Source organism: Lactuca virosa, chromosome 5 (genome assembly GCF_052849685.1).
Source record: "Lactuca virosa cultivar CGN04683 chromosome 5, Lactuca_virosa_CGN04683_v6, whole genome shotgun sequence".
Taxonomy (NCBI): domain Eukaryota; kingdom Viridiplantae; phylum Streptophyta; class Magnoliopsida; order Asterales; family Asteraceae; genus Lactuca; species Lactuca virosa.
This window is the reverse complement of record NC_136430.1, coordinates 344,943,584-345,015,672: the sequence shown is the minus strand read 5'-3', so window position 1 is coordinate 345,015,672 and position 72,089 is coordinate 344,943,584. Positions and strand designations below refer to the sequence as shown.

The following is a 72,089-nucleotide window of genomic DNA, read 5'->3' as shown; positions in this document are numbered from 1 at the left end:
AGTCTCTGGCAAAGAGTTTCGAATGATGTCTGCTGCTCAGTGTAACACTCGATTCAGGTATCCTTTATTTCTCAACATTTTAGGGTTTTGGACTAGAACTCGGTGAGTTGGGGAGCTCCAAATCGTCGTGTAGGGATCATTTTGGGACGCGGGTTTAAGAGCCTACTCGACGAGTTGGAAAGCCCCAACTCGACGAGTAGACGCTGGAAAGGAAAACCCTAATTTTCAGGGTTTGCAACCTATTTAAAGGCCTTAAGCTGCATCGTTAGCCTCTCTCATCGTCCTTTCAGTCAATAGAAACCCTAATCATGTCTCATCTCCCATTTTTTTTATTGTGTGTGAGTTAAAAGAGTGTGTTTCCTTGGTGCTTCTTGAAGGAGTTGAAGTTGGTGGTGCATAGCTGAAGAGATGAGCTTTAGATCCGGAGATTTCTCTGTTATGGCAACTATATTAAGGTATAAAGTCGATACCTTGGCTATTCTTTTGCTAGATCTCATCCCTTGAAAGTTTATGGCCATTATTAGCCTATTTTGGAACCATTCTTGGACTTGGGCATGTTATGGAGTTATGGCTTCAGATCTGGACATCGCATGGCCTTTGTGGACTTAAAGTTGCCAACTTTATCAAGTCTTGGACCTCCTTAATACTCTAAGTACCTTGATAAGCTTTGTTTGAGTGTTTTAGCCCTTTTATGCCTTGCATGGACATAAAGGTAGCAATTTTACGTGGTATCTTAACCCTAGGGGACCAGATCTGTAGTTTGTGGCTTTACATTCGACTGGAAGGGCTGAATATGTTAAGACTGGGAAAACTCTACGAGTTGCCCTGGCAACTCGATGAGTTGGATCGGGTTTCCCCGCCTTCCGGATATTGAGTGAACTCGGCGAGTTTATGAGATAACTCGGCGGGTTAGCTATGGTTTTTCCCGGTTTTCTAAACACTAGAGGAACTCGACGAGTTGCTAGATGCACTCGACGAGTTGGGTCAACACGGACTGTTGACCTAGACAGTTGACTTTGACTTAGACCAGGGTTGACCAAGTTTGACTTCAAGGGTATCATTGTTAATTCGGGGTTTTGTTGAAGTTCGTTGCAGGGTGGTTGTAGGTGGTTGAGCTCGAAGTCATGAGTTGGGATTTGATATTACCGGTTCAACAATTCTTGGGAGGTGAGTCTCCTCACCATGCCAATGGGTCGAAGGCACCACGGCCGGCCCATTATGTGATATATATGGATTGTTAGTTGGTTATGTGTTATGTTGGTATGACTTTTGCATGGAAGACCTCGGGGGGTTCCCGCGGCAGTAGATTAAGACCATATGGGGGTTCCCATGGCATTTGGTGTAAGACCTTGGAGGGTTTTCATGGCATCCTAGTAGGATTGTATGTTTAACTTACATGATATTTCCTTGGTTAGTGAAGACCATGTGGGGGTTCCCATGGCAGTTAGTAAAGACCATGTGGGGGTTTCCATGGCAGATAGTCAAGACCATGTGGGGGTTCCCATGGCAGTGGCTTAAGACCACGTGAGGGTTCCAGTGGCACCCGGTGTAAGACCGTGGAGGGTTTCCATGGCATCCTTATATGTTTATATGCATGGCTTATGTGGTATATGTAGCTGATATAGCTAATATGGTTTATGTGATTATGTGGATTGTGTAGGGTATGATATGGGGAACTCACTAAGCATTAGATTACAGTTTGTTGGTTGTTTCAGGTACTTCAGGATCTAAAGGCAAGGGCCCGACGTGATGGCGCGACATGCACTCGCTGACAGTTTGTTTAGGGACACTCTGATTTTATGAATAATTTATCTAATGGTATGGATTTCGAAAACAATTGTGGTTGGAATTTTATAACTTATGGAAATGATTTCGTTATTTTAAAATGAAAAATTTTATTGGAAATTTGGGTTGTTACACTCAGGCCCCCAGCTGAACATAACATCCTTCATCGTCAACTTAGTGAGAGGAACTGCAATCTTGGAGAAATATCGAATGAATCTCCGATAATATCCCATAAAACTGAGGAAGCTTCGAATCTTAGATGGAGAGTTCGGCACTTCCCACCACATCACCGCCTCTATCTTGGTCGGGTCAACTAAGATACCATTCTGATTGACGAGGTGTCCCAGAAACTGAACCTCGCGCAACCAGAACTTACACTTATAGAACTTGGTGTATAGCCTCTCCATCCTCAAAACCCTAAGAATCTCGTACACATGCTCCTCATGCTGCTCCTTGGTCTTCGAATAGACCAAGATATCATCAATGAAGATAATCACTGATCGGTCCAACATGGGCCTACACACCCGGTTCATGAGATCCATGAACGTCACCGGTGCATTGGTAAGTCCAAGAGGCATCATCACGAACTCGTAATCCCCATAAAGAGTTTGGAAGGTCGTCTTCAAAATATCCTCCTCTCGTACCCTCATCTGATGGTAGCCAGACCTCAGATCATTCTTGGAAAACCAAGATGCCCCCATACAACTGATCGAAGAGGTCATTAATCCTTGGGAACGGATAATAGTTCTTCACCTTCAGCTTGTTCAACTCCCAGTAATCAATGCACATCCAGTGTGAACCATCCTTCTTATTGACAAAAAGGATCGGTGCTCCCTACGGTAAACTACTCGGCCGAATAAATTCCTTCCTTAAGAGCTCTTGAAGCTGAGAGGATAATTCCTTCATCTCGGAGGTGCTGGACGATACGATGCCTTGGCAATCAGCGCCGCACCAGGGATCAGATCGATCCGGAACTCCACTTTCCTTTTTAGAGGTACAACCGGTAACTCCTCTTGAGAAACATCAGGAAAATCATGCACAACAGGAACATCAAAAATGGAAACCGATCTCTTCTCTTCAACCCGAGTATCCACCACATATGCCAGATATCCCATGCACCCATGCTGTAAACACCGCCTCACCCTGGCGGCATAACAGAAAGTTGATCCTGACCTAGTACCCTCACCGTAAATGGTCAGCACTCCCCCACTAGGATCTTGAACCATCACCAACTACCACTCACAGTCAACCAGAGCCCCAAATCGGCTCAACCAAGCCATACCCACGATAACACATACATCTCCCATCGCAATAGGGATAGGATCTATCGGATACCCAACACCAACGATCTCCAGTACACAATGTTGATAGATATCTATAGCTGAGACCGCATGCTCGTCAGCTATAGAAATCCTCAATTGTCTACTCAAGGCCTCCTGTGCGATACTAAAACCACCATAAAAGGATGATGACACAAAATACCGACTCACACCAGAGTCAAACAGCACCAGGGCAGGTACAGAGTTCACAAGAAAAGTACCTAAAATGAGAAATATCATAAGAAAACATAAAATAAATCAACAAAATAAATAAAAAACACATACCCGCCACGACGTCCAGTGTTGCTTTGGCCTCCTTTGTTGTCAAATGAAATGCTCTCCCTCGAGCTCTCGGAGCCTCGACCTTCCCCTGTCGGCCATTAGTAATACTCAACGTCGCGGGGGCCGGAGTCTGAACCGTCATGGATGCAAGTTGAGGACACTTGGCCCTCAGGTGACTCGTCTGGTCTCAATTGAAGCAAACCTGAAATCCCATGGGTCAATCCTTCACTATATGCCCCTCCTTACCACACATGTAGCAAATAATCCTCAACTGACAGGATCCCTCGTGACCCTTGCCGCACTTTCTGCAAGTGCGGCCCTTTTGGCCTCCAGCTCTTGAGTCAGCGGGCTTGGGATACTTAGTCACCGGATGCGACTGCACTCGTCTCCTATCTCTCGCTTGAATCTCCCTCGCCTCTCTCACATGGGTCTTCGGCTCGATCTCTCTCCTCCTGGCATTGGTCTGCAGCTCAGCCAATTTCTGATACGAAGTGTTCGCCACAATATCGTGGATATCCCTCCTTAGAATACTCAGATACCGACTCACACGTGCCTTCTCTGTCGACACGTGCTTAGGGAAAAATAAGGCCCTCTCATGGAACATCCTGGTGATCTCAGTCATCGTTTGTGTCTTCTGCTTGAGAGACAGGAACTCCTAGGCTAACATATCTCTCTCAACCACTAGTACGAACTCATCTCTGAACATCTCAGTAAACCTCTCCCATGCCACTGCAGTACGCTTTCCAAGAGAATTGACAGTCGTCACAAATTTCCACCAATCCTTCACTTCCAAGCGAATCAGGTTCAACGCGAAACGAACCCTCAAATTCTCCAGACAGGAGCAAGTGTAACAACAACCCTCAACATTGGAAATACATCTCATCGCGAAAATCTGGTCTTGGGTCCCATCAAACTTTGGTGGCTTCGTGTTGTTGAATTCCTGGTACCACAAACGAATCACCCCCTGCAGTCTCACAATAACAACGGTTGCGGTGGTTGCGGAAGCTGCAGAGTGACGGCGACATAGCACTCGTCGAAAGTCTCAATCAGTGTGGTCTTAATAGACCCAAACATCTCGGTATATCCCCTCTGATTTCCGCGCCCACCTTAGGGACAACGATCCTACAAATCTCATCATCACTGGCACTCGACCTCTCGGGGTTACTGGAGCATGAACCTTGGGTAACCACCATGCTGAAACACACAAGAAAACAATCAAAAACAGATAAAAGCGCATACACAAAGACTTACACACTCCTAAAAGTTCCTTACTTTCCTAAGACTTCTCTTTGATCCGTGTACGGATCTGGTGCTTTCAATAGTACGGTCCCAATACTACATTCCACACCAACCCGTATTTGTCTCAAGTCGTCCTCTCAAGACCCTAAGTCACACGAACTCTATTTCTCAAGAACATTTATACACCTTCCCTTCTGGTTCCTCAAAACCACTACTAAACATCTAGGTACTCATTCTATACTGCTCCCCAGCACCGTTCCACCTCAAGTCCACAACCAAACAAGGAACATGAAGAAAGGATAAATCAGACATTCTAAGGTTATAAACCCTAACTATGTACAATTATGCGGCATACACTAATAAATTAGCAATGATAGATTCAATCTTATAAAAGCAACCTCCTAGGCTAAAGGCATCACAATTAAATCAACCCTATCACATTTTCCATGTAGGATCCTTAGCCTATCACTAGCATGCAATTCTATCAGTTTATAAGACATCAGCTCTACACTACTCATAGTATAATAGAGACATTTTGGGAAACTACCATTCGAGCTTTGGTTGATTGTACACACTGCTTCACCGGTTTTTCTCCTTTGGAATTCTTCATTTCTTTTCGAAAAGTTTTTATAAAAATCCTAATATCCTTAGTTTGAGTTTGGAATTCCCTTAGAATTCATCCAAATCCCTCAAACCAGGGCTCTGATACCAAATTGTAACATCCAAATTTTCAAACCAAATTTTGCATTTTTAATTCCATATAAACAAAGATTTCATAAAAAACATCTCTAGAAAAGTCATATTGTTAGATACAATTCCACATCAAAATATCAGAGTGTCCCAAAATTATAAAGTAACATGATCTCCCGAAGAATGTGTACAATCAAGTCTTAGCTTTTCTGCGATCCTCAGAAGTACCTAAAATACATATAATCAACAACTGTAAGCACAAAGCTTAATGAGTTCCCCAAAATACCACATACAACACAACACTAAATAATCAGATATGGGTTATCAACAACCCTGGAGACAACTCGAAGTCTCAGTGGGCAACCAGCAGATCCTGTGGGTTATCTGCAACCCGGGAGACTACCCAAAGTCTCAGAACATATGAAGCAAACACAAACACAATAATAACACTCAGACCTAGTTGTTCATCACACACACACACACACACATATATATATATATATACAATTATTCTACCACACAGCTAAGAATAAGTGAGGAGACTCACTTGGTACTAATGACTGATAGAACTCACACCTGAACTGTCGGAACTAAATGTTACCTAATTAAATACACCAATTAACCTTAATTAATAATTAAGTTATTTCCCACACACACAACTAGACCCAAGACAAGTTTAGTCCATACTTAGAATAAAAGATTGTTTTGCCCCTACAAAACCCCTCCAAATACATCTAAGATACAAGTGGTCAAAGCCAACGAAAGTCAATGGAAGTCAACGTTCACCCATGACCAATACGCTCGGTGCACTCACTCTACACGGGGCGTAGAACGTAAGGTAGGCGGGACAGGCTCAAACCTGGCTATGTTGGGCGTAGCTAGGCGTACGCTCGGCGTACGTAAGCAGATCTCAACAACCTCCTAAAACGTCTTAATCATTAAGGCATCCATTACAAACTCATATTTTTCCCCTAAAGAACGTCTTAATCCATAAAGTCTCTAACTTTAAGCCTTTACATGGCTACAAGGAGTTAAAACCCAAAACCCTAACTATATACTTCATTAAAACCCCATATCTCTTGCATGGAAGAAAGGAAACGGCAAAGCTAACATTTCACAAAGATCAAAGCTTTAGGACAAAAAGAACCAACATGCAAGGCTAAGCAAGATCTAACTAAATAAGCTCCACGGTTTGAACTATACACCTTGAAAATATGCACAAGGAGATGAAGTTTTTGGAACTACAAGCTAGAATGCACAACCACCACTTGAATGATCTTCCTTCTAACACAAAACACTCAAGAATCACTTTCCAAGCTTCAAAACTCTCATACACAAACTAGGGTTCGGTTTAGGGTTTGGAGGATATAGAGGCTGGTCATGAGAAGGTCCAAGAGGGTTTATGTTGTTTAAATGGTGGCCTCACCCAAAAGATTATGGTTTTGGAGACAACACGAGTACGCCCGACGTACACATATGTACGCCCAACGTACTCAAATGTTGACCCACCCATGATTTTGACTTACGCCCGGCGTGCTACTTTGTACACCCCGCGTAAGGACCTTTTATGCAAACTTTTTAAAACATAAGGGCTGAAAGAGGAAATTACCTGGCAATGGGTATTACATGTACTTTTTTTGGTCACATTTTTTGGGTTTTTACAATAAATAAAGATATACTTTTATTAAATTGTTAACTATAGCATCTTACTTTTACTTCCAAATATATTAATATACAATGCAATTTCTTGCTTTAATCATTAATGTCGTAAGTTTATTTTTTTTATATCAAAGTCTAGTCTTTAAATTAATTTCATTTTGTCCACTCTTCAGGTGGCACGATAATTGCAGCCATAGATCTGTTTAAGGACCGTGGAGTTGACAACCAGCATATCAAAGTGGTAAAATATTTGGCTTAAAATCAGTTATTAAACAATATCCTCATGTTTGCATGCTACTCGATGCAATATAATTTATAAAAAAAACAAAAAAAAAACATAATAAAATTGCATCATTTAACACACAAAAAAAATCATGTTTGACCCTTTTTCATGTTCCTTGTGCAGGTTACCGGACAAATTTCCAGCAGGAACTCGAGTTTTCATTTTAGATCCTGTGCTAGAACCAGGTAAATTACATCATTAACCAAATATCTTAAATACCCTTTAATAATGAACAAAGTACATGATTTTCTTTCTTTTTGTTTGGGTAAAACCAGGTTTATATATATTTTCTGATTTGGATTTATATAAAAAAAATTGTATTCTAACATGGTTAAAATTGTGTTTTCACTTTTCTTTCTCAGAGAATGGTGGATATAACGAGGACATGATCCCTACAGTTGGTTCACTAAACATGTCTAAACTTTGGTTACCAATACATAAAACATTTTTATAAAACAAAGTATTTTGGTCTAATATGAAAAAGAAATCAATTTTGTTGACTTTTTGTATGAAGTTCATGATGGGTTTCATGCAAAACAAATAAAATCCTATGTGTGCATGCAACCTTAATTTTTTTATCTATGTTTTCTCTAATTGAACATACAACTTTGAACATCAAATAAGAACCCTAAGGATACCTAGGTGTTTTCAAGATTAAGGAATAAAGAAAGAAAACATATCTTTTGATCCTTTGGAAGCAAGCACCACAATTGTCGTCCCTCTAATGGTTAACACCGAGCTAGAAATGAAGATGAGGAGGAGAGAGGGGGAGAGGAATTTCGGATTTCTCTTAAGGAAGGGATGGCCAAAATTATGAGGAGTTAAGGCCCTTTATATAGATGAGGTAGCTTAGAGCCAAAGTTAGGGTTTAAGGAGGAAACCCTAATCCCTTAGCTTGGTGACCAAGCAACTCATGAGCCCACATCAAAAGCCCTTGGACGAAAATTCTAGGCCCTTCCTAGAAGTTTTCGTCCAACCTCTTATAGGGAGGTTCTACAGCCTCTTCCTTCAACTATCAATAAATTTCCAATCAGCCCCTATACTTTTAATTAATTCAATTAATCCTAAAATTAATTCTAATTAATTTCTGATTAACTATTACTTAAATAATATGATTTCTAATTAATATATTATTTTCATAATACATTAATAAATCAATTTTTTCAATTTATTAATCAAATAATAAATTAACTCTCTCTCCAAAAATCATCCTGTCCAATTGCTAGGTTTGAGGGCAACCTAAAATGACTGTGTTGCTTTCAATTCAAGTTTATACCAACTATAGTTATGCGCTTAGACACCTAATCCAACAGTCTCCCACTTGGATAATTCTAATAACTATAACTGCTAGTACAACTTCTAAACTGATCAACAAATTGTACCTTCCAAAAGTCGTTATCGAACTTTGACCTAGTCAGATACGTGTCCTAAGATAAGTGATCATATAATCCTCCGTTCTACAAGATATCATTCGGATATGAGACATGGAACAGAATCAATCTCATTGTCCATTACTTTGTTTCCCGATTTCTTATTTGTAATGACAAAGAACTACTAATCAAACACATCAATTTAGTCATGGCCGGGCCCGACACTATAAGTCAACACCAAATCATCAAGGGGCCCAAAGATATCGCTTTTTCCCATTAGGGCAAAAGGAAAAGATAACTTTGACTTAAATGCTTGTACTGTCTATTCACCAAATCATGCATAACAATACATTTTATAACATCAAGTTACTGACGTGTTTACGTATTATCAATGCACAACGGATTTGTAAACCACAACTCATATATCTCTGTTTAAGGATTATAAGATATTATCGTCTCATAATTACTCGTGATAAATTCCATGAAGTAGTTCTCTGAGCGTAGGTTAATCCAATACTTAAATCTCCATTTCAAAGTACTCATGAATATTGTAGCAATACTATTGTTATGTCTAAAACCCTTTAGACAATCTATGATATAATACCTGACACTATTAATTCACTACTTACTTCTAAAAGTATGATCGAATGTGGATGTTTGAATAATCGAATTATTCGGGATGTAAAACATGCAAAATGAAACACAATAATAAACAATTGACAAAAAGTAGTAAACAAACTCATAAATAAATCTCTATTATTTAATCACCAAAACTCAATTACATTTACTTGTTACAAGTTTCCAAATAACTATCTAACTACTAAAACTAATATCATCTTTCAGACCAATGCTCCTTGCATGTTGAACGTGCTCGACCCTACTCAGACCCTTTGCGAGGGGATCTACATGATTTTCTTCATATGACACCCTCTTTACATTGAGGTGATCTTCTTCTACTCTATGTCTAACGAAATGGTATTTTCCGTCGATATGTCTCGATCTGCCATGATCTATTGGTTTCTTTGTTAAAGCAACTGCCCCTTCATTGTCATAGAAAATCTCCATTGGCTCTTTAATTGCTGGAACAACTTCAAGGTCTCCGATGAATTTCTTCAACCAAATCGCCTACTTTGATGCTTCGCTCGCCGCTATGTATTTTGATTCACAGGTAGAATTAGCCACCGTTCCTGTTTGGAACTTTTCCAGGTTACCGTTCCTCCATTTAAGGTAAACACCCAGCCAGATTGAGAATGGAAGTTGTCTCTATCTGTTTGAAAGCTGGCGTCACTATACCCTGTTACTCTCAATGTATCACTTCAACCAAGTACAAGGACCAAGTCCTTAGTTCTTCGCAGATACTTGAGAATATTCTTAACTGCTATCCAATGAGCTCTACCAGGATTTCCCTGATAATGACTGACCTGCTCAAAACAAAAGCCACATCAGGGTGATTACATATCATAGCATACATGATAGATCCAACGGCGGAAGCATATGGAACTCTACTCATTTCTATTATCTCTGCATCGGTACTCGGGCTATGAGTCTTACTCAGTTTGGTATTACTCTGTATAGGCAGTTCTCCTTTCTTGGAATTTTCCATACTAAAACGTTTTAGCACCTTTTCCAAGTATGTACTTTGAATAAGTCCAATTAGCCTGTTACTCATGTCTCTCAGAATCCTTATCCCCAGAACATAAGCATCCTCTCCCAAATCCTTCATAGCGAAACACTTTCCAATCCAAGACTTAACTTCTTGCAAAGTTGGAATGTCGTTTACTATAAGAAGTATGTCATCAACATAAAATACTAGGAAGGTGACTATACTCCCACTAGCTTTGACATATACACATGAATCATCTTCACTTCTAGAGAAGCCAAACTCTTTGACCTTCTCGTCAAATAAAAGATTCCATCTGTAAGAAGCTTGTTTCAATCCATAGATTGATTTCTCAAGCTTACACACTCTATTTGGATACTTTGCATCTACAAAACCTTATGGCTGACTCATGTAAACATCTTCAGCCAGTTTCCAATTAAGAAAAGCGGTCTTGACATCCATCTGCCAGATTTCATAGTCATGAAAGGCAGCTATGGCCAACATTACCCTAATAGATTTTATCTTGGCCACTGGTGAGAAAGTCTTATCATAGTCAACCCCTGGGGTTTGAGTAAAGCCCTTCATAACCAGTCGAGCCTTGTAGGTGTGTACCTTACCATCCATGTCGGTCTTCTTCTTGATGATCCATTTGCACCCCAATTGTCCTATGACCTAGTACATTGTTAACCAAATTCCAAACTTGATTGTCATACATGGACTTGATCTTACTGTCCATTGCCTCTTTCCACTTGGCTGACTCAGGGCCTGTCATTGCTTCCTTGTAGTTAGTTGGTTCATCTAAATTTACCAGTATACTAATACTGATAAACGTATCACCATCTGTAGTGATATGGAAACCATATAACTCAATTTGCATTCTAATTCTAGTGGAACGCCTAAGAGGTAATGATTCGTCAACCGTTTCAACTGGAATTTCATCCTCAGGTTGAGCCCTAGAATTTTTAGAGGTTCCTTCATCGTTTAACTCTTGAATTTCTTCAAGATTAATGGTATTCCCACTGTCCTCTTTGCATATGAGGTCTCTCTCGTGAAAGACTCCCCTTCGTGCTACAAAAACCACGTTCTCACTAGGTCTGTAGAACAAATATCCAAAGGACTTTTTTGGGCAGCGATAAAAATACATCTCTCACTTCGAGGTTCAAGCTTACCGTGAGTCTTTCGTCTAATGAAAGTTGCACAACCCCAAACCTTGTTATGCACTAACAATGGAACCTTCCCTATCCACATATCGTGAGGTGTTTTGGCAACCTTCTTTGTTGGGAAAAGATTACTAATGTGGGCGACAGCCTCCAAGGCATACCCCCATAATGATATTGGAAGAGAAGCTCGACTCATCATGGAACGAACCATGTCCAACAAGGTCCGATTACTGTAAGTCCCGAAAATGCTATGATGTATCAATCAAATTCACTTGATGCTGCGGAATACCAATCAAGTGAATGATGAAATATATAAGACGAATAAGAACAAGATGGTTAATCTTCAATGCACACTATTAGATTGAATAGTCGGGTACATAAGATTCATTGTTACACGCTGTTCTCTCTTGGTTCTCTCTAAGCTCACGTCCAAAGCATATGACATCCCCCTAGAACGTCCCCTACCCTTTACAATGGTAAAATAAAGCTATTTATACCTAGACCTAATAACCAAGCCCAAGACCAAAACCTAAACAAGCCAATATTAAGCCTAACCAAAATCACATGTGATTTTGGTCCAAACAACACCAAAACATGGTGTTTTTGGTTCTAGACCGAGAACTCTAATGGCTTGTGAAAAGCAAAGTATAAAGCATAATTTATGACCTAACAATCTCCCCCTTGGTTTATAGCTTTCTTTTCACAAAGAATAAACCATAATTTAGTCCTAACAATCTCCCCCATTGGTTTATTGCTTTCTTTTCTTTTCAGTCTTCCTTTATCTTTGGCTTTCAGCTCTAATCTTCGATTTCTTCACAACTTCAAGATGAACATATGAATGTCTGCATGAATAACTTCATCTTGAACAGTTGGGATTTTCTTAAACATCTGACTTTGAATGCACATTGGGTGTAGAGCTTCTTGTAAAGGTTCTGGTAAAATCAGCACTTCCAGCTTTGAAAAACTTCAGAGAAAATAACAGAGAGACCGATTCTTCTGGATCACTTCAGCAAGTTCATAGATAGCAGCAAATTGATTGAGGATGCTTCAATGCAATCTGTCACATAACTTCAAGTACAGCTTCACCTTGCTTCTGGGGTTGAAAAATTGAATGTTGGAAAAATAATCTTCACTTCTAGTTCCTTCGAATGAATATTCTTTAACGATCATCGTTGCGCCTTGAAAAGTAATCATGACCAAAAAGTCCATGTGGATCACAGAATCATAAAGACCATTCTCACCACAGTTGTTCAAGGACCCAGCCTTGGCTCAGAAGGAGACTACTCGCAGTATCTGTGTGAACTCGGAGGAACGCACTGGGATTTGTTGAGTATCGGAGAACTACTCATGGCTATTTTGATGTTCGCCCCTGCATATCCTAGATCATAGACCTCAATGCAGTTTTTCAAGTTAAACAAGTTAACTTGGCCCTTGGCGAGACGTTCAGCGATAATCGTGCCTTGCGAGGTGCATCGCCCTGGTGCCACGACATCTGTACAGTTTCTGACTTTTAATTCCTTAAATACGACAGTTCTTTGAAAGATACTGCCTAACTGATAATTTGTACAGTTTCAATCCTTCAATTCCTTGTGAAAATGGAGTGAAGAGTAATAACCATCAACTCCTTTCCAAGTTTCTTCTCTTTGCTCATAAAATTCTGATACAGTCTCCATGAGTCTCTTCTTCTTTTGAATTCGCTTTTTAAGACAAACGAAACGTTGAGATAAAAAATAAAACTAAAAATAAACTTAGCACACAATAGAAATAACTAAGAAATAAAAATAAAATTAAAAATACACTCAAAAGTAAAAATAAAATATTTTTTGATTTTTGATTTTTCTGGAAAAAAAACAGAAATAAACATATTTTTGGATTTTTTTAATTTTCTGATTTTTGTTTGATTTTTAAATTTTTTTAATTCTCCCCTTAAATTTGTGCATAGAGGAAAACTATGAACAGATTTAAAAAAACAAAAATAATAACTAAAGTTTAAGACTTTTGGGATCAAAGTTGTCAAGCAATTCAATATCGTTTATCAGCACACACCTGCATGTTTAGATATGGTCAATCACCGGTATTGTGATCCACTTAAACACAAAGGATATATGTAAGTTGGACAGATTATAAGTGACAAGGCATTGCACCTATATTCCTAAATGGACCATTTAGCTGATGACGACCAAGGATATTGTTGTCCACTTAAACTTAGCAGCGAGATCTACAGACAACCTTTAGTTAATTCAATTTTAAGATCACTAGAACGTGTTCCCCAGTTCACGACATACCCTATCAATCAAGTAATTCCAAAGAGCTCTTTACTTTAGGTGAGTGCTCAATTATTTGAGAGATGATAGATATAGAGACGCATATGTTGTATCCCAGGCCAGATATCTTCCAATCACGTAGAGGGAACAACATATGACTAACACAGATAGAGGGATAGAAAGATAGAAAGATGCATATGCTGTGTCCCAGGTCGGATCTTCCGATCACGCAGAGGGGACAACATATGACTGACATAGATAGAAAGAAGCATAGATAGAGATAAGTTTAGAAATAGAGTGCATATGTTGCGTCCCAGGTCGGATCTTCCAATCACGCAAAGAGGGCAACATATGACTGACAGAGAGGACAAGAAAGAAAAACAATTTCACACCGACATACTTTATTAAAACCCCCAGTCATCCTATCAGCACCAGAATTAAGGACATAAGTCTGTACATCGAAGAAGTGTTGAGCCACAGTTCTAGATGATAAGTAACTTTAATGTGTCTCATAGGCTCCCTTGTTTATCTCACTGCTCAATCTATCAAAGCGTCGTATAGTCAGACCAAATGTAACTATCTAAGTCCATATGAGTTAATACAGTCAAGTCCTTTCATTTTCAGTTGTGTCTAGTCCATTAATTTTAGAATCCTTCATGCCTACCAGCACATTAAACACAGAGTCTAAACAATTCAGCTTCAGTGCATTGCACGCATCTCATATTGCCTTTTAGCACTAAACTTCATATCACTTCCCAAAAATACTTATGAAAGAAGACATATTTTTGGATTTTTTTTAATCTTCAATTTTTGATTTCTCCCCCTTAATTAGTGCATGGGGAAGAAATATGAATAAATGCGCAAATTTAAACAAACAAAAATAAAAATTTGTCTTTGAAACGAGTCATTTGAATAAAACTCAGGAGTATCGAAAGAATTCAAACCGTATTTCAGCAATTGAAGACGCATCCAGATGACTTGATAACAGCAAGCAAATGCAGTAACGTATTCATCCTTAGTTGTGTTTCAATTCTGGAACAAAGTAAGCAAACTCAAAAAAATTTCACACCATTAAGTACAATCCCCATTTGTGATCCTCTTCTTTCTTCCTTTCCCGCAAAGGATACATGCTCTCAATTAAAGTTCTAAATGTAATGTAGTTGAGAGATGTCTCCTGCCATGTGCCTGGAGCAGCCACTATCAACAAACCCAAGTGTGATGATATTCCTCCATAGCTGCTCCGACACAGAGTGCAGGATTAGTTGGTCTTTGGGACCCAGTCCATTTTGAAACTGGGTTGACCTTTATCATCTACACAAGGTACTCTCTCCCAAGACATATCCTGTTTATCAGACACAGAAGATGAAGAAATGTTAGAATCATTAGATAATTTGGGAGTATGAACCTTTGGTACCCATCTGTAGTCGGGTTTAACCCATTTTTTGTTTGATCGGATGGATGCCTTATCACTTGCTTTAGAAATTGATACCGATCGTCGGGATGACTTCGAACTAACTGATCTCCGTTTAACTGAACCATCTCTTGAATTTGGTTTCTTGTCATACATTCCCTTCTTCTCCTTGGGAGTTGGATTCTTGGCCTTTTTTGCGTTCCGGTCACCATTGCGTGAATGTGACCTCGAAGGGTTTCTTTTGGAAGATCTCCCCCTTGGCACGTTCTGCCTACCTTGTGCATAGTAGGGAACATATGCACGATTTGGACAATTTCTGGCAATGTGTCCAGGTGTTCCATAGTGAAAACATGTATGTTTCTTCATGTAGAAATTGTTTCTACCTGCCCCTGGTAGCATGCCCATGCCTTGTCTCTGATTGTTCCCACAAGCACACTTACAGCAAGCAGTCTGTTTCGCTTGTTTTGGTGGCATGTATTTATCAACAGCGGGTTTATTAGAAGTAACTGAATTAGAAGCACAAGATTCAGAGTTCAAAGAGACATTAGTTTGACAATCAGCAGAATTAACAGAACTGGAATTATTTATGTTCTCCTTGTTCTCATCTTCCACTACTTTACCTGCACATGAAGTAGAAGCATTAGTATCATTCACCTCAATATTCTCAGTTGGTCCAGATTGTTCAGTCTTAACTGAAGCTGGTACAGGAGGCGGGCCATACTGAGCAGGTATCTCTACCTCATTGGTTTCAAGGGGTGGGGAATAGTTGTCATTGAAGGGAGGTGGAATGATGTGATACCCTAGACCCTTCTTCTGATTATCTTTAAATTTTAATTGTTTTTCTATCATGGACACAACTACCTCACTTGACACGTCAAATTTCTTAAAGTTAAATTCAACATCTTTATATTTAGCTTTTAATGCATCAAGTTCGGCACTTAGTTTAGCAATCTCAACTTGAGCATAATTATATTGTTCACATTTAGTACTATATTCTTCCTTAATCCTTTTCAGGTCTTTGGTTTGGGGCTCTAATTGTTGTTTTAAGGGTTTTTGGCCCTTCCTGAGAGTGTATCCTTCATACCTAAGGTCCTCATTGTCTCTACATAATATATCAATTTGACCACGAAGAAGTTTAACAGTAGCTTCACAGGACTGAGAACATGAAGTTTCAGTAATCTCGGTGACTGAAGAACTCATTATTCACCAAAAAAAATACTTTACCAAAAGAAGAACTGATTATGAAGCCAAGAAAAAAAATGCCCTTTGACTTGATATCTCGAAAGTCAAACTTGAAACTCAAACTTGAAAAGTCAAACTTGAAAGTCAAACTTAAAAAGGCAAACTTGAAAGTCAAACTTAAAAAGTCAAACTTGGAAGTCAAACTTGGAAGTCAAACTTAAAAGTCAAACTTGGAAGTCAAACTTAAAAGTCAAACTTAAAAGTTAAAATTGAAAGTCAAAATTGAAGGTCAAACGTCAAATTTAAAAATCAAAGGTCAAACTTGAAAGCTTGACAGTCAAAGGTCAAATTTTAAAGTCAAAAGTCAAACTTTAAAGTCAAAAATCAAATTTGAAAGTCAAAGATGAAAATCAAACTTTTTGTTCAAAAAATAACCTTGACCAAAAACGAAGGTTTCTAGACCAAAAACGAAAATTTCTAGACCAAAAACAAGAGTATTTGACCAAAAACGAGAGGATTTGACCAAATACGGGTCTTTTTGATCAAATATGAGGCCTAAGGACCGAAAATGAAATTATTGGATCGAAAATATGGCAATTTGACCAAAAATAAGCTAAAATATGGAAATTCTGAGATTCCAGCCGAGAATGCGAGCCCTGAAAATCCGAGAAGCTGAAAATCTGAGAACAGGAGCGAAATCTGAACTGTAGAAGATCCGAACCGAAGAGAGTCAGACCGAGAACAGGCGCGACGTCGGACCGAGAACGCATCTGAGAACGAGGCGAACCTAGAACTTCGCCCGTGAACCCTCGCCTCGCATCGTAAACGCTGCTGAGCTCCGAAAACGTCTGCTGACTGAGAACCCGCGAAGCCGTGTCCGAGATTTCCGAGGAATCTTGACCGAGACCGAGGATCCAGCTGAGATTTCGCAAAATTTGGCCAAAAATCACCCAAAACTTGCCAAAAATACGAAAATTTTAATTTTTAAAATCAAACTCGATTGAAACTTCAAAAATATGAAGAACACGAAGAACAATGGTCAAAAATTCATAAAAATATAAATAAAAAACACCAAGAAACTCCAAGAAAAACCGTTTGCAATGACCGGATTGATACCGATCCAAGCTCTGATACCACTTATAAGTCCCGAAAATGCTATGATGTATCAATCAGATAAAATTATGTATTCATCTAGGTGGCAAAGTTGCATTCCCCTTACATGATGTGTCCGAGTTCAAATCCCACTTCAAGAATTATTCTCTAGAAAATGTAGGAGAAAAAAAATAATTATTTTCCGTTAAAAAAAATGTATCAATCAGATTCACTTGATGGTGCGGATCCCAATCAAGTGAATGATGCAATATATAAGATGAATAAGAACAAGATGGTTAATCTTCAATGCACACTATTAGATTGAATAGTCGGGTACATAAGATTCACTATTACACATTGTTCTCTCTTGGTTCTCTCTAAACTCAAGTCCAAAGCATATGACAGCCCCCTAGAACGTCCCTTACCCTTTACAATGGTAAAATAAAGCTATTTATACCTAGACCTAATAACCAAGCCCAAGCCCAAAACTTAAACAAGCCAATATTAAGCCTAACCAAAATCACATGTGATTTTGGTCGAAACAACACCAAAACATGGTGTGTTCGGTTCTAGACCGAGAACTCTAATGGCTTGTGAAAAGCAAAGTATAAACCAAAAATTATGACCTAACAATTACTCCTCTCAGCCACATCATTAAGTTGTGGTGTCCTAGGAGGAGTCAATTGTGAAACTATTCCACATTCCTTGAGGTAGTCGTGGAACTATATACCAAGATACCCACCGCCTCTATCGGATCTAAGCATCTTTATCTTCCTGCCCAATTGATTCTCGACTTCTTGCTTAAACTCTTTGAACTTTTCAAAGGTTTCTGACTTATGCTTGATTAAGTAGATATAGCCATATCTCTTATAATCATCAGTAAAAGTCACATATAATCGATTTGCATCCCTTGTGGTGGATCTGAAGGCCCCACATACATATGTGTGTATGAGATCCAACAATCCTTCACCTCTTTCACAAGAACCAGTGAAAGGTGATTCAATCATCTTTCCCAATAAACAAGATTCACATGTATCATCTGACCTTAAGTAAAATGATTCCAACATTCCATCCTTTTGGAGTTGGGCGATGCGTTTCTTGTTAACGTGTCCAAGATGACAATGCTACAATCATGCTTTGTCTAAACCATTAGTCGAATCAATTTGAAAAAAAAAACTATTACCTAAATTGTCTACAATCATCACAGTTCCATACACACCATCACAAGGTAAAGCTTCAAAATAAAAAACACCATTTTTAAAAGCATAAATGTAACGCTTGATTTCTCGGTATTTTATTTTCCAAGTGTTATGTTTTCTGTTGGGATACGGCGTGTTGGAGCCACAACACGGCCTGTCGAGATATCCTTGGCCGCAGAATTTAATGAACCAACACGGCGTGTTGAGGTGCCTCAACACGGCGTGTTGGCAGCTGGGAAGGAAACACTATTTTTTAGGGTGTTGCACCTATTTAAAAGCCTTAAGTCCCCTTAACCAGCCTCCCTTGTTATCTAAAACCCTAAATCGATCTTTGAGATTTCTTGGTGGTGTTCATGAAGTTTTGAGTGGACTCTTGTGGGTTTTTGTGCTCATTTGAAGGAGATTTGGAGTTTGAAGGTGCCTAGCTTGGAAGGAAGCTGCTGGATCCAGAATCTCACCACTTGTGGCAGTCTCCTTGAGGTATCAAGTTTGAACCTTGATTTATGGATGCTTATATCTCATTTTTCCATGTTTTGGTCCGTTTTGGGTGGTTGGAGGAATTTAGTCGTTTGAGGACTTGTCATTTCAGATCTGAGGTTGTCTTGGCCTTCTTATGCTTAAAGTTGCAAGCTTTATGTGAGAATTTGGTCGCATGCATGCATTAAGCTCCTCTTTAAGCTTTAGAGCTTCTTTTAGGCATGCATAAATGTAAAGTTGGCAACTTTACATGGTTTTCTAGCTCAAGGAGGTCAGATCTGTGTTTTGGGGCTTGGGCTCGTGAGTTAAGTGCTTATTTGATTAAGCCTTGTGCTATTAAGCCTTAGGTTTTGAGTTTTAGACCCTTTTTGGTGGTCCCTATGGGTAAAGTTGGAAACTTTACCCTTATAAGTCTCTATTGAGTCCATATCCGAGCTTGGGAAATCTTGGTGTCGGAGGTAACGACTTAATATATTAAGTTGTTGGGGCTCGAGGAAACACGACGTGTTTTCGAGGAAACACGGCGTGTTGGATGGGATTTTCCCGCCTGTAGCGATAAAGGGAAAACACGGCATGGTAAAAGGGAAACACAGCGTGTCGGGTCAACATGGGCCGTTTACCTTGACTTTGGACTTTTGTCTCTGACCAAGCTTGATCTTTAAGGGGCGTTGAGGTGTTTTGAGTTGTATCTAAGGAATTGTTTCTGTTTAGGGGTCGGGTAGAGCTGATTTTCGGAGCCGAGACTTATTCAGCTATCGTTCAGCTTTCGAGGTGAGTGTTCCTCACTGGGTTTAGCAGGTCGAAGGCACCAATGTCGACCCATGTTTATGCTATGTTAGTATGCTAGATGTATGCGTGACTCTTGCATGTGTTGTGTGTTTATATGCTTACCGGGCTAGGGCCCGATGACCATTTGTATGCTATGTATATTTGTGATTATTTCATGCGTATGTGATTAACTGTTATATGTTATATGTATGTTGGGCGGGGCCTAATCTATTATCGAGCGGGGCCCGATGCCGGACGGGGTCCAATGCCGGGTGGGGCCCTATATATGTTTATTGTATGTTTGGTATGTGGTACTTTGGGTAACTCTGATTTGTTATTTACTCTGATTTTTATAACATTTAATACACTGGTTTCGTTTAGATGTATGACTGATATATGAAAATACTATTTTATCTATTATAAAAATGAAAATTTTTGGGAACATATTTTTGGATGTTACAAGAAATATCACCATTCTCATCATTAAAAGAATATCTAAAACCTTGTTTAAACAATGCATGAAAAGAAATTATGTTTCGTGTCATTTTTGACGATTAGCAACAATTAAATAAATCTAATCCTAACCCACTACTAAGCACTAAGCCATAAACTCCAAGCTTGGTGATAGGTGAAGATCGCCTATTTCCCATGATAAGTTCATCATTCCATGCTCCACATCCTCACTTCTTTTTAGCCCCTTCAAATCATAACAAATGTGAAATCCACATCCTGTATCAAGGACCCAAGAACGAGAATATGATGAGTTATTAGATAAGATAGTGTATATACTTGCCGAAGTTGGCTTCACCTTGCCATCTTTCATATCTTGCAAGTATTTTGGGCAGCTTCGTTTCCAATGCCCTTTGTTGTTATAGTAGAAGCAAGTGGCCTCTTTAGGATCAGAGACAGGGGGAGCATTAGAACTGGATTTTCCCTTGGATCCATTACTAGACGACCCAACTTGTGATTTCCCTTTTTAGTTTTGCTTAGGAGGACCTTGCCTCTTTTCCCCTTTCCCTTGACCTATGGCCAGAACTGGAGTAGTAGCAGAAGTGGAGGCAACACCCTTTCCCTTCATTCTCGCTTCAGCTGTTCACAGGAGGTTCTGTAGTTGATACAAGGTTGTCTCATTATTGTTCAAATGATAAGTCAAAATAAATTGATCATAACAACTAGGTAGAGAGTACAAGACTATATCAATAGCCAATTCCTCATCAAAGTTCACATTGAGCTTGATCAAACGATCCACGTATCGTTGTTTCCTCTGCACATGGCTGCTCACAGACTCTCCATGTTTTATCTTGCTTGTTATGAGGGACTTTACCACCTCGTACTTTTCTTGACGAGCTCACTCATGGTACTTTTCCACAAGGTCCTTGTTCATCTCGTACGACCAGTAATCCTCATAGTGTCTCTGCAACTCAGGAGTCATTATGGCCACCATGATGTACACAAATTTTATGGCATCATTGTAGTGTTTCTTGTAGGCGACCATTTCTGCAGGAGTGGCCTTTCCTTCGTCGATCTCATCCAATGGTCTCTCGAGGACATATTCCTTGTCCTCAAAACGAAGGGCCATCTTTATGTTACGCATCCAGTCATTGCAGTTGGTGTCATCTAGTTGCTTCTTAGAGCAGATGTTCAACAAGGAAAAGTTGTTGGAGGAGGAGGAACCAGAAGCATAAGTTGGAGTAGACATCTGAAAAATAAGATATTTTTAGTTAGATAAGAATAATCGTTAATATAACACCCAAAATGAAATATTAAGGCTAGGATCCAACTAGATAATTCACAACTTAGAAAAATGGATGCCGTAATCTAATTGTAAATTATATAAAGGTAGGTAAATGACGTTTTACCAATTTCACCATCGAAAAATGAAATTTGAACGAATTAGCTTTTAATTAATGAAATTCCTACATCTTTTGAGATTCATTGAAACTCTTCAATGGCATGTTTAATCTCGAATTATTCTCTTACATTTGTGACTCGGATACCGAGGATCACAAATAAGATGTGAATAACCATGCAAATTAGCTTGGTACTCTTGATGTCATTTATCATCTCATTTTAATGTGTCGGTTAGCCACACGCACCCCATTAATCAATGATAATTTTCGAGACACCCATTGCCACTGTTTATTTGTCCCTATTAGTGTGCCGGTTAACCACACGCGCTCCACTAACGACTTATAAAGTGCAATGTGCAATTTCATGGGTTAACATACAAATTCACATTTTTCCTAAAGTAACTATGATTGGGAATTTTTATAAAAAGTTTAGTTACTTTATAATTCATTATACTTATTAATGAGAACTAATTTGTCCTACCAAACCCGTTCGGCTAACGACCCTCCACCATACAAGAGGGCGGTGGGTAAGAGTGGATACCCAATGTCGGTCATTTTATAGGCCGCTTCCTTAAACTATCCTTATAGTATGACTTCGTGAATGAGGCGTACTAGCGGTTCGACTGACTTATTCTTATACAAATAGTAATATCTAAACATTTTAATTTTACATATAGTATAAGGTGTATTTTAAAACTTTTCAAAATACTAGGTTTAAACTTTAAATTTCGAAAATTAAAAAAAGAATTTTAATTTAAATTTAAAATTAAACCAAATGATTTAATAATTATCTATTAATTAAACATTTAATTAATTTTATTAAATCAGTTGATGATTATTCAATTAAATTAATCAAAATAATTTAACCCTAATCCCCCCCCCCCCTAAATTTCGAAAATAATGGGTAGGGATAAACCAATTCTATAATTATCTTATGTAATCAGATAAACAAACAATTACCAAAAATAAGAAAAACCCTATCCAAGGAATACAATTTTCGAAATTACCATGCTTTGGGAGGAAGGTAAGGATTCCAATCCTTACCTTATTTTCGAAATCTTGAGAGGCAAGGAAACTCTCTCCAAATCGAAAAATTGGAGGGCAAGGCAAAGGGTTTCAACCATTTCCTAAATTTCGAAACTTAGGGCCTAAGAAACCCTAATTTCGAAACCCTTGTCCAAGACGGTTTAATTGCCATAAACCCACATTGATCAATTCAACCATTGCAATCAATTCAATAGAAAACAACCACAGGCTCTGATACCACTGATGGGTTTTATGCAAAACAAATAAAATCCTATGTATGCATGCAACCCTAATTTTTTGATCTATGTTTTCTCTAATTGAACATACAACTTTGAACATCAAATAAGAACCCTAAGGATACCTAGGTATTTTCGAAATTAAGGAATAAAGAAAGAAAACATACCTTTTGATCCTTTGGAAGCAGGCACCACAATTGTCGTGCATTTTGTGGTTCACACTCAAGCTAGCAATGAAGATAAGGAGGAGAGAGGGGGAGAGGAATTTCATATTTCTCTTAAGGAAGGGATGGCCGAAATTGTGAGGGGTTAAGACCCTTTATATAGGTGAGGTAGTTTAGAGACAAAGCTAGGGTTTAAAGAGGAAACCATAATCCCTTAGCTTGGTGACCAAGCAACTTATGAGCCCCCATCAAGAGCCCTTGGACGAAATGTAACACCCCGACTCCCAGGTATAAACTTTAAAGCTTTATATTCATATTTTTAGACCTACTCGACGAGTTGGATGCCACAAATCGTCGTGTAGAGGCGGATTAGACCGTGTGGTTTATGGAACCTACTCAACGAGTTGGAGGACCCCAACTCGACGAGTAGAGGCTGTGCATGAAAACCCTAATTTTTAGGGTTTGCACCCTATTTAAAGGACCTTAAGTCCTCTTTCCAGCCTCCTTACCACCTTTTCACGTCCAGAAGCAAACCCTAGTCGATCTAACCCTTTTGTGAGTGTGTGTGAGGCTAAAAGTGTGTGTTTGGTGCATTTGTTGAAGAAACTTGAAGGTTGAGAAGTTTGGAACGAGAAAGTGTAGATCCAGCATCTACTTTGTTTTGGCATTTATTTGAAGGTAAAAAGTCATTACCTTGATCATTCTCTTGTTAGATCTCTTCACTCAAGAGCTTAGGGCCATTTCTAGCTTAATCTTGAAGTACTTCTGGTTTTGAGCACGATTTGAAGTTGCAACTTCAGATCTGGACTCCTCTAGGCCCTTATGGACATAAAGCCTCAAGCTTTATGAAAATTTGGCCCTCTTCCATGTCCAAAACCTCTTCCTAAGGCTAGTTTTGAGTGTTTTAGCTTCTTGAAGCCTTGAATGCACGTAAAGTTAGCAACTTTACGTGGTAACTACACCCTAGAAGGCTAGATCTACAGTTTGGAGCCTTGGTTTTGCTTAAAAGCGTCTGAATGAGAAAAGGACTGAAGGAACTCGACGTGTTGCGTAGTCAACTCGACGAGTTGGATGAGGGTTTCCCGCTTTATAGTTCTGAGTGAACTCGACGAGTTAGTAAGATAACTCGACGAGTTGGTTGGGGTTTCCCCGATCTTCTGGATGCTTCATGGACTCGACGAGTTACTTGGTAACTCGGCGAGTTGACTCAGGTTTTCGCGATTTTCTGAGGTCTGAAGGAACTCGACGAGTCTGTAAGCTGCACTCGGCGAGTTGGGTCAACATGGACTGTTGACCTTGACCGTTGACTTTGATTTGACCAATGGTTGACCAAGTTTGACTTCTGAGGGTATTTTGGTAATTTGGGTCTTGATAATATTGTTCCTATGATGATTGTAGGAGGGTGAGTTTGGAGCTGTGTTTGGGAGTTTGACATTATCATCCAGTGCTACTTTTGAGGTGAGTTTCCTCACTATACTTAAGGGTCGAAGGCACCAAGGCCGACCCTGTGGATTGTTATCCTGCTTTATTGTTAGTGTGATCTGTTAGATCGGTATCCTAGTAGATAGGATGTTCTATGTGGTTATGATTAGTTAGATTGGTATCCTGGTAGATAGGATGTTGCTATGCTTAGTGATTTGTAGATCAGTTTGTCTGTCAATAGACTGTTATGTGATTATTTGATATATGTGCACATGATTGATTGGTGGTTGAGGCTTATCTGCTTTGTGCGAGAGCCAACAGACCGAGGCATTCCAACCCGATGGTTGTGGGCCGAGGGTATACCATCCTGAGGATGATTAGACCCATAATATGTTGGCGTTCCAACCCGATGGTTGAGGGCCTGGGGCATTCCAAGCTGATGGTTGATTGAGCCCATAGTATGCTGTTGTTATATGCGTGTTATTTGTTGTGCGGGTATTTTGGGGGAACTCACTAAGCTTCGGGCTTACAGTTTTGGATTTTGTTTCAGGTACTTCGGATGATCGCGGGAAGGCGAATGCGTGATCGTGCACCTCCTCACATTTTATGATTTTGATTTCTGGGATACTCTGACGTGAAACTATTTTGAAAACACTTTTGTAATAAATGATGATTTTTAGATGTTGAAAAAGTTTTAAATTTCATAAAATTTATGGATGTTACACGAAAATTCTAGGCCCTTCCTACAAATTTTCGTCCAACCTCTTATAGGGAGGTTGTAGAGCATCTTCCTTCAACTATCAATAAATTGCCAAACAGCCCCTGGACTTTTAATTAATTCAATTAATCCTAAAATTAATTCTAATTAATTTATGATTAATTATTAATTAAATAATAATATGATTTCTAATTAATATATTATTTTCATAATACATTAATTAAATCAATTATTTCAATTTATTAATCAAATAATAAATTAACATCTCTCTCCAAAAATCATCTTGTCCAATTGCTAGGTTTGAGGGCAATCCAAAATGATTGTGTTGCTATCAATTCAAGTTTATACCAATTATAGTTATGAGTTTAGACACCTAATCAAACAGTTCATTTTTTTATTTTTAAAATTAATAAATTCTTCCAATATAACTAAAAAACGTGTTCTATTTTTAATTTTTATAATCAATATATAGTAAAATTGCAATAATATTTTATTAAATAATACATGATTTTAGTTGTCAATTTTTATCTTATTTTTAATATGATTTATTTAATTGAAATTATGATATTAATTGACTTATTTTTGGTATGATTTTGCATATTTTTTATGATATTATTTGGATGATTTTCATTCCATGCTTGGCAGGTGCATCTTGTATGACGATTTCTTCTTATTTTCACGGTTTTTTTTTGTATGTTTTGTATGACATGATGAAGGTTGTGTAGATGGTAACATTTGGTTCGAATTATCCATTTGAATGTTCACAATTTTGTTGATTATTATTTATTTTTTATTTGAATTTTGAATTAAAAATTTCGTTTTATTGTTTTTCCATTGAATTTTGTTTTGTTTTAGTTCTTCCCATAACGGAGAATGATAATGTAGAATGAAGATGAAGTTTCATAATCTGCAAATGCCTTCTTTAAAGGGAAGACGAAGATGAAGATATGAAAGAGTTTATTTGTGTATATTGTTAAAAGATGATTTTTAGATAGTTAGATTGTTTGTATTTAAATAATTTAAGTTAACTTGGTATATACTTTTTTTTATCATTATGGAATTTCAAAATTATTTTTTAGATGTAAATTTTGTGGTTAATTTATGTGTATGATTTGGTAGAGCAGATAGAAAATAAAAATATATATATAATCATAGATGAAAAATATGTTTTATTGGGAGATGATCAGTAAAACAAGGAAAAAGAAAGCATAAATTCATTTAACCCTAAACGTTGTTGTGATATAAATTAATTTTTTTTTATGATTATTAATGGATAGAAGGCTAAATTGGTTTCTATCTATAATAATATATAATAAGTGGATTAACCACTATTGTAAAAATCCCGATCAGGTTTCGATTAATCCCTAGACACTACTCAACCGACTAGAGGGCGTCTAGCGATTAATCCATGCATATATAATGAGTCAAACAGTATAATACAATGAAATTTTAGTACTTTAAAGAAGTTATACCTCAATGGAAACTATTTGAGGTATGTTTAGGATTGTATTAATCAAATTAACCTATTTTGTTATGATATTAGTGGTATTTATGAATATTAATATGATATTTGTCATATTTAATTTTTTAAAATTCAACAAATTAGCAATTAATGGTCTCCGATTAATCCCCGCCCAGCCGATTAATCTCTTAACCCTAGTTCACCGACTAACTAACGCTTAACGTTTTTTACAACTTTAGAAATAATTAATGTGTAAAAAAGCAAATTGGTTTCTATGTATAATAATCGGTGTCATTTAAAACAAATGATATTTTTTATTAGAAATTACTTATTTAAATCGACTTAAATAAATAACTTTTAAATCTTAAGTTGATCATTATATCAACATAAAAATAAATAATATTTAATTTAAAATTTGTAAAGTAGCTTAAACCATCTACATCGGTCCTTTCAAATTTTATTTGCAATGCCACTCACCAAAAAAGTAATGTCACTTGTACTTGGTCTTTCAATTTGTGAAAGCCTTGCAAGTGTTATATATCATTATTTTAATCAATAATATAGGTGCTCTACAAGAAACATGGGCTATGCCTTTTGTAATTAATATGATAAATTTTCAACCATTTGTTATATATTAATTTTTTAATTAAATAATGACATTTAATATCTCATGGAATTTGAAAGGCTTGTAAGCACCACCAACGATGTGGATGCTCTTACATGCAAGAATATTTTTTTTATTAGAGAATGATACTTCCATAGGATTGTTCAAAAGAAACGAAACCTCTGATTTATTCCATTGATCTTAAAAAAAATTTGGTTTATTGTTCAGTTACACGATTAAACTAAATCGTATCTAGTTTGATTTCTTTTTATAGGATATTTTAACTAGTTTGTATTACATATGGGTTAATTTATTTGTATTTTCCATAATAGGCATTTTTCGTTTTGTTTTGTAAGATTTGATTTTTTTAAACGTTTAATTCTTTTTTTTAATAAAAAGTACTATAATATCAGACAATCGTATAAAAAAGGAAACCATTTGTCTTCTAATATAGTAATTCTTGAACCTTAAATAGTAATTCGTAAAATCTAAACCGTAAACCATAAACGTATCCACATGTTTAACTCAAAACAACAACGTATTCCTAATTTTAACCTTAAATAGTAATTCGTATGATCTAAACCGTAAACCATAAACATATTCACATGTTTAACTCAAAACAACGTATTCATAATTTTAATCGAAAAAATAGCGTATCTATATTTTTCACCGAAACAACAACGTAGTTATATTTTTAATCCAAAACATACCTAAGTGAGGACATACTCACAAACTTAAATAAAACTCAAAATAACACAACTTTTCATTATATTATTTTACCAACATATCCAAGAGTTATTATGATATAATCAACTCTTTTTAAAGGATAATTACACCCTAGATTACCGCTATAAATTCTTAAAATGGGGGTATTACAAGCTTTCATCCCTTTAAGAAATCCCTTTAAGAAGATTATGTCCTCATAATCATTTTAGAATAAGTGGGTGAAATTGGATACGAATTATCCTTCAGTTTTCTGGTTACAACCTCACGTATGCATCTTTTGTAACATTACACATTTCACCTGCCAACTCAAGACGATAGGAAAGAACTCTTACTCTTTTAATCTCCAAAAGGGCGCAATGAGTCGAGGACTCCACCTCCCCTTCTTTATGAAGCGAATAATACCCTTCCATAGGGACACTTTTAATATTATCATGTCCTTGACTCCAAATTCTAGCAATTTTTACGTATATCAGTATATCACTTTCAACTTATTTGAGCTACTCTTATGTGCTCGTACATTTATTTAATCCTTATTTTCATTTCTGCTAAAAAATTTAAATTTGCTAGAAGCTTTTTTCCCGTCTCTGTTCAGCATATAGATTTTCTATTTATTTACAATTTGTCGATGCTACATAATACGCATAAATATCTTGGAGCCTATCTGTTACCAAAAGCTTTTCAAGGTGAGAAGTAAATAAAGTGTCTCTATAAAAAACAATAAATATTTGCACTGCATATCCAAGGATCTAAATCCGTACCTTACATGTTTTTAAACCTCACAAACTTTCATCAAGGATGACTAACATACCTTACCATTCATTGGATTTTCCATAATTTCCAACTTTACTGTTTCAATTTACCTCTTCCGAATTATATCATATGAACATATAGGAACCATCCGTTTGAGCAAATACAACTCAAATAGGTCGTTCCTTCCGGCTCCATGAATCAGCTATCACGTTTTCTTTATCGTAATGATATTAAACCTCACAATCATAATTTTCAAAAATTTCATCCACCCTGCATAAGTAGTATTTTCAGTTTATACAACTAAATGTTAAGTCACGAACTAGATACAATTCTTCTACCTCCTACAACTGTCGTGATGCCTAAGAAATCACTCGTTCTCTTTGTATTAAAGCACATTCGTATTAATTTGGTCAGCGGTACAACTATATTAGAAAAGCTTTCTACCAACCGTCGATAGTAACTAGCTAATTCCAAAAAACTATGAATTCCAACAATTATTATTCATCAACCCCCGACTATGATTTTTAATTATTATCACATATATATGATTTTCAGCAGTTACCACTTATAATGTTATGATATTATTAGCTATAATTTCTATTGCATTACTGTTTCTATCTCTTATGGGACCAACTTCAACATCCATACCACTACCAACATGTTCGAGAAATTGGGCTTCTCTAAGCCAAAATTCACATTTAGAGAACTCTACATATAGTTTCTTATCTTGAAGGAGTTTATAAATTCATGACAACGAAATTGACATTCATCTCAACTGTTAAAATAAAAGAATATATTGTAATTAAAAATGATAACCCACTTACTAAAAAACAACCATCATATTGTATTCAACCGATCCACGTGTAACATCTTGTTTCGGATGTTCTTGATTTCAGGATAGCGGACCGTTATTTGATCGAGTAAATGTCATGGGATTCAATAAAGTAGACTTTAGACCTTATTGGATGGTAATAATGTTGTTTAAGTGATTTAAGCTCTTGGATTGTGCGTTGGAGCCAAAGGGGTAAAATGGAAAAAATAATATTCTATACTTTTGTGTGCATTAATAAATTAGTTTATGTATGATTTAAGCCAAAAGTAAATGGATGGAATTGTAGGGCTTGTCAATACCTTCACGTGCATATAAATATTACTAAAAACAAAGTTAGAACAAAGAAGCTATGATCATTTGAAGCTGAACTAAATCGTATTTGGTTTGATTTTTTGTTTTATAAGATATTTTAACTAATTTGTATTACATATGGGTTAATTTATTTGTATTTTCCATAATGGGCATTTTTCATTTTGTTTTGTAAGATATGATTTTTGTTAAATGTTTAATTCTTTTTTTATAATAAAAAGTACTATAATATCAAACAATCGTATAAAAAAGGAAATCATTTGTCTTCCAATATTGTAATTCTTGAACCTTAAATAGTATAAAATCTAAACCGTAAACCATAAACATATTCACATGTTTAACTCAAAACAAAAACGTATTCATAATTTTAACCTTAAATAGTAATTCGTAAAATCTAAACCATAAACCATAAACATATTCAAATGTTTAACTCAAAACAACAACGCATTCATAATTTTAATCGAAAAAACAATGTAATCTATATTTTTCACCGAAACAACAACATACTTATATTTTTAATCCAAAACAGACCTAAGTGAGGACATACTCACAAACTTAAATAAAACTCATCACTTATTAACATCACACTGAAATGAAACAAATCGCCTAAAAGAATCTAAAACAAACCTAAGTCACATCAGACTCACAAACATGGTTGTTGGATCTGTTAGCCGTTTGAGTTTGAAACTATTTACCGCTCACTGAAAGGATTATAATTGTTGTCTCAAAGTTATTTGTTGTCGCAAAACTAACTGATAACAATATGTAACAGTTTCCGAATGAAAATAATCGCCGAAAAAAACTATTTACCGACGCCGCTTTGCGCGGGTACACCACTTGTGTGTGTGTGTGTGTATATATATATATATATATATATATATATATATATATATATATGGAAATCATATTGACGTTCCCAACATGTTAATGACAATTAGTTTGGCTAAAAAGTAATATATTGACGTTCCCAACATGTCATTCAAGTGATCTCAACTAGTGTTGGAGGAATTGATGTTGGAGAACCCATAGGGGTTTGAAAGGTGTTACGAGAGTAAATTTTAGAATAGATTTTGAGGACGAAATCGAATTTAAGTGGGGGAGAATTGTAACACTTGTTTTCCAGAATAGATCGATTGAGGGTTTAGAAGGATTAAAGGTAAGGTTTTTAGGAAAGACCTAGTGCCACGACATGACAAATGGGATGTCATGTCGTAATGTGCCAATTGAATGTTTGCGTTTTTGGAATTGTTGTCACTACATGACAACTAGAGTGTCACGACGTGACAGAAGCTGCAGCCCAAGCCCATGAATTTGTAGGGTTTCTTCAATATTGAAATCTATTAACTCATAACCTAAAGTATCCTCTTCAGCCTCCATACCTTCCAAACGAATCCCTAGCCTCCATTGATGAGTTCTTGATCTTTTTGTGGTGTCTTGGTGACTTGAAGAAGAAATTATCATCTTTGGTGCATAGATCCAGCTTGCAAGCCTCATTATCATCTTCTAGAAACTTCTTTGGACCTTTGTGAGTATTCAAGCTTCAACCTTTATGGTTCCTTGTTGCTAGATTTAGATTTTTATGCATTATTATCCATGTTTAGGCTAGTTGGAGTGTTGGGATTCCATAAAGTTGGAAACTTTATGGGTCCTTAGAGTCCCTTGGTGGTTAGATGTGCTAGATATGAAGTTTGGTGGATTTTTGAACTCATGCATGAGTTTTTGACCTCCTTTTTCATCGTTTGTGACCTAATTTGAGCTCAAGACTTGCATTGGGCATGCACGACTTTAAAGTAGCTATTTTTATGGCTTATGGGGTGTAAGGAATCCTTTTAGAGGAGATGAGTGTATGACTTAATATATTAAGGGCTTAATCTCTTAAGCTGACTAAGAGCTAGTTTTCATGACGTGACGATGTGCCTGTCACATCGTGACGATTGAAGTCCCCGTGATTGTTTTGTCCAGATGCTCCCAGGACGTGACCAAGAGTCTCCCATGTCGTGGTGAGGGTTGACTGTTGGATTTTGTTGACCGTTGACCATGACCAGTTTGACTTTGGGTCAAACTTGAAGAAATTGAGTTATTGATTAAGGTTTTATCGTGTATTGGTGCTAGTCAGCAATCAGTGTTGAGAGTGAGTGTATCGTTGTGTTTCTTGGGTCTTCGATTCAGGTGGGTTTGATCATTATACTATGTATTACAATGTATATCCTTGTATGTTAGGATATAGAAGTAGTAATATGTTGGTTAGAGTACCAGTGGGTTGGTGATCTTTTAGTGGAGTACCCTATGGGTTGTATGTAATCACGTAGGATAGTCTGAGAACTCTTGATCTAGGATTTCCTGCATGTTCCTTGTTTGGTTGTGTCTTTAGAGTGGGATCTACTATTCGAATGTCTATCTCACCTCTGGTTACATATAGTTATGCGCTCCTTGGAGATCTGCCAGTAGTGGTGCAATAATGTATGAGGTCGGGTATGTGGTAGTGAGCTATTAGACAAGTAGAATAGGGTAGATAGTTGCTTGTGCTTATGTGATTACTTGATTACTTGCTTGTTTCATATGTTGACATATTATACTGGGGTGGGTTGAGGTGGGCCTGCTTTGTGTTGTAGGCCAACAAACTCGAGAGAAATCCAGTCATAAGTTAAGGGTCGGGAGGGCATTCCAGTCTTATGATGTGGGCTCAGGAGCAATCTAGACATAATCTGAGGGTCAGGAGGGCATTCCAGTCTTATATTGTGGGCTCGGGAGCAATCCAATCATAAGCTGAGGCCCGGGAGGGCAATCCAGTCTTATGTTGTGGGCTCGGGTGGAATCCAATCTTCGTGTTATGGGCCCGAGGGTAATCCAGTCTTCGTGTTGTGGCCCCGGTGTGCATTCATTATATGTATATTATGATGTGTGGTATTTTGGAGGAACTCACAAAGATTTGGCTTACAGTTGTAGATTAAATGTTTTTTAGGTACTAGTGATGATCGTGGGAAGACGAAGGCGTGACTGTACACATTCATCAACAACAATGGAGATTCCGTGTTTATTATATTACTTTGATTTTTAAAACAAATGTATTTTGGATCAAATGGTTTTCTTAACTTGGGTTCTATAATTGTGAAGTTTTATCTTAATTAAAAATGAAAATTTTTGTTATGAAAACGGGACATTACATTTTGCCTATAACAAAAATATACAAAAGAATATCAAACTTATAAACATTGTCTATACTCATTATGTTTTTTATTATTTTAGGCCTGAGGTAGACATATCTATCCTTCTGGATCTCTTATATTCTCTTATCCAACCTTAGAAATAGAAGCATATGGAAACATTTGGAATTCCACTTATTTTTACACTCCAGACTTGGTCAAAACAGATGTGTAGTAGTGGCTTTGGGGATGTCTTTGAAACACATAAAACACATCTTGCCTTCATCATGTTTATAAAACATACCATGTGGATTCTTAATGAGTAGATAACACTCGAGCTCAATTCCAACATGCAACTTTGTATTTATCACATTAGAACCATAAGGCAACATCACTTATTCTTCTATTTCCCTTGTTCTTCTTCATTTGGCCCTCCTCATTTGTTCTCTAGAAGTTGAACCTCAGGCTTCTAGAGGAACCATATCCAATATGTAAACCCATGATATTAGCTCAAAAGCACCATTCTCAGTTCTTGATACATGAGTATGTTGCAACTCTCAATTAGCCTTATTAGCTCCACCCATTCAGTGTATTCAAATTTCACCAAGTTGGTTTCTTGTGCTTCATCAATAAAATTCCATTCATCTTATTTCCTAATCATGTGTAGCGTGAAAATTTTAAGTTTTGGGGTTTAGTGCATCTGACCTTGATAATCTCCCATGACATATATTTATTTGAGTACATATATGCATACTTCTCCATGTTGAGCTTTTTATTCAACTTTGCCGATTTCTCTCTTCTCATATATTCATGGTTCTCTTTTATGGTAGTTGCATTATAAGGCTGAAGGGAGTCGGCCGCTACGAACGCTCGCTAAGCACGCTGCACACCACCCCTAGGGCACGTTAGGAAGCTCGCTATCGGTGAGTCGCTAGGAGTATATATATATATATATATATATATATATATATATATATATATATATATATATATATATATATATATATATATAAGATAATACAACCATGAATCATATTCATCATCCATAATAAGTAATATATATATATATATATATATATATATATATATATATATATATATATATAGAGAGAGAGAGAGAGATATATATAGAGAGTTTGGCTTATATATATAAGATAATACAACCATGAATCATATTCATCATCCATAATAAGTAATAACTCTATAAACTTAAATATCAATTCGATCATATATTTTTAAAACTATTCTTAAAATTAATAAACGATCCGTAATATGATATATTCTAAGTTAAAAGATATGGAATATGATTTAGTTTAAGTAAAATAAATCATAAGGTTGTTAATGTGTAAAATCTCCATGAGCAAACACAGATAATAGTTTGTTCTTGATTATTTTCTTATTGATTGATGTCTAATTTTAAAATACACGTTATTACGATCTAAAAAGTCTTGACACTCTAGATAAAAATTTAAATTTACAAAGTATATTGAAAATTAAAAATAAATATATTTACATCGTCTTGTATTATTTTCTAATACCTTTTTAGTAAATTGTTTGTTTAAAAAAATTTATCAACATAGTTTATAAAAACAAGAAATTTAAAAACAGAAAACCAAAAAGACGGAAACAAAAATAAAATAGTTATGCTCATTTAACCATGTTTGCACATTTGTTCCAAAGGAATAAGTCAACAGCTTCTTAATTAATGTCAAAATTAATCCAAAATATTCGTTGAGTTCAAAATTTAATGCTACAAGTTCACAACAATGCTTATAAGATTGAATTATATTTAAAAACTTACTTAAATCAATTTTCATTTCATTTTTTACTTTAAAATAAAAAACTATTTTATAAAAGAATTTAAAGTATATAAAAAAAACTAATACATATTTTCACATTTTACATTTTAATATACATAAAAATCGTATAAAAATAACTTTACGATAAACGTAAATATCTGATTGGGAAACTTTTTACCTAAATTTTACAAAACTATAAAAATTAAAAAATAAAAATAAAAGATGAAATAAAATTGTGGGGTTTCAAGTAGCTAAGTACTAACGAAGAAGTAACTATGATCTGTTTCACACACACTCACACAACCCCCATTTCTCTCTCTCTCTCTCTCTCTCTCTTTAACTTTTGAATTTTATTTTGGTTTCTTTTTCCAACTTTTCCACCAGGGGTGCTTTACTTTGTTCCCAATCTTCGTCGTCCATCTCTATCGTGTTTAGATTCTCTATCATCAGTGCGACTGTGTGTTGGAGTTGGAGTTCTTCACTAAAGCTTCATCAATGGCGGACATAAGTCACCCGCCCATGGAACAACTTCAAGACCTGGAGTACTGTATAGACTCCAATCCGCCATGGCGTATGCGTCCTTCTCCTTCTCCTTCTCCTTCACTTTTTTTTTTAACACAAAACGTTTGAGAAGGGTTTTAGCTTTTTATATTAAGTCGCAGGGTTTTACCTCTCGAAACAGAGCATCCGATAGAAGTTACCATGCAATCTTCTATCCCGATTTCAAAATTGGGTTGTTTTGTTTTTGGGTTTCTTGGGATTTTTTTTATAATGTTGGAATATTTAATTGTTATTCTCTGGAGATGGCATTTCTGGGATGAGTATGTCTGTCAGGTATAGAAAATTATTCGTGTTTTGTGATTGAATTGGGAACAGGAAAAGCAGAACACCAATGCGGTTTTTTTTTTAAATAATTTTTTCTATCGAAATGTGTAGAAGAAAAGTCAAGGGTTCAGAATGTTGTCTTTGATTATTTATTGACCAAGTGGGTCACCCAATTTTTCATCATTTTCCTAATAATTCCTTCTTTTTCTTGTTCGTAAAAAGGAAGAACAAATCTATCTTTTTTGGATTGGAATCATTCAGAAATCATGATGATTTGAATGTGATCTTTATGAACTATAATTAGGGTTCTATCAAATCCTTTCTCTAAAATCATGATCGGTGATTGCTAGTGCTACTTTAGGGTTTTTTTTATAGCAAATAATAAATAGAAATAAATGTGAAATCAAGATTTAAAACTCAATTAATATAACATTGTTTTGCAGCCGAAACAATTCTATTAGCATTTCAAAACTACATTCTTATGCTTGGAACAAGTGTAATGATCCCTTCACTACTAGTCCCTTTGATGGGTGGATCAGATGTAAGCATATTTTAATTTTCTTCCTCTCTGTTTCTCCTATTTTTAATTCAATTTTTTTTTAATAATTTTCTTATAGGGTGATAAGGCGCGTGTTATACAAACATTACTATTTGTAGCTGGGATCAACACACTTCTTCAAACACTATTTGGAACCAGGTTACCTGCTGTTGTTGGAGGCTCATTTGCTTATGTTATGCCCATACTTTACATCATAAATGATTCATCTCTGCAACAAATCCCCGATCATCATGATGTATGTTGTAAAATGTCTTTTATGCCCTTGATTATATATAATGGTGAAAGAAATCTTTTCGTTAAATTGATTCTGCAGAGATTTATACAAACAATGCGAGCTATTCAAGGAGCTTTAATCGTTGCTTCCAGCATTCAAATTGTAGCTGGTTATAGCCAGCTTTGGGGTCTCTTCTCGAGGTTTATTAAAACATTTTGTAACCCTTAATTCTATTTCATTTTCCTTTCTTTTCTAATTTTAATTTGGAAAAAAAAAAAAAAAATCACAGATTTTTCAGCCCACTTGGCATGGCCCCTGTTGTTGGTTTAGTTGGTTTAGGGCTATTTCAGCGTGGATTTCCCATGGTATGTTGTCGTTCATGTCATTTCTAAACAAAAGGGTAAAATAGTCATTTTACTCAGATTCAGACTTAATCCAATACATGACTTAATGTTAGTGCCATTTCAGCTAGGAAATTGTGTGGAAATCGGGTTGCCTATGCTACTTTTAGTCATTGGAGTTTCACAGGTAACATTTTTTTTTGGGTAATTCATTTCAATGATGTATTATTGCGTTAAAGAATCTAACAATTCCTAAAAAAATTGCAGTATTTAAAGCACACAAAACTACTGAAAGAGGTTCCAATTTTTGAGAGGTTCCCTGTATTGATATGCATATCAGTTATATGGATCTATTCAATCATACTAACAGCTAGTGGAGCATATAGAAATAGACCAAATGCAACTCAAATAAGCTGTAGAACAGATAGAGCAAATCTTATATCCACTGCTCCATGGTTAGTATTTATTACTAATAAACTATATCTTTTTACATATTTGGTTTTGGTTCTAAAATAGTAAAATCATGTGTGAGTTTTCAGGTTTAAGTTTCCTTACCCGTTACAGTGGGGTCCACCTACTTTTTCAGTTGGCCATTCATTTGCGATGATGTCTTCAGTTCTTGTGTCAATGGCTGAGGTAAGCGCGTGTCATAATTTAAAAAAAAAAAAAAAAAAAGTTCCAAATATGATTTCTTTTTTTCTTTTTGTTTTTAATGAGATTTTCTTATGACACACACAGTCAACTGGTGCTTACAAGGCTGCATCAAGGCTGGCAATTGCAACTCCACCTCCTGCGTATGTACTTAGCAGAGGCATTGGCTGGCAGGTGAATTGACTTGTTATTATATTATATAAAAAAGATGAGATTTTTTAAGGTCAAAAAGATTCAAAATCTTGAAGTCAAATTTGTTTTTTTTTTTTATCAGGGAATAGGTGTGCTTCTAGATGGTCTTTATGGAACTGGAACTGGATCCACAGTGTCAGTGTAAGAACCAATTGGAATGGAAATTGACATGTTGATGAAATATCTGCAATTCCATAGAACACGTTTTGAACAAAATCATCTTTATTTCAGGGAAAATGTGGGTCTTCTTGGATTAACCAGAGTTGGGAGTCGAAGAGTTGTTCAAATTTCTGCTGGTTTCATGATTTTTTTCTCCATATTAGGTTAGTCTTTTCAAGATTTTATAACATTACATGTTTATTATTAAACACTTGACTCCCCCTTCATATATTTAATGGCTTTTGAGAATGTTTCTATATATGAAGTGATTTTGTTTTACTAAGATCCATATTACGTGTTTTTCAGGGAAATTTGGAGCAGTTTTTGCATCAATACCCTTTCCCATATATGCAGCATTGTATTGTGTTCTTTTTGGGCTTGTAGGTATGTGACTACAACTCCTTGTGATATATAAACATTTCCATTTTTTTTTTGTTGTTTAAAGACTTTATGTATGCATATAATATGGTTTTGTAGGTGCGGTTGGATTATCGTTTCTTCAGTTCACCAACATGAATTCCATGAGAAACCTGATAATCATTGGGCTTTCTCTCTTTCTTGGAATTTCAATACCTCAATATTTCAATGAGTATGTAACTCTACATCATGGGCTAGTTCGCACAAATGCTGGTTGGGTAAGTAGAAGCTTATAAGTTGATAGAAAAAGATTTAATTATGGTAAGGTATTGTGACAAAAAAAAAAATGGTTTCTTTTTGCAGTTTAATGCGTTCTTGAATACCATATTCTCATCACCACCAACAGTAGGGATGATGGTGGCAGTGTTTCTTGACAACACATTGGATGTGGTGAATTCAAAGAAAGATAGAGGGATGCCATGGTGGGTGAAGTTCAGAACATTTAGAGGGGATAACAGGAATGAAGAGTTTTATACGTTGCCATTCAATCTAAACAGATTCTTTCCACCAACATAACAACACAAACAGTTGAAAATCATTTAACTTTATGGACAACAATGTTCCTTTAATTTTGGGACTGATTAGGGTTGTTTTTTTTTGAGGGGGTCATAAGTTGAGAGAGTTAAGCTTATTGTGTTGATCCATTAGGTGGTATTTTGTGTAGGAGCAGGGTACAAATATTGAAATGTAGAGCTTTTCATCATTGGTTCCTTTTTAGGATTCTAAACTAATAAAAGGAAATAGATAGAGAGATTTGATCTCAGAGTTTGTGCTCCTTTTGCTTTATAGGTCTCTCAAACACACAAACACACACACACATGTGTATTTATGTATACATTGATTGATATACACATACATATACATGCATACATGCATACATATACATCTTATATAGATATACTTTGTATGTAGCTTGTACATTCGGATATAAACCAAAAGGTGTACAAGCAGAACAGGAGAACTTGGAAACCTAAAAATATGTGGCTTAACCTTTATTGTATGTCAATTTGCATTTGCTTGTGTACCAATGTAGCTTGCTTATAGCAAAAGCAATGTGATGTATGGAATTTCACGTTTGGTTTAAAAGGAGTATTGAATTCCTTTATAGTTAAACGTTGAAACTTAGTATCTTCTTAATGTAGTGAGACCCACTTACAGTGATATGATCATTTATCCTTATCGACATAGACACCAAGAAAGGTATTTACATCTTTAAGATCTTCTATTTTAAAGTTTGAGGATATGTCGTTTTGTTTATCGGTAATACCACTTGGAGTCGTATCGTATATCAACGTATCATTAGCATAAATACAAGTCACCATTGTATATTGTTTTATACTTTTGGTGTATGTACATACATCTATCAGCATTGTTATGTTGAAATTAAAACATGTACTTTTGGTATTGAACATCTCATGCCAATGTTTTGAACTTGTTTCAAACCATATAAGGACTTAATAAGTCTGCACACCTTGTTCTCTTTCTTTGAGATCGTAAACTATTTGGGTTGATCTATGTTGGCCTCCTGGTTTAGGTTTCGTAAAGATTAGTTTACATTCATATTATGAATGTAGTCTTTTTTTAGAGTCGATATTGCTAAGTTCTTATAAAATCAATCCTAGAATTGAAGCATGGCTATCAGAATAATCAATACAATCTTTTTATATGTAGTCTTTAGCAACCAATCTTACTTTAAAACATATACATATATCCATCTTGGTTCAACTTTCTCTTGAAATCCATTTGGATCATATAGATTTCAGTGCTTGGGCGAATACCATAACTCTTAAGTTTGATTACTAATGATTGCATGTATCTAAGGATCTATTATTTTGTAGGGTTTCATAATATGGATAATACTTATGAAAATGCAACAAAAGAAAAGAACAATCTTGAAACTGAAAAGCCATAAACTTGATCATCCATGATACAATATACACATAATACGTAACACCAATTTTTTTGAGAATATATAAGAGTAAACTGAGGGTGTAGTTATCTTTTAAAGGGGAATGGTTATATGATGACAACCCTTGAATATGTTTGTGGTTAAAAGGGTAAAACCAGAAAATTTGTTAAGTGTTGGGGCTATTACAATTACGTGACACATAATTTACGACGCGCGACGCATACAAATTAACGTAAAACAATAGTGTATGTTGCTATATTGGAGCTAGTAAAAGTTGACGTGTTATGTAGATTTACGCGCACATAATTAATGTTATGGTAATCTACTATGCTAGAGTTGCATGTGACACGACGCATTTGTAAGTATGATGCTAGGATGGAAAAGGGATGTGACGTGTAAGAGATACCCTACGCGACGCGTACGGGAGATGTATGTGACATGTAGAATCCGTCAACACACAAATAGAGTGATTATGAGGAAATCGGTCATTTATCCCCATTTTCCATTCTAACCGCTTTGAAACCTTCCTGGAGCAGGGGAGATCGAGTTATAGTGGAGTGGGGCTCAAAATTGAAAATAAACTCAAGGGAATCAAACATCTAACTTCATCACATGGATAAGAGGTATTGTTTCTATTCCTATAAGTTTGAATGAAATTTCATGATGGAATTGAAAAAGTGGTGAAACCTTACTTGTTTGATCTTTAAATGGAAGGAAATTGTATTGATGTTGTTGTAGTGAACTTGGTAATACCATTTTCAAGATAATTGTGTTAAAATTATGATTAGATATATGAATTGGAGATTTGGATCATAAACCCTAAGTTGGGTGAATTATGATATGAATGAAATTGAATTTGTAACTAAATGACTTAAATCATATAGATGACTTATATCTGGAATATAGTTAGTTTTGATGAAATATATTAAGTCGTGTATGAATGACTTATACTTTGAGTTATTACGCTAAAGTTGGTGAAATAATGAACAAGGTGACATTAAGCCCATGTATTAATGAATTAATGCATGTGAACAACTGATTTATGGAGGAATAGTTGTTATATAATTGGGGATTATGAACTTGATGAAAGTGTCGAATCAAGAGTTGTACCTTGATTTCTAATACTCAAGAATTATGTGTTATTTTGAAAATTATTGGAGTTTCTAAAACAAGAGAAGTTATGGAACTTCTAGAGCTGGAATTCTATTCATATAAAACTTTTCAAGGTGAGTAACCGTGCTTCCCTCTTAGATAATTGATATCTAGATATGTGTTTATTATTGTATTATGTGAATGATACTATATATTGATTGTTGTTGATTTATGTGTTACGGGAGAGTATATGTATATAGTTGAGATATTACAACATACTAATGTTGTATGGGGTAATGAACTGATATAATTGAGATTTACAAAATAATATTGTTGTATGGGGGTAATAAGGTGATTCAGTTGAGATTTACAACAAATAATTGGTGTGGGGTGTAATAAGATAGTGTAGTCGGGATTTATAACATGTTATTGCTATATAAGTAATAAATTTTTATAGTTGAGAATGATAGCATATTATGGTTAACTTATACAGCTATAGTTATAGCTGATGATTGGTTGATTAATATGGGGAGCATTTATAACAAAAAATTATTCATGTATGTTGATATATTGAGATAAGAGTTTGAGTAATATATATATATATATATATATATATATATATATATATATATATATATTTCTAATTTCATGGTTGGTAGTTTACTATATTATTATGTGATTATAAGTAAATTGTGGGGAGAACATTAACGAAACCGGGACAATGAAACCTAATAGCCTTAGTGGTCTTAATATATGGTGTGGGGAATGTTAAATCCTGGTGGTAGCCTTTGTGGCCATAAATATCATGGGTGAATGTTTATCAGGATACGATGGTAGCCTTTATGGCCATAGTATCACTGTTGGGGATTTATAAGTCAATGGCAGCCTTAGTGGTCGTAATACTATATGGTTATGTTTTTAAACAGTAGTGGTAGCTTGAGTGGCCGTAATACCACTTGGGAATATTGTTAAACAATAGTTGTACCTTGAGTGACCATAATACCATGGGAAATGTTGTCCTGAGTGGTTATAATACCACGAGGAACTATTATTGAGGTACAATGGTAGCTTAGTAGTTGGAACCTATATGACAATATTTAATATGAGTATATATTAATAGGGATGTCAAAAACCCTCGTGGGCCCCAATCCCGCGAGACCCTGTTTCCATATGGGGGTATTTTTAGAATGTTTTCTGATTCGGTGGCGGAAGCGGGGATGGGTTTTACCTCCCATTTAGTTTCGGGGGAGGGGAGTTCCATCCCGAATACCCCGCATGGCCCCCGAAATAATTACCATATATTTAACTATTTTATTTATAATTATAAATATTAAACATAGAGTAACCATTGTGTAATGTATGTTTTGTATTTGAATAACTAATGTAGTATGTGAGGTTAAACGAAATAAACGACTGGAAAAATAAGGCTATCTTTTATGAGGGACGGATATCCATATCCATGGCCAAACAGGCACAAAATATCCAATAACAAGTTAATTCATTACCTTTTCCTTGCATTAGTGTCTTATCAAAACAGGAAGTTCACGAGCCAATCAAAACCATGAAATATCCACTGTATTCCACGGTGTTGCAACATGGACTAACACATAAGTTAGCACACACACAAATATAGATCACACAACACACAAACAAAAGACACATAAAGAAATAGCAATGTAATTAGGAATATATATATACCCATACATAGCACTCTACTTTCATTTTTCTATATTTGTCAAAATAGAAAATAAAAGTACGATGTTATATTTGACAAAAAAAAACATACATCGTTATTGGCAAAATGCAATTTGAGTCTATCTTTTTCATTCATGTGGTATTGCGAAATTGAAACTTTTAGACAGATTTGGTCATTCGAGTTAACTGTCGTTTAAATAAAAAAAGCTCAAATTGCACTTTTGGGGATACTACAAGGACCAGATTTGCATAAAAGTTGAACTGAACATACAATGAAAAAGTTAAACTGCACTTTTTGGAAGACCACAAGGAGCAAATCTACATAGAAGTTTCCATTTTTAACTGACCATACAAATTAAAAAAAAAATGGCCCAAATTGCTCTTTTTGTGATACCACAAGGTTCAAATCCATATTAAAGTTTCAATTTTGCACCGACCATAGGAGGAAAAAAAATTGCACTTTATGAGATACCATTAGTATCAATTTTTCAATTTACTCAAAAAACAATTTGAATATTATATGCCAATATAGTGAAAAAAAAACGGTTAGTTTGAGAGGAAAAATTGCAACTTATTTATAAATGAAACAAACAATTTTTATAATAACATACCTAAAAGAGCAACATATAAATTCCTATTTAACAAATGAACTCAATTCACCTTACAATGCAATTGCAATTTGAGTTTCAAAGCAAGAAAAACAGTAACAAAAATCAAGATTCAAAAACCAAAAACCAAAAAAAAAGTAAAAAAATTTCATCATATCATGTCTTCGAATGTGATTTAGGAACCACAAAACCAGCTCTTCTTTGTTCATATACTATTCTCGTGTGTCATATCTCTTATTCAATCTTGCTATACGTCCAAAATCAATAGTTGGAAGCAGAACTGAGACTGGATGTGATTGAAGGAAAAGGGAGATAGGTGTGATAGGAAGGCACGGTTAAACAGGTAAGCGAAGGGTCTCTCTCACTCAATAACCTCTTCAAGAATCATCACTTTAATCAAAACAGGGCAGGTGTGACAGTTTGCATCACAATAAAACCCATAGTAAATGGCGTGGAGGGTAAAATCGAAATTAAATTTGTTTTTGGAGTTCTATTTTCATCCTCTAAACCAAATATTGTAGTTTTAGTAGGGGTAGCAAACGACAACATATTATTATTACTATCGTCTATCTTGAAATGTTTTTTGTAGCATCTCGTGTTTTTTCTCAACTTTTGTGACATTAACATTAGGGGGTAGTTTTGGAAGAAATGGGAGAAAAAGGCATGTGGAATCCATCAATATTTTTAGCAGGACGGGAACTAAGGGTAGTTTTGGAATTAAAATCAGGTTTGGAAGTTGCATGTTTTGGTGCACCTAATGATAATCTTTTGTTACTTGTAGCATTTGAATTGCCAAATGACAATCTTGACCCTTTCTTAGTAGTAGTTTGTTGCTTCATTGGACTTGGTTTGGATCCAAAAAGTGATTCTTCTTCTGCTATCGGTTGTCCCTGAAAGTCACTTCTGATCCTAAAATACCAAAAAATAACATCGTACTTTCACTTTAATTACATATTTGGCTTTAATTTATTATAACTAGGACATATGGACTGATTTTTTTTTTTTTGTGCGTCTTATGTGGAAGATTAGTTAGTCAGATAAAACTGACATTTCATTACTTGATGTGGATACAAATACTGAAAAATACACATAGCAAAAGATAAGATTTGTTTTAATTACTATCTAATGTACAAGATTAGCAAGTCGGATAATATATTCAAATTTCATAACTTAAGCTGAAGTATCTATTAGTGTATATGTATTATTATGTGTAGCCCATTTGTATTAGTTTAGCCCATGTAGTTGTTGTAGCCCAATACTTGTATTTGTATATATTCTTTTTGAGTAATGAAGATCACGTCAAGGGAAAATACCAATTTGTCATGGTATCAGAGCAATTACCAGAAAACCTACTTTCCTTCTTCTCCATCTTCTTCTCGATCCTACTGTTGTCGGCCCTAAACCTAGCCGCCGACCAACCCACCCTCTTCCGCAATCATCTTGTCTTTATTCGCAGTTTTTCTCCTCAACAATGGTTGGTGAAACCTCCAATCCCAAAAATCAGAATCCGTATGGTGCTCTCAATATCAAGACTTATGTTCCTATAATTCTTGATCTCAATGAACTCAATTATGATGCATAGCGGGAATTATTTGAAACCCATTGTCGTGGCTTTGGTGTTCGCGATTTTCTCACAAGTGATTCCAAACCCACTTCTGACAAAGATGAAGAATGGTTCACTCTTGATTATGTGGTTAAAACGATGGCTCTATGGCACCCTCGCACAATCCCTTCTCAACATGATTCTCACAAAGAACTCCACATCCCACAAAGTCTTGAAAATCTCTTCCGGGATAACAAGGACGCCAGAGCAATTGAACTTGACAATGAACTAAGAAGCATGACACTAGGCGATCTTTCCATTGCTCAATATTGCCAACGAATGAAGTCCATGTCAGATCTCTTGGCGAATATTGACAACCCTATACCCGAGAAAACAATCGTTGCTCATCTTCTCAATGGCCTCTCTCCTCAATATGAACACATTTCCACCCTCCTACGCCACCGAGATCCTCTACCCACTTTTCTTCAAGCTCGCTCAAAACTTTTGGTTGAAGAACAAAGGTTAAAGAATTCTCGCCCTCCTCAAGCATCCCACTCGGACCACCCATCATCCCCATCTGTTCTACTTGCTGGTAACAACAACCGCAACAGCTCCACCTCATCCCGTGGAAATCGCCGCCCCAACCAGCAGCGACGCCATGGCAGCCACAACACCGAGCAGCAGCAACGCCGACAGCCTCATGCTGCGTCTTCTGCGTGATAACAACTAATAAACAAATCATGAATTAGTCTTTGTAACTTGGTCAAATAGTCCCAGTCTTTAGTCTTTGTTATACACGTGTATATAGTTCCTGATTATGTGGAGATAGCGTTAAGTGACAGCTCAATTTCTATTTGTATATAAATACATGTAAACAGATGAAATAAGATATAGAGAAATTCAATTCATATTCTTCTTTACTGTTATGGTATCAGAACGATAACATTCATATTTTTTTTTCCTTTCTTCTTCATCCGACTTGTGCAATTCCACCATGTCGCAACCTACAAACCAACAACTCCTTGTTGCAGCCCAAATTGCCTCAACTAATCTCAATTTCCAATTTCCCTCCCTCAGCATAAAGCTTGATCGACACAACTACGTTCTCTGGCGCACAACAATTGTCTCAGCCGTTGAATGTTTTGATCTTGATTCTTTCGTCTTAAATCCCTCTCCTCCTGCTGAGAGCCTCCCTCCTACTGTTGGAGAAAATGGGGCATCATCACCGAACCCTGTTCCTATTCCAAATCCCGATTTTATAACTCGGAAAAAGAAGGATCGTTTGGATATAAAAAATTTTCAATCGGATTGGGGCGGAGAATATCGAAATGTCTCAACTTATCTTCACAAACATGGCATCAACCATCGTGTTACATGTCCCCAAACCTCCGAACAAAACGGTGCTGTAGAACGCCGACATCGTGTCATTGTTGAAAAAGGCTTATCTCTTCTTGCTCAATCCTCTCTTCCACACGAATACTGGGAACACACGTTCAAAACTGCAACCTACATTCACAATCGTACTATAACACGTACTCTCAAATATCAATCTCCCTATTCTATCCTCTACAACAAGACACCCGACTATGCATTCATGCGTACCTTCGGGTGCCTTTGCTATCCTTTCTTACGTCCCTATCAACCTTATAAAATGGATTTTCGGTCTCTCCCTTGTGTCTTCTTAGGCTATAGCGCCTCTCACAAAGGTTACCTGTGTCTTCATCGCCCGTCATCCCGTATTTATATCTCCCGCCATGTTGTCTTCAATGAAGATGAGTATCCTTTTGCAACTCATCCAAATCAATCTTCCCTCTCCTTACCTACCCCCGCTCCCTCACTCTCTTCCACATCCCTTCTTAATCATGCGCATTCTTTATCTGTCCCTACCAACTACAATAATTCCTCTACTGAAACCTCTTCCACTACATCCCCATCCACTCCCTCTACCACCCCCCTATCTTCACCACCTTCCTGTCCATCACATCAGCATCCCACCATCAGTTATCACGCAAAACAATCTTCTCTGCGTTTTCTACGCCCAGCTCCTCATACTCAACATAAAATGATCACCCGTGCCGAAACGAATTCTCTAAAACCCAAGACCTTCATAACCTCCACAGACTCACCATCAATTACCGAACCTAAAAACATCCCGCAAGCACTTAAAAATCCATATTGGTTAAATGCAATGACACATGAATTTAATGCTTTGATGAGAAATAAGACTTGGACTCTTGTCCCCCGTCCCACTAACACTAATGTTGTTGGCAGCAAGTGGATTTTCAGAATCAAGAGACATTCGGATGGCACCATTGAACGCTATAAAGCCCGCCTAGTTGCTAAAGGGTTTAGTCAAGAAGCAGGCGTTGATTTTTTTGAAACTTTCAGCCCTGTTATTAAACCAACAACCATTCGATTGGTTATCTTTATTGCTCTTTCTCAAGGTTGGACGATACGACAACTGGATATAAACAATGCCTTCTTAAATGGTGTATTATCAGAAGAAGTATATATGGATCAACCTCGTGGCTTCGAAGATCCGTCTCGTCCAAATGTTGTTTGCAAATTACACAAGGCCATCTATGGCTTAAAACAAGCTCCTAGGCCTGGTTCAACCAATTAAAACAGCATCTGATCCGACATGGTTTTCGAGCCTGCCATTCGGACACATCTTTATTTGTTCACTCATCATCTACTGCCACAATATATATTTTAGTCTATGTTGATGATCTGATAATAACAGGCACAAATTCACATATCATTCAAAAGCTTATTCATCAACTACATCAAACTTTTGCACTCAAACATCTGGGTACTCTCACTTACTTTCTTGGTGTACAGATTTTCAAATCAGCCGGAGGTTTACAACTTTCCCAGCAGAAATACATTCAAGATCTGCTCACAAAAAATAAAATGCTTGAATCCAAGCCTGTATCAACACCAGCTGATCCATCGGTTCCACTCGTGACTTGTGGTGATCCATTTTCTGATCCAAAATTCTACAGACAAACAGTTGGGTCTCTTCAGTATGCCACAATTACAAGACCGGACATCACTTATGCAGTCAACCGGGTCTGTCAGTTCATGCATGCTCCTACTACTATCCATTGGCAAGCTGTTAAGCGTATTTTACGGTATCTGCAAGGAACCTTACATCACTGTCTTCATTTCAAACCACACACTGCCACCTCACTCTTAGCTTACTCAGATTTAGGATGGCTGTCCGACAAAGATGACAGCAGATCTCAATATGGCTTTGCCATATTTCATGGTCCAAATCTAATTAGTTGGACTTCCCGTAAGCAAAAAGTTGTGGCCCGGTCCAGTACCGAGGCTGAGTATCGTGCTCTTGCGTACACCACTGCTGAATTATTATGGATTCAACATCTTCTTCGTGATCTTCATGTTCATCTTCCAAAACCACCTATACTACTCTGTGACAATGTTGGCGCCACTTTCATGTGCAAAAATCCAGTTATTAGTACACGCTCCAAACACATTGCTCTTGACTTTCACTTTGTCAGAGAACAAGTTGATGTTGGTGCTCTTCAAATCTGTCAAGTATCCTCTCTTGATCAGTTAGCTGAAATTTTTACTAAACCATTAGGAAAAGATCGAGTTTCTCAGCTAAGGTCCAAGCTTCAAGTTCAACCTCCACTTGAGCTTGCAGGGGGTGATAACAACTAATAAACAAATCATGAATTAGTCTTTGTAACTTGGTCAAATAGTCCTAGTCTTTAGTCTTTGTTATACACGTGTATATAGTTCCTGATTATGTGGAGATAGCGTTAAGTGACAGCTCAATTTCTATTTGTATATAAATACATGTAAACAGATGAAATAAGATATAGAGAAATTCAATTCATATTCTTCTTTACTGTTACTGCGGGTCATCACTCACAACAGCTGGCTTGGCAGCAATACCAGCTGCCTTGGCAACCCTTCCCATGGAGTTACCCCCCATTCTCGCCCGGATACCGACCTAGCAGCCTCGGTTCTCAACAGCCCCGTCGCTTCTCTGCCACGACTCCACCAACTACTCAACAACCAAGCATCCTTGGCCCTCTACCATCACCCTCTTCTGCTGCTACTGCTCCTGGACATGCTGCTGCCCACGCTCTCCATACCTCGGTCTCTCCTACCCTTCAACCTCCGTGGCAATGGTTCCCTCCAATGGCACAAGATCAACCGACTGATTTAACTCAAGCTTTCAACTCCATGTCGTTGAATGATGGAACCAACGCAAACTGGTACATGGATACGGGAGCAACTTCACACCTCGCCTCCGATACAGGTAGTCTCTCGTCTATTACAAATAATTGCAATATAAATTCGGTTATTGTTGGCAATGGACAATCTATTCCCGTTACTCACTCTGGCCGGTCTAAATTACACACTCCTCGTAGACCCTTACATCTTCATAATATCCTTGTCACACCCAATATTATCAAAAACTTAATCTATGTGCGGCGTTTTACGTCTGATAATAAAGTTTCCATTAAATTTGACCCATTTGGCTTTTCTGTGGAGGATTTGGCAACCTATCAGGTCCTGCTTAGGTGTGACAGTTCTGGCGATTTATATCATGTTCCTTCGTCTCTCCAGTCTTCCGTTGCCCTCATCGCCAACAGGTCATCTTTATGGCACCAACGCCTTGGCCACGCGGGGGCTAGTGTTTTCAATAAATTAGTTTTTAGTCATTTTATTTCATGTAATAAGACTTCGTCTCATATCAATTGTTCTGCGTGTCAGCTTGGAAAACACATTAGATTACCTTTTGTTAAATCAAACTCGAATGTTTCTGCTTGTTTTGACATTATACATTCTGATTTGTGGGAATCTCCGATTCCAAGCAACAGCGGTATAAAGTATTATATTATTTTTCTTGATCATTTTTCCTAGGGATGAGCATATGGACCGGGGAACCGGAACTCGATGGAACCGGACGGGCCGGGACCGATTCTATAATTTCGTCAATTTTTGGAACCGGGACCCGATAAGAACCGGTCGTTGGAACCGGCCCAAAACCGGGAACCGTACCGGATAACTCACTCAAATTTTGAAAGTTGTATAACTCATTCAATTTAACTTTTTTTGACCTGAATCTTTTTCCTACATGTATATTATGATTTGTAGTTAAGATTAGAGTATAAAAACGATTGATTTGGTTAAAAATTGAATGAGTTACAAGCCCCGAAAGGAAGGGTGTCAAATCAGAATTTTTTTTTTATGTTTCAGCAATTAAATGTAATCGGACTTTGTTGTTCAAATGTGCATAACTCACTCAATTTAACTTGTTTTGACCTGAATCTTTTTCCTACATGTATATTAGGATTTGTAGTTAAGTTTAGACTATAAAAACGTTTGATTGTGTTAAAAATTGAATGAGTTACAAGCTCCGCAAGGAAGGGTGTCAAATCAGAATTTTTTTATGTTTCAGCAATTAAATGTAATCTGACTTTGTTGTTCAAATGTGAATAACTCACTCAATTTAACTTTTTTTGACCTGAATATTTTTCCTACATGTAGATTAGGATTTGTAGTTAAGTTTAGACTATAAAAACGCTTGATTTGGTTAAAATTGAATGAGTTACAAGCCCCGCAAGGAATGATGTCAAATCAGAATTTTTTTATGTAACAGCAATTAAACGTAATCTGACTTTGTTGTTCAAATATGAATAACTCACTCAATTTAAGTTTTTTTTACCTGAATCTTTTTCCTACACGTATTTTAGGTTTTGTAGTTAAGTTTAGACTATAAAAACGCTTGATTTGGTTAAAAATTGAATGAGTTACAAGCCCCGTAAGAAAACATGCCAAATCAGACCAGTTCCAAAATCGAAAATCCGACAAAAACCAGACCTGGAACCGGAACTGGTAGAACCGCCGGGCCGGTTCGGTTCTTGATTTTGACCGAAGCCGGTTCCCGGGTCGGGTCCAGGTCGGGCCGGTTCCGACCGGTTCGGTCCGTTTGCTCATGCCTAATTTTTCCCATTTTTTATGGGTTTATCCGTTACGATATAAATCTGATGTTTTTGGTAAATTTTTACACTTTCGTGCCTGCATTCAAAATCAATTTCAAACTGAAATCAAACAATTTTAATGTGACCACGGGGGTGAATTTGATAACAAACACTTTCACAACTTTTTTGATCAGCATGGAATCTCCATTCGTTTCTCTTGCCCTCGCACTTCCCAACAAAATGGAAAGTCGGAACGTATGATTCGAACTATAAACAACATAATTTGTACCTTATTATTCCAAGCTCATCTTCCACCCACTTTTTGGGTTGAAGCGCTCCACATGGCCACCCACTTTCTCAACATCACACCCTCATCCTCCATAAATAATGACATTCCTTTCACCAAATTATTCCAAAAACCTCCCCAATTCTCTCATCTTCGTGTATTTGGTTGCCTTTGTTATCTACATATTCCAACTCCTCACAAACTTGCTCCAAGATCCACCCCTTGCATCTTCCTTAGTTACCCTTCAAATCACTGTGGGTTTAGATGTTTTGGCCTTACTACTCGAAACATTATTATATCTCGCCATGTGGTCTTCAAGGAAACAGTCTTTCCTTTTAAATCCTTTTCTCGAAATCATCCACCCTCATACTCTTTCCTTGATACATCTCCTACTAACATTCCTCCCACGTATCGTGACATGTTTTTTTCCAACACTTCTCAACCCGACTCCACCACTCCTCCTTTCGGTTCCCCTACAACCAAAAACCCTAGCTCAGTGCCCTCGGATACCACACCCGACACCACTCCTCTTAATCACGGGTCTCCTACAACTGAGGACCCCATACCCACTCCCTCCCCCCATCCTATGGTCACTCGCTCTCGTGTTGGCATTTCTAAACCCATCCAACGCCTAAATCTACACACCACTACCGAATCTCCCATGCCTAAATCTCACCTCCAAGCCCTTCAAGACCCTAATTGGTCCATTGCCATGCAAGATGAATTTCGTGCTCTAATTGATAATAAGACGTGGTCTCTTGTTCCGAGGCCCCAAGGAGCCAATATTGTTCGCTCTATGTGGTTATACAGGAAGAAACATAAGGCGGATGGATCTCTTGAACACTATAAAGCGAGATTGGTAGCGAATGGAAAAAGTCAACAACCCGGGATTGATTGTGAGGAGACCTTTAGCCCGGTAGTTAAACCGGCTTCCATTCGGACTGTTTTGAGCATTGATGTCTCTCGTCAATGGCCTATCCACCAGCTCGATGTCAAAAATGCATTTTTACACAGTCATCTCCATGAGACTGTCTACATGCACCAGCTACCAAGATTTCGAGACTCTACTCATCCATACTATGTGTGCCACCTTCAGAAGTCTCTTTATGGTTTGAAACAAGCACCTCGTGCATGGTTTCAACGCTTTGCTTCTTACATCACCCACATCGGCTTCACTCACAGTCGTTGCGACTCTTTTCTGTTTATTTTTTGCAGGGGCACTGACGTAGCATATTTGCTACTATATGTGGATGACCTTCTCCTTACAGCTTCCACCACGGATCTCATGCAACGCATCATTTCTCTTCTAGCATCTGAGTTTGACATGAAGGATCTAGGAGACTTATCATATTTTTTGGGTATTGCAGCCACTCGTGACGACAATGGTATATTCATCTTTCAACGCACATATGCGATGGAACTTCTTGAGAGAGCCAACATGTCTAACTGCAACCCTTCTCGCACACCCGCCGATACTCAGTCCAAACTGGATCCTTCGGGCCCTCCAGTTTCGGACCCTTCTCTATATCGCAGCTTGGCGGGTGGTCTTCAGTACCTCACATTCACCCGTCCAGACCTCTCTTATTGTTGGATTAGGTGTCTAAGCCCATAACTATAATTGGTATGTACTTGAATTGATAGCAACACAGTCCTTTTGGGTTGCCCTCAACCTAGCAACTGGACAAGGAAATTATGAAAGGAGAGATATTAATTTATAAGATTAATAAATTAATATAAATGATTTATTAATATGTTAAAAGATTAATATATTAATTAGAAATCATTATGTTTAATTAATAGTTAGCCAGAAATTAATCAGAATTAATTTTGGGGTTAAAAGAATTAATTATAAAGTACAGGGACTAGTTTGCAATTAACTAATAGTTGAGTGGAAGGATCCAGAACCCCCTTGGAAGGAGGTGGGCGAAATTCATAGGGGAAACCCTAGAGATTTCGTCCAAGGGGTCCAGATAAGGCCCTTGGGTTTTGCTTAGGCCCTAAGCAAAGGATAACTAGGGTTTTCCCTAAACCCTAGATCCCTCAGCTATTTAAGGAGCCTCCTGGCTCACATTTGAGGTCACTGATTCTTTGGAAGAAACCCTAAGGCCGAAATTGCATACTCTCTCCATCCTCTCTTCTCCTACTTTCCTTCTTGCTAGTTCTTGGGTGTGATTCCATTAGAGGCATTACATTTGTGGTGCTAAGCTTCCAAGAAGATCAAGATCAAGATCAAGGGAATTATCAATTGTTTGCTATAACAATTGAAAGGTATGTAACTCTTAAACCCTAGTTTGTTAATTTCGAAATTAGCCTCTCTCCTCTAGGGTTCTTGTTTGCAATTCAAAGTTATATGTTCAATAGTTAAAACATAGATCCAAAGTAGGTTGCATGTGAACTTAGGAATTGTTTTCTAGTTTATTTGTTTTACCTAAAACCCATCAGTGGTATCAGAGCCATTGTTTGTTTTAAATTGAATTGCTATAATAGTTAAATTGCAAATTAGGGTTTATAGTCATTAAACCCTAAAGGCCAAATTTTCGCAATTAGGGTTTTGGATTGAAGGGTTTTCGAAAACCCTAGCCTCCAAAGAACCCTAATCGAAATTAGGGTTAGGGTTTTGAAAACCCTAGCCTCCTCCCTTGTAAATTTCGAAATATGCCTAGAAGTTTTAGGGTTTCTTGTTTTGGATAATTGTTAGATTAATTGGATAATTATCCTTACCCTAATTTTCGAAATTTAGAGGGATAAGGATTAGGATTAAATTAATTGATTAATTTAATTAGATAATCCTTACAAGATTTAATAAATTGATTAAAAGTTAATTAATAGATAAATATTAAATCTAGTTAATTGGTTTATTTAAATTTAATTTAATAGTTTAAATTTCGAAATTTACATAAACCTTGAAGTTTTAAAAAAGTTTTAAAACACACCTTATATATGTATTATGATTAAATGTTTAATATTATATATGTATAAGAATATGGTCAGTCAAATCGCTAGTATGCCTCATTCACGAAGCTAGTCTATAAGGGGGGTATAAGGAAACTGCCTATAAAATGGTAGTTGAATGGGTGTCCACTCTCACCCACCGCTTCCTTGATTAGTGGAGGGTCGTTAGCAGAACGGAATTGATAGGACAACTACTTCTCATTAAAAGTATAATGCCATTAAAGAAAGTACTAGAACATTATTTTACAAAATCCCAACTCTAGTTACTTTAGGAAAAATGTGAAAAGTATGCTAATCCATGAAATTGCACATTGTGCTTTATTGGTCGTTAGTGGAGCGTGTGTGGTTAACCAGCACACTAAAAGGCACTAATAAGGAGTAGTAATGGGTATCTCATAATTATCATTTTGATGGAACGTGTGTGGCTTACCAACACATCAATAGTTAATGATAAAGACAATGAGGTTACCAAGCACATTTGCGTGGTTATTCACATCTTGTTTGTGATCCTCGGCATCCCAGTCACAAATAGAATAGCATAATCTGAGATTAAAACATGCCATTGAATAGTTTCAATGTATCTCAAAAGAATTAGGAATTTCACTTCGTTTGTTTCGTCTAATGGTGGAATTGGTGAATCGTCATTCACCTACCTTTATGAAATTTACACTTGGATCTCGGCATCCCATTTCTAAGTTGTAAACCTTCATAGTTGGATCCTAACCTTGATATTATATCTTTGGGTTATTATATTGAGGTATCTTGAAATCTAACTAAAACTTTCTTTCTTTTTCAGATGTCTACTCCTGGAAACACTTCTACTTCATCCTCCTCCAACCAAAACTTCTCTTTGCTCAATATCTGCTCCAAAGTAGTTATGGATGGCTCTAACTATAACGATCGGATGCGCAACATCAAGATGGCTCTTCGTTTTGAGAACAAAGAATATGTTCTTGAAAAGGAGCTCAAAGAGCTTGATGAGTCTGAAGCTACTCCTGAAGATCTAGCTGCCTACAAGAAACATTACGATGATGCTACCAAAGTGGCATGCATCATGGTGGCAACCATGTCCCCAGAACTGCAGAGGTACTATGAGGACTACTGGCCTTTCGAGATGAACAAGGACCTTATGGAAAAGTACTATAAGCGAGCTCGTCAAGAAAAGTTTGAAGTAGTCAAGTCACTCATGGCTTGCAAGATGAAAGAGGGGGAGTCGGTTGTGTCACATGTGCAAAGAATGCAACGCTACATAGAGCGTTTGGTCAAGCTCAACATTCACTTTGATGAGGAATTGGCCATTGACATGGTCTTGAACTCACTACCTGATTGTTATGGTCAGTTTATTCTAACTTACCATTTGAACAATACTGAGCAGACTTTGGCCCAATTGCACAACTTGTTGCAGACAGCTGAAGCAGGGATGAAGGGTAAAACTATACCCTCCACACCTGCAAGTGCCCCTGTGTTGGCTATTGGACAGGGAAAGGGGAAAAAGAGGAAAGCTCCTCCCAATCAAAATTGGAAGAGCAAGGCTCAAGCTGGGTCGTCTAGTAATGGCCCAAAGGCTAAGCCTAATGGTTCCACTCCCCATGTTTCTGATCCAAAAGAGGCCGTTTGCTTTTATTGCAATCAAAAGGGGCATTGGAAGAGATCTTGCCCACAATATCTGCAAGATATCAAGGATGGCAAAGTGAAGCCATCTTCTGCAGGTATTTACACTATTTCTGCTAATAACTCATTATCTTCTCGTTCATGGGTCCTAGATACAGGATGTGGTTTTCATATCTGTTCTGATTTGCAGGGACTAAAGGAAAGTGAGGAGATAGAGCGAGGGAGGATAAACTTGATCATGGGAAACAGAAAGTCTTCACCAGTAACCAAGATCGGAGTTTATCAACTTTTGCTTAGTAATGATGTTAGATTGGATTTAATAAATTGTTGCTATTCGTCTGAGATGACGAGAAACATTATTTCATTTCATGCATTGTTCAGACAAGGTTTTAAAATTCTTTTAATGATTTGAATGGTTCAATTTCTATTTATAAGAATGGTGTTTTTATGTTTGAAGCTTTACCTTGTGATGGTGTGTATGAAACAGTGACTTGTGTTGATAGCTTAGGAAATAGTGTACTTAATATTGACTTGTCTAATAGTGTAGACAAGGCATGCTTGTGGCATTGTCGTCTTGGACACATTAACAAGAAACGCATAGCCCAACTCCAAAAGGATAGAGTGTTGGAATCATTTGACCTAAAATCAGATGATATGTGTGAATCTTGTCTTTTGGGAAAGATGACAAAATCACCATTCACAGGGTCTTGTGAAAGAGGTGAAGGTCTGTTGGATCTCATACACACAGATGTGTGTGGGCCCTTCAGATCAACTACAAGAGATGCTAATCGATTCTATGTGACTTTCACTGACGATTATAGCAGATATGGTTATATCTACTTGATCAAGCATAAGTCAGAAACCTTTGAAAAGTTCAAAGAGTTTAAGCATGAGGTCGAAAATCAATTGGGCAGGAAGATAAAGATACTTAGATCCGATAGAGGCGGGGAGTATCTTAGTATCGAGTTTAACGACTATCTGAAAGAATGTGGGATAGTCTCACAATTGACTCCTCCTAGGACACCACAATTAAATGGTGTAGCTGAGAGGCGTAATCGGACCTTGTTAGACATGGTTCGTTCTATGATGAGTCGTGCTTCACTTCCTATTCACTTCTGGGGTATGCCATAGAGGCAGCCGCCCACATCCTCAATCTTGTCCCTACAAAGAAGGTTGCCAAAACACCTCACGAAATGTGGACGGGGAAAGTTCCCTCGTTGGCACATATTAAAGTCTGGGGTTGTGAAGCTTTCGTAAGACGAGAGACTCACGACAAGCTAGCAGCTAGAAGTGAGAAATGTGTTTTCATTGGTTACCCAAAGCAGTCTTTTGGATATTTGTTCTACAGGCCTAGTGAAAACGTGGTCTTTGTAGCACGAAGAGGAGTCTTTCTAGAAAGGGAGCTCATATTCAAAGAGGACAGTGGGAGTACCATTGAACTTGAAGAAATTCAAGAGTTGGCCAATGAAGGAACCTTAGATGACACTAGCACTCAACCAGAGGAAACAGTTCCTGTTGAACCAGTTGATAATTCATTACCTCTTCGAAGGTCCACTAGGGTGAGTGTGCCACCTGAGTTGTATGGTTTTCATATTACTTCAGATGGTGACACATTCATAAGTGACAGAACACTGGTAAACTTGGATGAACCAGTCACTTATAAGGAAGCAATGGCAGGCCCAGAGGCTTCCAAGTGGAAAGAGGCAATGGACAGCGAGATTAAGTCCATGTATGACAACCAAGTTTGGAATTTGGTTGATAGTGCACCAGGTCGTAAGACAGTTGGGTGCAAATGGATCTTCAAGAAGAAGACAGACATGGATGGGAATGTGCATACATTCAAGGCTCGACTGGTTGCAAAAGGTTTCACTCAAACCCCAGGGGTTGACTATGATGAGACTTTTTCGCCAGTAGCTAAGATTAAATCTATTAGGATATTGCTCGCCATAGCTGCCTTTCATGACTATGAAATCTGGCAGATGGATGTCAAGACTGCTTTCCTTAACGGGAAGTTGGCTAAGGATGTTTACATGAATCAGCCAGAGGGTTTTGTTGATGCAAAGTTTCCCAATAGAGTGTGCAAGCTTGAGAAATCCATTTATGGATTGAAACAAGCATCTCGCAGCTGGAATCTTTGCTTCCATGAGAAAGTCAAAGAGTTTGGTTTCTCTAGAAGTGAAGATGAGTTTTGTGTGTATATCAAGGCTAGTGGGAGTATAGTAACTTTTTTGGTGTTATATGTCGATGACATATTACTCATTGGTAACGACGTTCCAACCTTGAGAGATGTTAAGTCTTGGCTTGGAAAGTGTTTTGCCATGAAAGACCTTGGAGAAGCTGCCTATATTCTTGGGATTAGAATATTGAGAGACAGAAAGAAGAGACTAATTGGACTTAGTCAGAGCACATACTTGGATAAGGTACTAAAGAGGTTTAGTATGGAAAATTCCAAGAAGGGAGAGCTACCTATCCAGAGCAACACCAAATTGAGTAAGACTCAATGCCCGAGTACAGATGTTGAAATAGATGACATGAGTCGTGTACCTTATGTTTCCGCTGTCGGATCGATCATGTACGCTATGACATGTACTCGCCCTGATGTGGCATTTGCTTTGAGCATGGTCAGTCGCTATCAGGGAAACCCGGGTAGAGCTCATTGGATAGCAGTAAAGAATATACTCAAGTATTTGCGAAGGACAAAGGACTGGGTCCTTGTACTTGGTGGCAATGATACTTTGAGAGTAGATGGTTACAGTGATGCCAACTTTCAGACGGATAGAGATAACTTCCGTTCTCAGTCGGGCTGGGTATTTTTACTGAATGGAGGAGCAGTTACTTGGAAAAGTTCCAAGCAAGATACGGTGGCTGATTCTACTTGTGAATCAGAGTACATAGCAGCGAGTGAAGCGTCGAAAGAAGCAGCTTGGTTGAGGAACTTCATCGGAGATCTCGGAGTTGTTCCAACCATCCAGGAGCCTATGGAATTGTTCTGCGATAATGAAGGAGCGGTTGCCTTGACAAAGGAACCGAGAGATCATGGTAAAACCAGACATATCGACAAAAAGTACCATTTCATCAGACATAGAGTAGAAGAAGGCCATCTTATAGTAAAGAGGGTGTCATCTGAAGATAACCCAGCAGATCCCCTCACAAAGGGTCTGAGTAGGGCTAAGCATATTCAGCATGCTCGGAGCATAGGACTGAAAGATGATATTAGTTTTAGTAGTTAGATTAGTTTTATTCTGAAACTTGTAACAAAGTAAATGTAATTGACTTTTGGTGATTAAATAATAAAGTATTATTTATAAGTTTGGTTTCTGCCTTTTGTCAATTGTTTATTATTGTGTTTCATTTGTGCATGTTTTACTTCCCGAGTAATAAGATTATTCAAACTCCACAGTCGCTCGTACTTTTGGAAGTAAGTAGTGAATTAAGACTGTCATGAACTGGATTGTAGATTGTCTAAGGATAGACATGGCAATAGAATTGCTGCAACGTTCATGAGTACTCAGAAATTGAGATTTGAGTATTGGATAAACCCTCGCTCAGAGTATCACATCATGGAATTCATCACGAGTAATACTGAGACAATAATATCTTATAATTTTGAAACGAAGATATATGAGTTGTGATTTACAAGTCGGTCATGCATTGGTGATACGAAAACGCATCAGTAACTTGGTGTTATAAAACGTATTGTCATGCATAATTTGATGAGTAAAAGATACAAGCATATGAGTCAACGTTTATTCGTTCCTTTTGCCCTAACAGGAAAAGCGATATCTGTGGGCCCCTTGATGATTTGGTGTTGACTTATGTGCTGGGCCCAGCCAGGACTAAATTGATGTGTTCAATTAGAAGTCCTACATCATCACAAATCAGGAATCGGGAAACATAGATTCTGGACAAAGAGATTGATTACATTCCATGTCTTATGTCTAGGGATATCTAGCAGAGCGAAGGATTATATGATCACTTATCTTAGGACACGTAACTGACTGGGTCAGAGTTCGGCAGCAACTTTTGGAAGCTATAATTTGCTGGTCAAATTTAGAAGGCATACTAGCAATTATAGTTACAGACTTATCCAAGTGGGAGACTGTTGGATTAGGTGTCTAAGCCCATAACTATAATTGGTATGTACTTGAATTGATAGCAGCACAGTCCTTTTGGGTTGCCCTCAACCTAGCAACTGGACAAGGAAATTATGAAAGGAGAGATATTAATTTATAAGATTAATAAATTAATATAAATGATTTATTAATATGTTAAAAGATTAATATATTAATTAGAAATCATTATGTTTAATTAATAGTTAGCCAGAAATTAATCAAAATTAATTTTGGGGTTAAAAGAATTAATTATAAAGTACAGGGACTAGTTTGCAATTAACTAATAGTTGAGTGGAAGGATCCAGAACCCCCTTGGAAGGAGGTGGACGAAATTCATAGGGGAAACCCTAGAGATTTCGTCCAAGGGGTCCAGATAAGGCCCTTGGGTTTTGCTTAGGCCCTAAGCAAAGGATAACTAGGGTTTTCCCTAAACCCTAGATCCCTCAGCTATTTAAGGAGCCTCCTGGCTCACATTTGAGGTCACTGATTCTTTGGAAGAAACCCTAAGGCCGAAATTGCATACTCTCTTCATCCTCTCTTTTCCTACTTTCCTTCTTGCTAGTTCTTGGGTGTGATTCCATTAGAGGCATTACATTTGTGGTGCTAAGCTTCCAAGAAGATCAAGATCAAGATCAAGGGAATTATCAATTGTTTGCTATAACAATTGAAAGGTATGTAACTCTTAAACCCTAGTTTGTTAATTTCGAAATTAGCCTCTCTCCTCTAGGGTTCTTGTTTGCAATTCAAAGTTATATGTTCAATAGTTAAAACATAGATCCAAAGTAGGTTGCATGTGAACTTAGGAATTGTTTTCTAGTTTATTTGTTTTACCTAAAACCCATCACTTATGTCGTGCAACAGATTTGCCTCTTCATGCACGACATGCATTAAAGCGTATTCTACATTATGTTTGTGGTACCCTTGATTATAGACTCCAGCTACACCCATCCTCAACTACGGGCCTCATTGCTTACTCTGACGCAGACTGGGGAGGGTGCTCGTCCACTAGTCGCTACTGTGTCTTTCTTGGTGACAATCTTCTGTTGTGGTCCTCAAAACGTCAACCGACTGTCTCTCGTTCGAGTGCAGAATGTAACATCCTGTTTCAGATCATCTGAGATTAGGGTTTGTGGGCTGCAACCTGAGATTGAGGAAGTCTCGGAGTTACGACGAGTTGCTAGAGGTGTAGGGCGTCTCAACACCTTTCCGTGGGTATGAGGTTCATTGGAATCGGAGTTATATCGAGGAAGCTATGGAAGTTTGAAGATTTGGCAAGATAAGTCCCTGAGTTGAGAAATGTGGCAGCAGAGTACGCTGGGCGTACGTATGAGTACGCTTAGCGTACTAATGCGCGTGATTTTTAAGAAGGAGCCACCTAGTACGCTGGGCGTACCAGAGGGTACGTTGGGCGTACTAGGCACGAAATGGAAACCCTAAATGAGGGGGTGACCCTATATATAGAATGATATGGCCTCATTCCTGGCCACCATCCTCAGTCAATAAACCCTCTCAAACACTAATCCTCGTTCTTGAGCTTATGTGTGACCATGGTGAGTTTGTAAGTGCTCTTGTGAGATTATTAGAGTGAAGAAGGAGCATGGAAGAGAATAGAGTTGGAGTCCAGGCTTTGGATCTAAGCTTTTCTGTGGTTGGAGCATCATTTGAAGGTATAAAGCTCAAAGCTTTCTCATCCTTTTGTTTTGTGCATGATATGGTCCATTTTAGGGTTTTTGGTCCCAAAGCTTGAGGCTTTATGAGTTGTTGCACTCCAAAGCTTATTATCTGTCCTTTCAAGTGTTTCTAGTGGAGAGGATCCATAAAAATGAGGTCTTGAACGTTAGAATCAAGTCATGCATGAGTTATGAGTTTTATGAGAAAAGAGAATGAGTGTTTTAAGTGTTGATGACTAAATCAGCCATGCAAAGGCTTAAAGTCACTGACTTTATGGAGTAAGAGATATTAGGGAGTCCAGATCTGAGAAATGAGTTAAGGTCTTAACGAGTTAAGACCAAGAAATGGACTTAAGCAAAACTTGGCGTACGCCCAGCGTAATTCCAGTACGCCCCGCGTACTGGGTTGGTGTCCCCGATCAGATTCGTGCATGCTAGGGTACGTTGAGCGCACCAAGGGAGGTACGCCCCGCGTAACCTCTCTGTGAGCCTTTGGGCTGAATTTATTATTGGGCCCTAAGGGTTGGGCCTGGACTTTTGGGCGTGTGTATTAGTGACTTTGAGCAGAGAAATATTATATTGTGCTTTGGGCCCTTGAGTTGGGCTTGCCATTTAGATTGAGAGTTGGGCCTTGGGAGAGCCCAATTATTATTGGGTCTTGGTGGGCCCAATGGGTTTTAGGTCATTAATGGGCTGGTTAGTGGACTACCTTTAGACCTAATGAGTGAGAGTTTGAGCTTAGTTCCTAATTGGGATAATTGTGGGTTTGGCACAGAGTTAGTGGTCGGTGCATAGCAGCAGCGTTTATAGGGGTCGTTCATCATCCGAGGTGAGTCTTCTCACTATACCTTATCATGAGTGGTATCTTTGTGTGACTGAGCTGTCTTATGTGTTGATATTGAGTATCGTGTTATCCTGCATTATGTCTGTGTGATTTATGCTATGTGTTATTCGGAGTTTACAGAGTTAGGACCGGAGGGTCCATCAGAGTTGTGGGACCGGAGGGTCCCACTGAGACACATTGACCGGAGGGTTTTACAGAGTTATAGCCTCGAGTGGCTAATGAGCTGTGTGGTATTTTGGGGAACTCACTAAGCTTCGTGCTTACCGTGTTATGTGATATGTGTTTCAGGTTTTCTCAGGATCGCGGGAAGGCGTCGGCTTGATTGTACACACCAGAGAAAGAGTTATGTTTTGGGGGATCCTGGAGTCTTAAATAAACATTTATGGAGTTGTGATTTGTGAATTAAATAAGTGAGATTTTGTGAAATGTGTTATGAGAATTATATGATTTAAATGAAAATTTTGGTTGAAAATTTCGGTGTTTCACAGAAGCTGAATACAGAGGTGCCATCAATGCTGTAGCTGAAACCTGCTGGCTACGCAATCTACTACGAGAACTTCAATCTCCGCTTTCCAAAGCAACCACTGTCTATTTTGACAACGTCAGTACTGTGTACTTATCATCCAATCTTGTTCAGCACCAGCGCACCAAACATATAGAGATGGATATCCATTTTGTTCGAGACAAGGTTTCTACATGTCAAATCCGTATTCTACATGTCCCTTCATCTCTGCAGTACGCCGACATCTTCACCAAGGGACTGCCATCATCTCTCTTCACGGATTTCAGATCCAGTTTGAGCATTTGCCCTCGACCTCCCGCTCAAACTGCGGGGGTGTATTAGTGTATATGTATTATTATGTGTAGCCCATTTGTATTAGTTTAGCCCATGTAGTTGTTGTAGCCCAATACTTGTATTTGTATGTATTCTTTTTGAGAAATGAAGATCGCGTCAAGGGAAAATACCAATCTGTCAGTATCCACATACAAAAAGATACAAAAGATTGAGGATTCAAATTTCATAGATACATTATTTGCAAAAAAAATTCTTCTTCTGTCTTAGGGATTGCTTTTTAACATAAAAAGTCTTTTTTGACAAAATGAATTTTTTACTTATGACTTTTTTCAAAATGAGTTTTTAAAAACATCTCATTTTTCTTCTTGTCAAAAAGTCAATCTAAAAGCACTTTTGGAATTTGCCAAACACCTTTTTAAACTTTTGGTTTTTTGAAAAAGTCAAAAGTCCAAAAAATCAGTTTGAAAAATAATCCCAAACACCCTCTTAGTCGTCAATGAGGGTTTTGATCATCTTTTTGTATGCAACGATAGATTTTACCACATCCTCCAGCATGTTCGAAATAAAATCGATAAGGTTAGCATCGGCCTTTTTTGCATCTTTCCATCTTTTGATTGATGTTTGTTTGATTTTTTGATGCACTGCTATCATATCTTTTTTCTTCGGTTGTATTGGTGAATGAGTGTCAAGCATCATCTGCATCTCTACCGATTCCATTTTGTGATATATGTGGGTGACAAAGGTAACGATGGTGAGTTAATTCTTAAATAATAAAGAATCACAGATACATCATTATCATTCCCAACGCCAACCGTATCGATTCAACATGTAGGAGGACGTGGCAAAATTCATCGCTACATACAAAAAGATGATCAAAACTCTTAACTCTTACTGAAAATTAAGGCATACAAAGATTTTTTTTACTAGTATACTTGTATCCATGGAATATGAATCCTCAAATTTTTTTGCTATGGGTATCTTTTGGTATCTAATCCAAATTAAATAATAAAGTGTGAATATAATATTATCTGATTTGTTAATCTTCTAAATCAGTTAGTAATCAAAACAAAATTTATCTTTTGCTATATGTATCTTTTGATATCCATATCCAGATTAAGTAATGAAATGTCAATAGATTATCCAACTTCCTATTCTTCCACATCATGAAACAAAAGAAAAGAATTTCAGTCTCGTATGAGGCATGGGCATATCCCCTAGTTATAAAGGATAAAAAAAACTAATCAACTTCATACCTCTACATTAAAAAAAAGAAATAAATGATTTTAAAAAAAAATTACAATTATAGCCATATTTCCTAACTACTTTTCACTTAATAGTCGAAAATTAATCATTAACCAAAAATAACAAACAAAATAATAGTTAATAACAATAGTTAATTAATAAAAACTATTATTTCCTTAGAAACATGCGGTTTGGTCCAAAAATCTTTTAAATGAACTATCATTTGTGATAAATTGGCTACTTTAGAATCTATCTACCGATTGATGGTCTATTAACCCTAAATATATAAAATCAAAAAATTTATTTTAGGTCTTTTTCATGTTACAAGACTAAAAAAACTATTTCGATGGGGGCTCTTAAAAGTACAAAACCATAGGTTACACAAAGCACCTATAGAGTATAAACTCTTAATGCACAAAAGGTGTATTAAGAACTTATACATCGTAGGCGTATTCTGATACCTACTATTTCCTCTCTATTATTTTTGTGTTTTTTTTTGTTCCAGTACCTACGGTTTAGAATAGGGTTTCAATACCTACATAGCATATCGGCATACCGTTTCAATACCTATGGTTACCATTTCAATACATACATGCATACCGTAGGTTATTTCAATACATATGGTTTCATTTCCAAAAATTAATTTTTTTATACTAAACCTCTAAAACGTAAACAACTTAGAAAATTGTAAATATTTTTTATAAACTACAATTTTCATGTTATTTTTAGCTATTTGTAAAATTTTGGCTATTAAGCAAGAAGTAATTAGGGATTTTGGTTAAATTTGTCATTGTCTAATATAAAAAATATATAAGGTTAGAATAACATTTTTTTCTAAAATAAAACGATATAACTGCAAAAATAAAATATGTTGTATATTGGAACCACACATGATAATTTTAATTTTAATACAATAATAAATAAGTATTTGAATAGACATTTAATATAAGAAAATTTTCATTTATATTCAAATTTTAAATATTACTAGTATGTTCTTACAAATTTTAAAAGGACATGTATTTCCTCTTAGACCATCTCTACTTTATTTTTTATCCCAAAAAATATATTCCTATAATATTTCATTTTTATAACTTACATATATTGTTAAATACATCCCTCTAGTGATTAGATTTTAACAAATATATATTATATATTTTCATTACAAAAATATTATAAATTATATTATCATAAATAAAATGTTTATATATAGAAAATTTAAATTAATTATTACTTTATTATAAATAATTATTAAATAAATAAGATTATATTTATAATAAATATATCAAAGATCACGATCATATTTGATTACTATATTTTATAAATTATGTTACAATGTTTCAAGTCTTTAATATATATTCTATTTTATTTTATATGAATTCAATAAATAAACATTAAACTTTATATTTATGATTAATTAATATAAATTAGCATATAACATGATATTATAAATATTCCCCCTCCTTATAAAAGAAATAGAGGAAAAAATAAAATTTGGAGGGGTTGAAGATGTCCTTAACTATAAAATTTATAAATATATTCAAACACATATTTTATTTAGGATTAAACCAATTTAATATTAAAAAACTTATTTAAAACTAAAAATACATATTATATTACTAAAGATTATGATTAAAAATTAAACCTAATTAAATACCGAAAATCTTCCTTGCATTGTTTCTTCGTAATCTACAAATATTTTAGCACAAAAAAGAGAGGGAGTAGAAGTGTGACAACTTAATAGGTTAATGTTGAAAAAAAAAAACAACTTAATAGGTTTAATTTTGAAGAAAAAAATTAAACTATATATAAAAATACAAATCAACAAATCATAACAAACTTTCATAATTTTTCTCTCTTCTCATTACCGTAGAGTATGGTAAGGAGTAGTGTAGCATCTTTAACACTTCCCTTGACACATCCACTCTCTACTACCTAGGAAACGAAATCCATTTGATGTGAGGCAAACTAGATGGCTCTTTTCTTTTATAGTTTTTCTCTATCATCTATATTTTATTTTTTCTCCACACTTAAAAGAACAAATAGAAGATAAAAATTTTGAGTCTTTAAACCCAAAAGTCTCCATCGTTGGTAAGGCAAGGTTAAAGACGATTATAATCTTGATAATATGAAAGAAATACGGCGCTTGAACTTTTTAATTAGATTTAATCCTAACTTTTAATTTAGGAGGGTATTTTAGTATAATCATATGGAACTTTAATATTTAGATAAGTTATTTTTATTATTAAATTAATTTAAACCTAATTAAATTATAAGTTTGAATATAAACATGTATTTTATAATTTGAATATAAATATAAATTTTATAGTTTGAGAAGGATATATAAAGTAATATTTAAGGATATAAATGAAATTTTTTCTCAAAAATAAAAAACGTTAATTACAAGAGTAAATTACACGAATGGTCCCTATAGTTTAGGGTAATTTGCACGTTTGGTCTCTAACTTATTTTTTTAACTCGAAAGGTCTCTGTTGTTTGTTTTTGTTACGCATTTGGTCCCTTAGGTTTGTTTTTGTTACACGTTTGGTCTCTGTCTTACCTAAAAAAACTATTATTTAAATAGAAAAAAATAATGAGTTATGTAAGATAAGGTGAAATGAAAATATATAATATATATTTGTTATTTAAATAAATTTATTTTTTTAACTCGAAAGGTCTCTGTTGTTTGTTTTTTTAACTCGAAAGGTCTCTGTTGTTTGTTTTTTTAACTTGGAAGGTCCCTATCTTACCTAAAAGACTATTTTTGCCTTTGATTTTTTAATTTATTTAACTTGGAGGTGTGTTTATTTAAATAAATTAAAAAATCAAAGGCAAAAATAGTCTTTTTAGGTAAGATAGGGACCTTCCAAGTTAAAAAAATAGTCGGGACCTTCCGAGTTAAAAAAATAAATTAGAAACAAAACACGCAAATTACCCTAAACCATAGGGACCATTCGTGTAATTTACTCGAATTACAAAGATAAGTAAACTGCAAAACCAATGCATTCGTTTTGTTTAAAGTTGTAATCGCAAAAAACGGCTCTGTGAATGAACGGAAAATCATCAGTTCACAGGTTCCTATAAAAATGCGAAACACAAAAGCTTGTTATCGGTTCAATCATAGCATCGCGGGTCAATGCAACTATGGCTACCGGCGACGTGGCATCGAACCTTTTAATTCAAAATCGTAACTTTTGTTCAAAAACTACAAAAAGAGAAAATCCTCAGAGACCCGTTCCAAATCACACACACAACGGAAACGGCAAAATCACGAATCTCGACCAACGAACAAACCCATAAGATCGGGTTAGGATCGGAGGACCTGCGAATTGGTGGATGAGACGACGCGCCGCCGTAATCCGCTGCTGTTTAATGTGTCATACGGCACTTCCTATCTTTATTGGGGAATTCTTCCTCATTGGAACTTCTCTATAAAAGATTTGCTGAAAAAAAAAAAAAGGAAATTCTCAAAACAAGATTAAGACACTACTTGCTGTGAATAATAAACTAAAGCGATCAAATAGAAAAGAAATTGTGATGGTGTATTGAAGGAAAGGGTCTTGCGCCGATAGCTTTATATTAAGAAGCGCAGAACAACGAACCCTAATTTTGGATGGATCGGGCTATTTGGCCCATAAATTGTTTGGGACATCTATACATGTAATAGTAAAACTTCTATTTTTGCTTTTAATAAATCGTATATTTAAAAGGTTTATCCAGTAATATATTAAAGTAGAATCCAAGAGTGATCGCTAATTCACTTTCTATGCGTGAAATATTTTGATTAAACTAATGTTTATAATGGAGGTTCCAAAAACATGTCATTATTTCTTTCTGTCTCTCACTTTCAATGTTTACATTATGGGTGACAGTTGATGACACGACACAACAAAAATACACGGCACGAAATGAAATAGGGACGAAAATGAATTCGAATTCGTGTTCGTGTTAAGTGTAAAAACACGATATTGTGTCGTGTTCGTGGTCGAAATTGACACGATTTAGCATTTGTTTGTCGTGTTTTTCGTTTTAGTCGTGTTATCTATGATTTAATATTAGTTGTTCGGGTGTCAATCCAACAAATAATGGAATAAAATAATATTAATAAAGTTCAAGTCACTGCTATTTCTTATACTAAAGATAGTATAGAGTAAGCAGGGTCGGTCCACAGGAATACAGGACTTCTTATCTTACCATATTTTCACACATAATACAAATAATATTAAAATGGGGGATTGTGTTTGAACTTGAATTAAACTTCATAAATAAGAAAGATTGATAACAAAACGCAGTAAAAGAAGCACATTTCCGATTCTGACTCTTATACATGTATTATGTCGAAAGATGTAATATGATTATAACTCATGTTCAATCTAGATTGGTAAGTTAGATATTAATAAACTCTAATATCCAAATTGGTAAAAGTATTTTATTCAAAACAAGCTCTTCAAATAAAACTTCATTTAATTGATTCAATTCAAATAAGTTCTTGCATCAAATCATTAAATGACATTAAGTTTTTGCACTAATTACCAACAATGTTTAACTCAATCAGTCCCAAACAATTTAGCTTTAGGCGATTAGGTGTAAAACACCCATCAGAGTTTACTTGTTCGAATCCCAAAGGTCACAGATTAACTTAATAATAGTTTTTTATTTATTTATTTATTTATTTATTTTATTTTTATTTTTTATTTATTTTATTTTTATTTTTTATTTATTTATTTATTTTTTATTTATTTATTTATTTATTTGGCCAATTTCTTTATATTTTCGTCATTGACTTTTCTATTGTGGGACATCTCACGGTTTATTACCGTGAGGACTTCTAAGACATTTTTCAGGGGACTAAAGGTTAACATGCAAAGACCCGTAAGTATAGTTGAAAGCTATGTTCCCAAGCATGGTATATAAAAGGGAATGAGTAGAAAGGACTTTTTAGAGCGCTGGAAGGCTCGGGACATTGAAATTTTGCATTCTTTTTATGAACTTTTGAATTTGGCATTTTAAGTTCAATTGAGCATTACTACTCATAAGACCAGTCATATGTCCCAAATAATCGACTCATACCTGTTGTTATGCTCAAATGTTGACAATCTTCTCACTTTCTGTTTTGCACAAGTAGCTTCGGGAGGTGTGTTCGTGTGCGATTAACTTGCTTTTAGATTTTCAATAAAAAGAGCAAGTCTAATCTCAAGGCACATGACTCATTTACCAGCTCAACTGTTTCGAAAAGATTCGGTTGCTTGGGATTGGATCTTTTTTTTTTTTTTTTTTTTTTTTTTTTTAAGATCAATGCAATGCAAAAATTTAGATGTTTAGATGCAAAGAAAATAATAAAAATTAGAATAGAAAGAAAATTTTTTTGGTTTTTGAATTTTTTTTTTTTCTAAAAATGACAAAGAAAAATAATGCAATGCAATGCAATATGTACACAATTACATGCAACCTACATGCAACGGGATAATACATGGATGGATGCCCCTCCCCAAGCTTAAAATAAGCATCGTCCTCGATGCTTGGAGAGAGGCATAGCCGGCCTATTGAGGACCGGGCGGTGGATATGAAGGGAACTGTGAAGGATAATCTGCAGGATAGTATGGAGGCCATTGGGGTTGGGATGATGATGGTTGCTGCTGCTGTGTGGGGAGCACAAGAACTCGATGGATATCGCTCATCAAATGATGAACGTTGCGGTTATGCTGCTCTTGAGCGATCCATCTCTGATCCTGCTCAGCCCACCGCAGTTCTTGTTGGGCCCAACGCTCTTCTTGCAAGTTACGGTAGTCCTGAAATTCAGAAGTGATTTCAGCGACACCCGTATAAATTTCTCCGACTTCCTGCTGTATGCTGGTGTAACGGTAGTTCAAGCGTGCAAACTCGCCCATGTAAAGATTGTGTTCAGGAAAAGGAATGGGGCGAGATGAGCTAGAGGCACCAGCAGTAGGAGCAGGAGGAGGAGAGGATGGAGGACTATGATCTACTGCAACACCTAAGTTGGATTGGAGTTTCCAAGTGGTTGATGGAATGTCATTGGCTAAATTGAGTATCTTCTTGTTTCTGCTGTCAATGCGTAGATACTCTTTTCCATCTACTGTCCAATGAATATCCCCATTGGGATGGCGGTGAAAGAGATGCATGATTTCCAACACTTCAAGTGATAAACGAGTACGGCCCGGAATTATATTGGTTGGATTGTTGGGTAGATGGAGGCCAAGATGCTCAGCTATAATAGATACCATGCCTCCACAATGTAGCTGGCCACCATTGCTCATAGCACTTCTGAGCATTTTCTGAATTACCCAACACCCAAAATGAGGGACTTCTGCAGGCTTGTTAACCATACACCACAAAACTTCTAACTCCTTCTTATTAGCCTTGCTAATCTCTTCTTGAGGAAATAAGAGAGAAGCAATGATCCGGTGGGTGACTTTCAAGACCGGATGAATAATGCTAGAAGCTTTGGCTGTGCCTGACTGATACTCATACTCACAAGAGATGCTTCTCCAAAAACTTGCACAGTCTTGCTCAAAAACGACATTTTTTCTTCCCTTTGCTGTGTATACATCCCTTCTTGCTTTAGGAGCACCAATCATATCACATAGGATGTCAGCATGAAATTGATGGGTTTGATTGAGCAAACAGAAAGTAAGGATATGGGTTTGATAGTCAAAGGTGATTGAGGACAAAAATTCCAACATTGGTGTTTGATAACTAACTGCATGTAGATTCAAAAGGCCTTCCCATCCTATGTTTTTGAAGAGCTTGCGGACACTTTTATAGATATGTAAATCCTTGAGGGCTTGGATGTCCACAAACTTTTGAGCTCCCATTGTTCTGCTAACAAGAGTTGCATACAAGATCTCTTGTCGATTGGTCTCAAAAATAAGACCAAATTCATAAGGGTTTTCCATGGGATGCGGGTCTTGTTCATTATGTGAAGTTCCAATTCTATGTCTTTTACCCCGGGAAGCCATTACCCAAATGAATCAACAAAGTATTGCACACAATTTAGGACAATTGAAGCACAAGAACTAGCAAATGTCACCAAAAATCACCCAAAAAGGAATATGGTTCTATCTAAATGCACAAAGTAAGATTTTGGAACAATTATACCAATTTGTGCTTGAAAATGGTGGTAGGGTGATATCCAATGCTTCCCCAAGCTTTCCCCAAGCTTATCCTACAAGAAATTTCAAGCATTAGGTCGATATTTGAAGTTCAAAAATTCTAGGGTTTTGCTCAAAAACCCCAAAATCGGCCATGAAAAAGGGTGGAATAGAGGTGGAAGACAAAGAAGATGAAGAAAAGAGAAGAATTTCATACCTTGGAGCTTGATTTTTGATGCAAAATTGAGGAAGATTGAGTATTTTGAAGGGTTTTTTTCGAAGGGGCAGTAGGGAGAAGAAAAATCGCAGGTTATGTGAAAAGAATGAGATAAAAAATCGAGTTTTAGCCTTAAAATCGACCAGCTCTGTTTTTACGTTTACACGGCCCGTGTAAATTAAAGAGTAGAATTTACACGGCCCGTGTAAACTCTGCGTCTGATCAACTTTGATCTGGTCGTTTACACGGCCCGTGGAAACTATA

General features: G+C 36.6%; 3 protein-coding genes and 2 non-coding genes across 5 annotated transcripts; 2 read left to right on the top strand and 3 right to left on the bottom strand.

Moving 5' to 3' along the window:
- Positions 1-2,687: 2,687 nt before the first annotated feature.
- On the bottom strand, positions 2,688-3,528 carry LOC145113353 (uncharacterized). Its single transcript, XM_079049457.1, has 3 exons — positions 3,390-3,528; positions 3,084-3,325; positions 2,688-3,017 (listed from the first exon to the last, which is right to left on the bottom strand). The coding sequence occupies exons 1-3, from the start codon at positions 3,526-3,528 to the stop codon at positions 2,688-2,690; spliced, it is 711 nt and encodes a 236-aa protein (XP_078905583.1).
- A 31,567-nt stretch (positions 3,529-35,095) lies between these two features.
- LOC145116060 (Xanthine/uracil permease family protein) lies at positions 35,096-38,942 on the top strand. Its single transcript, XM_079052425.1, has 14 exons — positions 35,096-35,392; positions 36,090-36,187; positions 36,264-36,440; positions 36,519-36,619; positions 36,709-36,784; positions 36,888-36,947; positions 37,028-37,215; positions 37,300-37,396; positions 37,499-37,585; positions 37,686-37,744; positions 37,835-37,926; positions 38,069-38,146; positions 38,240-38,397; positions 38,483-38,942. Exons 1-14 carry the CDS (start codon positions 35,317-35,319, stop codon positions 38,693-38,695), a joined length of 1,560 nt encoding a protein of 519 aa, XP_078908551.1. The 5' UTR covers positions 35,096-35,316; the 3' UTR covers positions 38,696-38,942.
- A 6,012-nt stretch (positions 38,943-44,954) lies between these two features.
- On the top strand, positions 44,955-45,746 carry LOC145113352 (uncharacterized). Its single transcript, XM_079049456.1, has 2 exons — positions 44,955-45,020; positions 45,066-45,746. Exons 1-2 carry the CDS (start codon positions 44,955-44,957, stop codon positions 45,744-45,746), a joined length of 747 nt encoding a protein of 248 aa, XP_078905582.1.
- A 21,772-nt stretch (positions 45,747-67,518) lies between these two features.
- On the bottom strand, positions 67,519-67,671 carry LOC145118185 (small nucleolar RNA snoR2/U65). The gene has a single exon (XR_013713159.1). It is a non-coding gene; the product is annotated as a small nucleolar RNA snoR2/U65 (small nucleolar RNA).
- A 183-nt stretch (positions 67,672-67,854) lies between these two features.
- LOC145118186 (small nucleolar RNA U49) lies at positions 67,855-67,923 on the bottom strand. Its single transcript, XR_013713160.1, has one exon. It is a non-coding gene; the product is annotated as a small nucleolar RNA U49 (small nucleolar RNA).
- Between the last annotated feature and the right edge of the window lie 4,166 nt (positions 67,924-72,089).

What these genes read in the sequence shown, in the direction of transcription:
- LOC145116060 (XM_079052425.1), top strand. Translation starts at nt 35,317, where the DNA reads ATGGCGGACATAAGTCACCCGCCCATGGAACAACTTCAAGACCTGGAG. An exon ending in GCAGAGGCATTGGCTGGCAG is followed by an intron (nt 37,586 to 37,685) that starts GTGAATTGACTT and finishes TTTTTTTATCAG; the next exon opens with GGAATAGGTGTGCTTCTAGA. An exon ending in TTCGCACAAATGCTGGTTGG is followed by an intron (nt 38,398 to 38,482) that starts GTAAGTAGAAGC and finishes TTCTTTTTGCAG; the next exon opens with TTTAATGCGTTCTTGAATAC.
- LOC145113353 (XM_079049457.1), bottom strand. Translation starts at nt 3,528, where the DNA reads ATGACGGTTCAGACTCCGGCCCCCGCGACGTTGAGTATTACTAATGGC. An exon ending in AACACTGGACGTCGTGGCGG is followed by an intron (nt 3,326 to 3,389) that starts GTATGTGTTTTT and finishes TTCTCATTTTAG; the next exon opens with GTACTTTTCTTGTGAACTCT. An exon ending in TCCCTATTGCGATGGGAGAT is followed by an intron (nt 3,018 to 3,083) that starts GTATGTGTTATC and finishes TGTGAGTGGTAG; the next exon opens with TTGGTGATGGTTCAAGATCC.
- LOC145113352 (XM_079049456.1), top strand. Translation starts at nt 44,955, where the DNA reads ATGGTTGGTGAAACCTCCAATCCCAAAAATCAGAATCCGTATGGTGCT. An exon ending in CTCTCAATATCAAGACTTAT is followed by an intron (nt 45,021 to 45,065) that starts GTTCCTATAATT and finishes TATGATGCATAG; the next exon opens with CGGGAATTATTTGAAACCCA.